This window comes from Camelus ferus, chromosome 28 (genome assembly GCF_009834535.1).
Source record: "Camelus ferus isolate YT-003-E chromosome 28, BCGSAC_Cfer_1.0, whole genome shotgun sequence".
NCBI classification, from domain to species: Eukaryota; Metazoa; Chordata; class Mammalia; order Artiodactyla; family Camelidae; genus Camelus; species Camelus ferus.
Window position 1 is genome coordinate 4,668,903 of NC_045723.1, and position 72,089 is coordinate 4,740,991.

Below are 72,089 nucleotides of genomic sequence, written 5' to 3' on the forward strand. Positions count from 1 at the left end.
AGGTAGGTGACAAATACACAAATAACAACCTTAAAAGTCTTTCAGGGTCAGTGTAATGTCACTTGGCAGTTACAGGCATCAGAGATCCCCTAGACTGAGCTGTCGGCTGGAACTTTCTGTGACGATATACGTGTTCCATTATCTGTGCTGTCCAATATAGCGGCCGTAAGTCAAGGCCATATTTATTTACATTTCAATTAATTAAAATTAAAAGGAATTTAAAATTTAGTTCCTCAGTCACACCAGCCACATTTTCAGTTTTCAGTAGACACTCTTGGGAAGTGGCTGGTAGCTACCATATTGGACAATAGAGAGACCTAGACCAGCAGTTCTCAACCTTGACTACACAATGGAATTATGTGAGGAATTGTTTTAAAAATACTGATGTTTGCTCCTTCATCCTAAATTCTGGTGTGCGTAGTCCTGGTGGAGCCTGGGCATTTGCGTTTTTTAAAACTCCTGGTTAACTCTAATGTCTGGCCAGACTTCAGGGCCGTTGACCTGACCACCCGGGTCTGTGTAAGTGCCCCCACCACGCACGTCCACAGTCCCGCCACGGGGCCTGGGCTGCCAGCACCCGCCGGGGCTGGGTCTCTGCTGCATCAGATACGTTTTTGCACTGCCTCCTCCTCTTCTAGAACCCAGAGAAAGGGAGCCAGCAGAGGTGGGAAAAGAGAATCTCAGGGCAGAGTGCGATCTCTGGGATAACTTCACCGAGGCTTCCTAGTGTTCTGCCAAGGAAATTAGCCTCCAGGGAAGTTCAGTGACTCGCCCGCCAGAGCCAAGGGCTGGCAGAGCCGGGATGGGAGCCCTGTACTCAGACGCCCCACTGAGGACACATCCCTCCACTACATGGTCACCTGTGATCTTCGGGAACGTAAGCAAACACAGTTTAACTTATTAATAATGCAAAGCTTGGTTTCAGATGAGAGTCTGATCACCCAGAGAGCGGATAGTTCATAAGCAACCTTTTCTGCTGGGGGTGTCCTGGCAGAATGCCCGGGTCCTCTCTGGGGCTGCTCCAGTGACCTCCTTAGCTTATCAGCGTAAATGGATTCACAATTTCCTCATCCAACAATTATCGAGCAGGGTGCCAAGTGCTGGGGACAGACTGAGGGGTGAGATAGACTAGAACCTGCCTTTATAGAGCCGAAATCTGGGGAGGCAGGGGACAGGCAGACGGCTAACAAATGACCAAGCAGGATAAATGTAGGGGGATCTCTCAGGACAGGTGGTCAGAGAGGTGCCCCCCTGAGTTGGAGACCCCTGAACTGAGACTCGGATTTACATCGCAAATACACTGTGCTGGGCATTAGGGAGTTTTGAGTTGATCATCATGGTCCACTGATAAATCAATCCTTAGATGTGCGAAATAGCACAACACGTTCATTTTATGTTATTCTTCCACGTCTGCTGAGCTTCAGTGTGAAGCCAGACAGGAGCTGCTGGAAGGCAGCTACTAATGGCCTCCTGGGGACAACCCCGGAAGCATGGATTTGTCCTCCTAGGGGTTGGGGAGGAGAGTGGGACTCTGCAGAAGGAATGCTCTGATACTTACTCATTTCAAAGAATGTTTAGTTGCCAATTCCAGGGGCTCAGATGTGAAGCATGGATTTAAAAAAATCAGGGCATCTAAGGGACATGACCATGCTGTCTGTCTGTCATGACCTGCCCAGGACCCCTTACGCTTTTTGAGTGAAGCCCAGCAATGCCCACTCATCAGGAGGCTACAGGTGCTGGGACGGCTGGGGCAGAGCTGAGCTCATCCACGGCCTTGTCTCCAGAACCTGGCACACAGGGGGCCCTAAGGAAACCTCTATGGACTGAAAAAGTGAGTGGGTGACCAATGTGTGGAGGGAAGGAGGCAGGTAGCTGAGACGACAGAGTTCTCCAGGAGAAAGCTCTAGGTTGGTGATGATCTGGGGGCACCATTTGTAGGTCCTGATCAGAGAGGGTGTGGGGAGAGACTTCCAAATGTCATCCAGTGTTGTTCTCAAATGTCACCATGCCAGTGCTCACTCTAGAGAGGTCCTCCAGAGAGAGAGAGGAAAGTCAGGGTAAGCAAGGCTGAGTAATAAGAGAGTCAAGTTAACACACTTCTAGAGCTGTCATAACGATCTGTGTGGTTGTGGCAGTGTTTACTTGTGGTCCTATAGAAATGAATCTCAAACGCTCTTTGGTGGCCTTAATTACTATCTGAACACAGCTAATAAGCAAACAATCCATTGTTCTTTATTTATGCTTTTAATGAGGGGAAGGGGATTAAGACACACGTTGACTGGCCAGATAAATAGGAAACAGACCAGACTAGACCGTGACCACAATATCGCAGACGCATCATAGTGATACAGAGGCCCTTGGAGTCCACGGCTGTTGGCATCAGGTCCCAGGGCCAGCCCATCCCCCGCACTCCGGCTGAGGGCAGCAGGTAGAGACGCTGGAGGGGGCTGAGTCCTGATTTTTCTGTGCCTGTGTCATTTTCGAGCAAGTGTGTCATAGGGCTTCCTGTTTCATCTCCCAGTTATTCTGAAACAAAAACATGCATGAAAAACACAGGTCACTGCCAACCGCATTGAGACACAGTCATTCCAGTACATGGAAACCGAAAAGGGAAAGACAGATCGTAAATGCCGCAATGAGCCGGGGAATCAGATTTATCAGCATCTATTCAAATAGTGATAATCAACAAAACTGCGGTGTGATGGGGGGCGGAGGGCAGGGCGTCTGTTTAAAAATAATTCAGAAGAGACTGTAAAGGCAGGTGTTCCCAGAAGCCCACTGCCTGTTTACTGAAAACCTGAAGTCAGGTCTGACCCTCTGGGTCCGGGTCTAAGCCTGGGGTACACTGAGGCCTTCCCCTACGTGCTCCGGTTGGTCTAGCTGAAAAGTCAGTCACACAGGACTTTCAGGACAACCCTGGTGTTTGCCGAATCTTTGATCCCCTTCCCTCTTCCCATCCGGGAGAGTTGGTATCAAAGCATGGTGAGCAGACAAGCTTGTGCCTGGCAGCCTCAGCAAAGCGGAGGAAGAGAAAAGACGGGAAGAGGAAGCCCTGGCTCAAGCAAAGGCCCTGGGGACAGCGCAGCACTGAGAACAGCTCCAAAGAGTTTGATTCTACTCAAAACGGCTTTGCCGTTGGGGCCAGTATGACTTGGGTGCCAAGCAGCACATCGTTTGCGGAAGCTCACTCTCAGTTCTCCCAAACAAGTGAAGGGATACTTCCAAAGACAAACCAACCGAGGCACAGGCTGATTTAGAAATACAAATGGCACCACCTCGCCCAGAGGCCATAGCCCCACAAGCCAGCTTTGTGCTTTAAATTTGCTGCTCAGACACTTGGAGGAGGAAGAGAGGACTGGAGAAGCAGGGCCACTTTCCATTCACCGGGAAAGCCAGCTGTCCCTGTCCCTCCCCATTTCCTGATTTTTGTTAATGGCGCAAAATTATTTGCAAAAAGGCTGGGGTGGGAGGCTGCACTGATTTTGGAAAAAATCCATCCTTCCGGGAGTCATTCACAATGTGCAGTAGCACGCAGGAAACCCGAGAAGTTAGGAAATAAAGAAAGCTGCTTAAATTAGGTTCTCGTGTGCTTCACAAATATATCTGGAACCGAAGCCCTCTCACACAGGACCCTTTGCCAGCAGGGTTCCACTGGGCAGTAGAGAGCAAAGCTTGTCTTAGACTCAGAGTCCTTGCTGCCCCGACACTCACGCAGCAGTTGTGGCAGTCTGTGTTTGCTTCTTGAGACTCTGTCTTGCTTTTCCTCAATGTCTTTCCCCTAATGCCCTGCACATAGAACTTAGCTGATTCACACAAACTCCTGCAGCCTTTATTTTTTTTCTCAGAGGTCTCGTATACCAGTGGCAGTGCCATGCCAGGCTTCCTGAGAGGTGATGACGCTGGACTGTGTGGTAGCTAACGTTCTGGGGATAAGACTGCCCAGGTGAGCCTTTTGGGAAAACCAGCTTCCTGATTTGTTTCCTATGAGCTAGCATTTTCTAATGACTTAATATCCAAATCTGGGCCCAAGATTTCATACGCAGTGCCTTCCTGGGTGGGCGAAGAGAAACAGGAACTAAGAAATGCATCAGTGGTTGACATGGGTGGAAGGGGAAACCTGGTTCCTCTAGTATGAAATAGAGATGCAGCTTAGGAACGTGCATTCCTCTCCAGTTACCTTCCTTCTGAGTGGGAGGAAAAACCAAAGTGCAAGAGCCCAGGCAGGATTCAGGATGGACCGCTCAACCACGTGGACCTGGACCAAAATCGCAGAGTGAGAGGTGATGGGGCCGGAAGGATCATCTGGTCAACCTTCATTTTACAGGCACACAGAGCCAGGAAGTTGGCAGTCTTCCAATGGTCACATTGGAAAAGACATCGCTGAGACCAAGACCTGGGTCTCTCCCACCTTCAACCTTAGACTCTGAATTTCAGCTTCCTACTGTAAAACCTGAGCTAGCTCGTGTGGGAGCTTTTGCATGGGTAAGTCAAATCTCCAGTGACTCCCTATTGGCCTGGCTCTCTAATTATCATTGAACCCAAGATGGCGCATCCAGGAACTTTAAAAGATTTGCCCCTAATTCAGAGCTGATGGCACACATAGCTTCCCATTTGTCAGAGTTCACTGGGAGGGGGTGGAGACCACCAATACCTTCCCCAAGTTAGGACATTCTTAGAGAAGCTTCCGGTCACATGATACTCCCTTATTCTTACTCCCAGCTTGGTTGTGTTATCCTGTTACTGCAGGTCTCTAGCATTTAGGGGGTCTTCATTAGGTCTCCCCACTGTGGGTACCCAGCTTTGCTTCCCCTGGGATCTGAGGGAGGGCCTCGGGGTCACATACATCACATGGTGAACGCAAGTCCCCATCCAAGACCTAAAAGGTAGCCCAGCCAATCCTCTGGATGCGCCCCGAGCCAGCTTCTAGGCCCTTTCTGTCCCTGGCAGAGGAAAGGCTCCGTGCATGGGAAATGGAGGAAGGGAGAGACAGTGGCTCAGATGCCCAGCCCCAGACTGGATGGGTCACCGGTCTGACATATCTTCTCAATTCCATCCAAGCGTCTATGTCCCAGGCAGGAAGTACCAGGGCAGTGGGGGAAGCCAAGACCACAAATTTCAATTTGCTGTAACATCCATGGCACTGCCAGTAACTCCTCACTAAAAGGCCAAAGCTGAGCCCCCAGCCACCCATGAGAACCTTCTCTGCACCAAGGTCTCCGTCAACGCTTGGGAAAAGGACAGGCCAGGCGCTCACATCCTGTGCGTGTTGACTCACACTGGATTTGGACAGGATTGGAAACCAACTTCTTGAGATTTTGAAACAGTTGCCAGGAAGGTAGGGCATGGGCTTGGCAACACCACAGTGCTAAGTTTCAAAAGTCCTCTGTTTTTATTTCTCAGAAACTTACAAGGGACGTGCTCAGAAAACGTCATTGCTTATCACAGACTAATTTTAGGAAAAAGTGATATTGGTCCTGTGTGTAAATTATTAGGCTTTTGTGCTGCTAGAGATGTCAGGGCAGGGGAGAGAGGAGCCACCCTTGTGGGGGGGGCCCCTTCCCTTGTTTCTGAGTGTTGGGGGGGGGCTCCCATTCTTAGAACTAAAGCCACAGAACCCCAGGCAGACTCAGAACCTTTCCTGAGGGGATCTCCCCTGAGAAGCAGGTTTTGCGAAGTGTTCCACTACAGACCTACCCGTAGTCCAGAAAGACTCGCCCTTTGCACCCCGGCAGCAGAGTGCGAGCCTGCCCTGGGGCTGCCCCGAACATGGCCAGGTCCTCTTGGCCACCATTTGTGGAGCTCATCCCAGCTGCCAGCTCCTGCTCCCGAGGTGTGCTCTTCCTGAGGCATCAGCCCTCGCAGGTCACAGCTAACAAGCATCTCTCTCACCTGGGAGGCAGGGGGAGTTCAACAACCTGCTGGTACCTGGCGACGCCAAGCTCCCTGTCCAGTGTCCTGACCCTGATGCTCTGCCACCTTCTGGGATGAGCTGGGGCTCACAGGGGATTCAGATAAGTTCACCCACCTTTCGGTACAGAGAGGGACCCATTAAATACTTCCCTTTGTTTATACTAAAGGTGGAAATGGAGTTAAGGCTGGGCAACCCAAGGGCTGAGGCTCACTGGATCTTTTCCTGGTCCAGTTCTGCCATCCCCCTCACCTTGGCCACTTTCTCTATCCATAAGATAAAATCCACTTTTCAAAGAACTAAACTTCAAAAACATTTTAGCAGATCTCTAGTCTGGTTGACATTGTGAAAGGTCAGAATTACAGGAATCATTGCTATGCAGTTCCTGAGAGATGCAAAGGGCCTTCTGGAAGGCTGGTTCTACCTCAAAGGTCAGACTAGACCCATGAAGTGAAACTCAGCATCAGAGGGAAAATGGAGACAACCTGCAGGCTCCACTAGACTGTGGTCTTTTAGGTGTTCCAGCCACCTGTGGCCCATGGCCCAAACCGGTGGTTCTCAGCCTGGGTCTCTGGACCAGTAGCACCATCTGAGAATTTTCAGAAATGCAAAGTTTCGGCCCTGCCCCAGACTTTCTAAATTGGAAACTCTGGAGATAAGGCACAGGGATGTCTGTTTTCACAAGCCCCTGGGTGACTCAGACACACACCCAAGCATCCCCAGGGGTGAGTGATACGTGGACCACAGGCTCAGTCCTTGTGACCTTGGTGACTGACTGCAGGTTGGCCGTCTACTGAGTTCTCAGTTTGGTCAACTGTACCCAAGCTCCTTGCTGGCTGGCTCTCTCCCGAGATCCCGCGGTGGGAGGAAAGAGCAAGCAGCTCAGAAGCCATCCGAGACTCTTGACAAGTTGCTGGGGTGACCAGGGCAGAGACAGCAGCACGGTTCACCCCTTAATCCCCTTTTCCAGATGCTGCTCGTCTGTACCACATGGGGCTGAGCACTGTGGGACACGACACCTTCACCAGGGACTTCCCCCTCGTCATCACATTTCTTTCCCGGCCAAGCCTCACCCTCCCACGCCGGAGCCTCCCTCTCCCCCGCCCTCCTTGCCCGAGGAGAATTCTTAAGCCATGATGCCTACTGGTATTTCTCTCCAACAGGAGAAGAGCAAATGTCTTCACCAGCTTGAGCCCCCTCACCGCCACCCTGGGAGGACAGGTGGGAGCAGAGCCCGCTCTGCTCTGGGGACCTATGCTCACACTGACACTCCATAGTGCACAGGTGGGGAGCACCCACCAAATGCTCACAACCAGACAGGTAGGAGGCAACCCACGACCAGGCCAAAAAAAAAAAAGTTTAAAAAATAGTTTGTTTATCATTAAAAAAAAAAAAAAAACTAACCTCATACAGGAAGTATGAGAAAGAAAAGAAAAACAGACCCAGGCTAAGACACTGAGTGGGGCAGCACTGGAAGTGTGCACACTGGTTGCACATGAAACGAGGGCTCCTTGGTCCATTTCCCACCTTGCAGGGGTGCTGGGAGCCGGCTGGGAACGGGGTCACGGAGGGTGGGGACTTACGAACAGCCGGGGTGAAGCAAGGAAAGGGACCGTGAGTGGCGAGGCACAGCCTGGCCAGACGCAGGGCAGTGCGTGCGGTGGGACGGCGCCCCGGCAGGTGTGGCTGTCGCTGCCAGACCTGGGGAAGAAGACACCTAAAATGGAAACTGCCCTCCGAGACCGTCCCACGCACCCGCCTCTCTGCCCCACGTTCCACCCTCTTGTGTGTTTCAGGTGAAGACACAGGAGTTCCCAGACCATGATCTTCGCCCCCTTCGCCCCCCACGCCCCTTCTAGGGTCAACAGCACTCAGCTAGGGACACCCCACCGTCCCAGGCCTTCCATCCAAGCCGGTGGCTGTGTAGACCTTCAGGACAACAAGCCCAAACCGGCCTGACTGGCTTTGGTCTGATGGGCAGACGGGACACCATCCAAGGCAGACAGGAGTCAAGTCAGACGTCTAACCCAGAGCCATCTGCCCCCCGTCCCCCAAATGTGACTCCAGTGGCTTTTTCAAAAATGGGACTCACGTTGTCCACCCAAGAATTCAAATGAGAAAAAATGACGAGACGAGAGAACATTTCCTCTTTCACGGCACGAAACGGTAGGAGAACAGGAAACAGGAATTTTCCCCTCCCCGTAATAAAAAACAGACACAAACCCTGTAAAATGGACACACACGGAAAAGATACCAACGAAAGGACTCCAAGTTGTGACTGTCGCTGTCAAAGAAAGCCATTGGTCATCTAGAAAGAAAGAAAGACAGAAAGAAAGAAAAAGAAAAAACTCTGCACACCAAAAAAAAAATCTCAAAATAGAACCAAAACCTGCAAATCATACTCAGGAGTCTACTGTGAACCTGTGTTGTAGCATGCTGCTGAAAAGGTTAATAATTTTCCTACCGAAACTGAATGTGGGTTGTGAAAGAACATTAAAATGAAGAAAATTTCCCCGTGGCTGCTATTTATTATCAGCAAAGCCATCAAGTTTCAGTTTGAGTTATTTGTATTTATTTGTGAAAACAAAGATTAGATAAGTAGAAACATAACCTCATCCTAATTATTGCCCTGGAGTATCTGATTTTTAAGACAAAAAAAAAAAAAAAAAAAAAAAGACCATCAGACACACACTGAAGGCATGGGAACTCAAAACAGCAGAGAGGAGAGAGGATGCTTCTGTCTCGTTCTAGCACCTAAAAAAATGTATTGTCTCGTGTAAAACATTAACATTCGTGTACAGTCTGTAAAGACCACAAGAGAGGCAATATGTACTCCAAGTTGTTAAGACTTTTGTCAGCTTTTTGTATGCTCCAGTGCAGAACTTTTTTTAAACTGCCAACTGTAATTTTTGTTTTACACTTGCAAAAACTGTAGTGACAGCCATATATTTCAATGCTGAAGTCTTGAGGGGAAACAAAGGGAATTTAAGTGCTGCTGGAAAAGATCAAATTATGGCCTTTGGGATATTTACAACCAGGTGGGACCCGGATGAAACATGGGGTTTAGGTGCAAAGCTGGATTTTAACTCCAGTGTGTCTCAGAAGCCAGGTGAGCAGCTTGTTTTCCTGAAGTTTGAAAAGAAATACACTAGATGAAATGGTTAATCAAAATCTAGGGGAAGCAAAAAGCTCTCTCCACGTTCTCTCAGCACAACATAAACATCAGAATGAAAAAAAAAAAATAACATGCAAAAAATCGTCAGTGGTCTCACACCACCGAACAAACTGTTTTTCTACCTATTTTGTGTTGCTGGCTTTTGTTATCAGCCCAATCGGCAAATTGTGGCCAATTTTGTCATGGTTTAAGCAGACATTTTGTTCCCAAACTGCTTTCAACATTTTAGCTACCAAATAGTTTATGAGAAATTGAAGAAGCCACAATACAAACAGAAAAGGTACCTATTCTTGTTAAGTTAACCCCTTTTTAAGGTTAAAATGACACACACACGTAAGAGATTAAAAAAAGAATTCTAGCAAATTCAAATTCTGAAACAACCTAAGCAGAGTTTCCTGGAAAAAAAGAATAATTAATGATTAACCCACTGATGGGATTTTGAAACCAACTACATAACATTCCCTGGTTCTGACCACATGACACCAAGAAAAGTGCTTTTAAGGACCCAACATGTAATTTTTATTTTACACACACACACATCAAATACGGTTTGAACATGCAGGGCAAAACTCTAAAGGAGTCAACTGAATGATGCTAAGGCAGGGAAGAATCGGTTTAGCAGTTATTTACTACTGAAAATAAATGACACCCACGTTGTTCATCTTCTACATTAATATTGAAACCAAATAGCAGTCTTGTACCACAAATCATTTCATTAAAAAAAAAATAATGAAACTAGTTAAAATGAAAACACAGGGTTTTTGTTTTATGAAACATTAAATACTAAGATCAAAATGATAGAAAGCTGACCTGGCTTTTCAAAATTTGTTTTTGCTTGATTCCAACAACAAATTGAAAATGAAAAAAGGATGAAAGAATCCTCGTTAAAGAAAAAAAAAAAAACCCTAAGAATTACTTCTTGGAAGAAAAGCAGAATTTCAGACAGAAAACTCAAGAAAACTCTTCTCGGTTTACAGTCCTAACTCCTATTTGGAGGTACAGCAATACATACATTTTTAGCCTTTCAAAATACCAGCATGCCCACACACTATCTCAGATTAAACCAAGGAGAAAATGACACATTCTGAAACCATTTTTTAAAGCTCCTTTTCCTGATAACACTCAGGCACTCAAAATCAATTTAATGAGTTTCTAAAAAGCCCAAACAACTCTCCATAAAGAGACAGAATTGTTCACAACAATCTGCAGACATTTCTAGATTTTTCAAGCAGTCAGAGCTTCAGTCCTTGCTATTTACATTCAGAAGAGCCAAGCTGTTTTTAACATCTATAGTAGAAAGAAATACTGCTCAGTGCTTTGCCTGATTAAATGGAGGAAAAATTTGAAACAAAACAAAACAAAACAAAAAACACCAACAGATACAGCCCAGCATTCCCCTGATTTCAAACAATTGAAAAATTAATTCATTCTTTCCCCCCTACATTCTTTGCTCAGATATGAATTCTCCTAATCAAGTCATACTTGAAGATTCTTAAGGTAATAAAGAAAGTAAACCTCCCAGAGAAGAAGACATTATTGCTTCTGAAAGTGAATTTCTTCTTAAAACACAGAGCAGCAGATAAACAGTGAAAAGAACTAAAAACAAACAACACAAGTCAGGAAGAACACTGAAAAATACACCCTGATGGACAGAAAATTTAACAGGAGGCATTTTAAATCCTGGGGCAGGATGGACACATTTGGGGTGAATTTTAAGCATCCTCTGGAAGAGGCAGGCAAGGCTTTCGGGAAACTTGAACCAGCGACAGTATCAATGGAATAACATCTTCTGTTCAAGAGAATGTGTTAGGCTGCTCAACAGCAGATTTAAAACGTGTGATTCAGAATTTACAATTCATGCTTTGTGTTCCAGCTCTTTCAATATTATGGGACTGTTTTTGACACTTTAAAGCAAGCAGCGACTTGCGTCAGAAAACTGCGTTTAAGAACAAACCAAAAAAAACCTTGAATGAGCCCTGCATTGAAAGGTGAGAGGGAATGAGAAGCCTCTGGTAATCACCTGAATTGGTTACTTTAAGGCATTTTCTGTATGAATATCTCACCCCAGATATCTGCCCTCACCCTCAACCAGCATCACCGAACATTCACATTCAGAGAAACCCTGACCTGAGCTAACATTTGCTGCTCTTAAACCACACATAGCCCCCTCCCCCGACGTAAGCCTTGGGAAATGATGGTGATTTTAGTCATCTGGAAAGAGTGAAACACGACATGGTCTTGAAGCACTTTCTTCAGAACCGTTGTCATTTTAACTCTGTTTTACCACAACTGAAAAGGCCAGGCTCACGGAACAAATTCAAGTTCACCCTCCGTTGTGTGTGGAACCCGGGAATTTCTTCTGAGCAGAGCGGCACAGGACAGAAGCTTTCATTGAAGAAATATTCAAAGCATTAAAAAAAAAATTCCCACTTTTTTTGGGCAAGCGTATAAATGAAAATGTGAATTCTTCCATATTAAAAATGTCAGCACCATTACTTCACCTGCAACTAGCTAACTCATTCTTTTCTTTTTTTTTTTTTTTTACTTCACAAAATGCATTTGTTAACACCAAGATTTTACAATACCATTGTCATATTGAGAGGCATTCTTAAGGGTCAGTAAGAGTTTTTCCCCCCAATTATTAGATATACCTTTTTTACTGAAAGCCAATCTATCATGTATAATGTGACAACAATTTTGTTAGAGCAGTCTGGCTTTAAGGGTTAGGACAGGTTTACACTGTAAAATTAAAATTAGAAAACCAAGCAATTTTTTTCCTTTAAAGCAAGTAATGATTTCCCAGAGTCTAGAAATAACTGCAACTGGAAAAAATAAAATAAAAAAGCCAGACAGACAAGGGAGAGAAATGCTCAGCTCAGAATCCTGGCCCTGGAAACAAAGGTGTCTCATATTTCATTTTCTATTTTCCACAAAGAAAAAGCAAGTGGCTTTCTAGTCCCCAAATGAAATATGTATCAAGTAGAAGAAATGTGTCATATCTTAAATACTAATATCTCTCAGTGAACACAGAAACATTTCTTGTTAGTATGAATTCAACCCACTGTGTTAGAGACATAGTGAGGTGACAGAGATGAGATATTGGATCTGTACCATCAGAAAGAGGGTAATCTGGGCTGTAACCTCAGGTGTGAGCTAAATAATTCTCCTCTGACAGGGTCTGTTAGCACAGTTAAAAAGCATCATGAATACTCCTGGACCATGAAGAATATAGTATATTTTTGAGTCTAAACCCTTTCATTGAAGTTGGCTTGAAAACTGTTTAATTAGCTGTAGGGTGCCAACCAATCTCTTTATCAAAGCCAGCTGAAAACAAAACTGAGAGAAACAGCTTGTGGTTTCACAAAAAATGTATTTACATGAAGTATATTTTAAAGGGAGTTCGATCATTAGGTACGATGTCATCTGTGCTGGGTGGTGGATTTGACATTTAAAGATGTCACAGGTTGTCAGATTTATCTCCAGTCTATACTTAGTTGAGATGTAACCACTTCTGTGAGCAGGTCTTGTTTTGTTGATTCCCAGCCTAGAAATCTGAAAAGACCGAACTTGTATTTACCGAACGCAAATCCTCTGTCTTCTCACTTCCTGACTTAAGATCCACTGAAAAGAAAGTGGAGCCGTGGGTGACCAAGTGGAATTGAAGCCCGCTTTCACACCGAGTCACAGGGAGGGTGACAGAGGTGAGCAAACCACAGTGATCAGAGCACCGAGGGACAGGCTTGTTGAAAAGCATAGCGTTTCCTAAAATAGAGAAGGATCTGCACCTCTGAGCCTCCTACTTCATGTCTTGGAAAGAACATTCTGATAAGATGCTGGCTGCCCCACCCTTAACACTAAAAATTGTCCACGGTGAGGAAAACCCAGAGTGACACCAAAAGTTTTACAATTTTGAAAATTGTCTCAGTAAAAGTCCTATCAAAGGACCCACAGAATACCCCAGGGAAACACCAGCCTCCAGCCATCTTCAACCAGGAATGTGGTTTGGTAGTTTTGCCAATTTGTTGAGTGACCAAGAATGAATGCTTTTTATACTTTATCGAGAGAGATGGGTTAGTGAATCACCACCATTTAAGTATCACAAGAAAGATGTCTGAAGATTGTATTAGTCACTCATTCACTCTTTTCCAAAGGTCACTTTTCATCTGGCCTAATTTGTTGGAAATGGAAATTAAGCTGTAAGACAAATTAAGCTTAAGGCAAACCATAGCAGACCCAAGTGAAATCTGCAGCCAACAGCACCCCTGAACCACAGAACCTCATGCCTGGGACCGCACAGATCTTGCAAACAGAAAGGGAAATGGTCGTTGTTGTTATGTGACAAAAGTGTACATTCAAATAAGAACTCAATGCCTTAAGACCCTTCTCCCTTAATTCACATCGTGGAGGTCAAGGGGTACCAGCCCCGGGGTATCTATCATGCAGGGGTTCACATGCACTTAGCAACATAGTTTGCAAAGGGTTACAGGGGGAAAAAAAGTGTTTCCTAAACCTGCACTGCTCGCCAATTACTTTGCATAGTTTGCTTTAAAAAGGGCTTCTCCCCAAACCCACCTCTTTCATTGTTAATCATTTAGTTTAAAAAGAAAATGTAGCATAAAATCTGGCCATAAAAGTTGCTGTTCAGCCCCAGGAAAGCCAGGCCGGAGGAAATCCCCGCTGAGGGCTCCGAAAGAGCAGCTCAGAAAGGAAGCAGCCCAGGGGCCCGGGGCACGGGCACAAGACGGTAATGGTGGCGACCTATTATCTGATCTGCAACTGTCCTACTAGCCGGAAACAGCAATTTGATTTCTTTTATAAACTCCAAGGCACCTGGACTTCATGTAGTAAGAGCCCTCTCCTCTCTGCCTATGCTGTGGCATTCATTTGAGAAGTTACAACAGCCAGTGCCCAAATACCAGGAGAGCTGGTCTCCAGGGAGGGGTGGGATAAAGGGGTCTCACTCTCCCCGAAACCCAGGGGGCACTGTTTCTAGATTCTGAGAGGCCCCTGATCCTTTGAACACCAGACTGAAGTTCTGAGCCAGCACACACAAGTCCTAGGGACAGCTGATCTGCAAATTTGCTTTGTGGGTTGGTTTTGAAAAGGACAAATAAAGAAAAGAGAGTTGTAATACAGCACAAAAGCACCTCAGAATGGCGACGCAAGCCTGTAAGAGAAGCTGTGAAATCCTCCAAACATTTCAGCAGGGCACAGGGATCCCCACACGGGCAGGGCCTCCTTCCCACCTGCCTGTGGCCAGGGGCACAGACGAGGAGGCAAGCTCTGCCTCCAGCGTCCCTCCCTCTGGGGCTTTTTTTTGTCGTTGACGCTGTTCCCACTAAGTTTATTAGACGACACTCTTGCAAAATGCTTTCTTTCTCCTGCTGCCTGTTGCTAGGGAATGAGCCCTCATCGTTTCGAACAGCAGTAGCAGCCATCCGCACTTGCGATGAGCGAGCACAAACATCTCCCTTTGGTGACAAAGTAGAAATAACCCTTAAAAACATCCTCATTTCTATTTTCCCCCAGAAGGATGCCAACATCCGCTCCGTGCTGAAATGTGTCTTTTTCTTCCTCTCAACGTTTGGTGCCTCTGGGATGGATCTCACGTCCGTACCAAAAGTCGGTCCTTGTCACCACCCGTCGCGCCCCAGGTGACTGTGGGCGATTAGAACAGCTTGGCTGTGGACCTCACTCCACTGGACGGCAGACAGCAGCCCTTATTTACTTTTTTCTTTTCTTAGAGAGAAGCAAACCGCATCGTCAGAGCATTTAGAAACACAAGCCAAAGGAAATTGGGTTTCCAGGCTTCAAGTCGATGCTATTTACCCACAATTTATTTCCAGAAGTAACTTGGAAACCATTGTCATTCCTCATTTGGATTCTGCTGGAAGCATAACACTGTAGTGATACTGATGATCTACATTTGCTTCTTGCCAGTGGGAAGCAAAGCCCCGTCTCCATCCCCACACTAACCCCAGTTCCCGGGACGTGGCTTCTCCACTCTCTTATGTGCCTTCCGTGGGGATGGCCAGGGTCTGGCGCCTGCTGGTGGCCGTGACTCGAAAGCTGGTGATGATGGAGTGAGCCGTTCTCTCTCTAGACCCACACTAAATGGAAGTCCAGATGTCAGTCTGTGGTTTGAAATGCACCTCCTGTTACCTCTCTCTGGGAGGATGGACTTTGTCCCCAGGCAACACGTGGGCCTCGTGCTTTGGGCTCCCCTCGAGGAGCTGGGTGCCCAGGGTTGCGACAGCCTCCATTAGGCTTGCCCTGTGTCCCCCCCCAGCTCGGGGTTTGCTCAGAGACGGCACCAGGTGAGAACCTGCTGATGGGCCCACGCTTGGCAGATGGATGTCGCTGTTGGGTGGCACAAGCTGTCTTCCCAGCTGGGGACTCACGACGCTTTCCGGATTGACCCCACTGGGTCCCGTGAGATGCGCAAGATTGACAGCTACCACTGGTTGAGGTCCTGTCTTAGGTGCATTGTGTTAATGATTGAATCTGCCCAAACTTCTCAGGCCGACACTCTCATTATCTTCGTTTAGAGAGAAGGACGCTGCTTTGTGGGGAGGGCGGTTAACCCCTGTGATGACAGCACAGGACAGCAGACGATGGTTGGCCCAGGACCGTCTTACCACACCGCCTTCACTGCCGTTTAAATCAGTGGCCATCGCCCCACAGCCCCTTCCACAGAGGTTGTTGGTCCATCAAGATCCAGGGGCCTGGCTGGACCGCAAGTTCTCCAGGACAGACCCCGGGGCCCGCTGACCCTGCCTCTCCAGCACCAAGCACCCTGGCCGGAGCCCCCTGGACACAGCACGCATGTTTCAGAAGTGGGTTGCCATCTCCTGCACGGGGAGACTTCTAAAGCAAAGAGGATGCTGTCTTCAGTACTGGGTGTTTGCGTTTCAGCTAGAGGAAGACATCTGAGTCTTAGGCGCATCATTCCCGCCTGGAGAGGGTTCCTCACTCCCAGTGGCACCGCCAGGAGCCTCAGTTTCCATCCTTTAAACAGAGCTGCTTATAGAGGGGCCGAGCCTTCCTGCCTTCGGGGAGAATCGGGGTGGATGGAGCTGGCTCTGTAGGTGGCCGAGCTCACTCTGGGGACATGGAGGGACTTACTCACTGTCAAATCATGAAGAAAACCCACTCGACGTGGGCGGGAGGGAGGACAGCGGCGCCAGCTGTCTGCTTATCAGGCCGTTCACTCTATCAGATGCCCCAGCCATGCCTTGGACTCCGCATTATCCTGGGGACACAGCTTTTCAGAACCATATCCCTGATACTAACTGACAGACTCGCGCCTTCATGCACGTCTTCCACAGTCTGTCCAAGTGACTAGTACGCACCAGGACAAAAGCTTTCACAGCCATGCAGACTCAGATAAAAATCTTTTCAAAACTCGCCCTGGTAACCGTGTCAGCAGAACCTTGAAATAAAACAGAAAAGAAAAACTACGCAAAGGTTGTTTATCCAATTAAATAACATTTATGTTGGGGGTTTGTGGTGTACTGAGCCTTCATAATCAAGGCAAGGATGTGCTCGGCACGCCTAGTCCAATGTTCCGCTGACGATTCTCGCGGACAGAGATCAAGGGAACCAAGAGGACAGCCGTGATGAGAGGTGGCAGGTGACTCAGGGGAACCACCTCTCCACTGCACTCCGTCTATGGTGCAATCACCTCGGGCGGTAGCGGGTTTGGGCGTGGTGGGGAACGCAAAGGCTTTCATGCCAAGGAAGGAATGCGGTGTGTTTCTCGTAGAAACGAGAAACTTACTAGATTGGTTATCCCAGCACCTTTATTTTCTCCCCTTTGGGTTTGCAAAGCAGCTCCTTGTTCACAGATACACTGTCATCTGAATTTCAAAATGAGCAGGGGGGAAGGTGGAAGGAATTCAGCCCCATCCATCTGTTTATTTGTTGATTTAACAGATGAAGGTTTTATAGACAGAAGGGCCCGGGGAAGTGGCTGCTGAGACAAATCACAGTGAGAGGATCGGGGCCGGGCCTCCTGAGCCCCACACCTGTGGCCCAGGGCCGCCCAGGGCTGTCTCGGAGGTGCTGCCTGGGTTACTGGGGGAGGTCTCGTACTGCAGAACACACAGAGGCCTAAGGGCCAAAGGAAAAGGGCACAGCATTGCGTTTGAGGCCAAGGGGCTGGCTCCCAGTTTGGGTCTGACTGAGCCCTAGGGTGGTTTGTCCGGTGTGTCTTCAAGGTCCCTGTGCTGGGGTGACTCGAATTCACCACGCCTGGATGCCAAGTGGGCCCCAAGCCCATGCCTCCCTAGGGATCTTAGAGATACAGCAAAGAATATCAGCCATCATAAAGACTTGGAAATGATGAGCAAGGTAGTTCATTTCACATTCATAAAAAGGAAACACATTTAAAGACACACACACACACACACACACACACACACACACACACACACACACACACACACACACACACACACAGGTCATGAGGCTTCTGGGCCCATTCCTTCCCTCGCGGCGGCACAGTGCTAGTTGAAGCAGCCAAAGTCTGGGAGCTGAGAGCGGAACTCTCTGTGTAGCAGGAATAGCAAGCACAGCTTTCTTTCCCTTCCCCGGGCAAGGCAAGGCTTGGGCAAGCGCACTTTAGGCTTCCTTTGTCCCTGAGGGTCCCCACGGACCTTCCCACCGCATGCCTGCTCCGACCCCGCCTCGAACCACCCAGCACTGCATTTCCCTGCTGCCACCCGCCCTCTGCCCTTCCCCGGGGAGACGGGGAGGTGGACTGCGGGCAGCACGATGCTGGGCTCAGCCTCCCAGACCAGGAGCCAACAACACACCTGGAGGAGCTCGTGTGTTCATGACACTTTACTGGCAGGACTTCAGGCCTCTTTTCAGAGCAAATTGTGGGGGTCAGACATAGGGGCAGGTGATATTTAGGGGCAAGCCCATCCCACCATCCGGCAGCTTACAAGACTTCTCCCAGGGGAGCCCTCGAACTGTTTCTCCTTAACTAAGGTCTCCTCCTGCTTGGCCCATGGCCCCAGTTTGGGGAGCAGAAGGCTGTACTCACTCAGAAGGCTGGTGGGCCCCAGGTGGTACTGCCCTCCCCACACCACCCAGGCCATTGTGGCTTTTCTATTCCTTCCCCCCTCCCACTGCTGCTCTGACCCACCTCGTTGCCCGGGGGCCCCGTGACACAGACCACGAATGGCCCACGGGTGGGCAGTGCATCCCCTTTGAGTCACTCTACAATTAGAAAAAAAGATTAATAAAATAATTGTGTTTCTGTTTCTCACTGCTTCCCTTGGCTTTCTTTTCTTCCTATAGATGAAAATATTAAGGGATGGTTTCACAGTTTCATTCAGATCTTTATTTTAAAAGAAAAATAGAACAAATGACCATAAATACAAAACAGAAACAGACTCATAGACAGAGAATACAAACTTGTGGTTGCCAGGGGGAGGGGAGGAAGGGACAGACTGGGAGTTGGAAATTTGTAGATACTGACAGGCATATATAGAATAGATAAACAAGATTATACTGCATAGCACAGGGAAATATATACAAGATCTTGAAAAAGAATGTGACAATGAATATATGTATGTTCATGTGTAACTGAAAAATTGTGCTCGACACTGGAGACTAACACAACATTGTAAACTGACTGTAACTCAATAAAATAAAATTTTAAAAAAAGAAAAGAAAAATAGAAAAATAACTTTTTTCTTGTGTTTTTTTTTTTAAAGCAACTTATGTACCTTTGTTTTTAAAAATGCAGAGAAAAGAGAAGATGAGGACCCAGAAAAAAATCAAGAGGACAAAGAGGAGGAGGAAGAGAAGTTTGGGAAGAAAGGAAAGGGGCGGGGGGGAATCAGCGCAGACGCAGAGGCTCCTCCCGAGAGAACCCGGAGGAAGCTGGGCCTCCTCTTTGATTCACATACTCATTCCATGCAGTTTTTAAAAAAGCAATTGGAGAAATTAAAGAGGAAAATAAAGGCTCCGGTCACAGAATGACTATTCTGTGGAGCACGATCCTTTCATGCTGGGGAAAGGGGCTCTTTCCTCGTGATAAAAAAAATGACTTTGCCTACCTAGCATTATGACAGGAGCATTTTAAAAGCAGGTCAGTACACGAAGCCAGGAGGAATTATCTCAAGACTGTAAACATGATATTGGAAACCCCTGCGATGGGAATAAATCTCCTTGCCTGCAGGGACAGAATAAATCCAGCAAGATGACTCAGGGGCATTTCTGGGCACTTTTAATAAACTACCGTTTGAATGGAAAATGTTCCGACATAAACAACAATCCTGCAATTTATTTGGAAAGTCCAAAGATTTTGTAATAAAATCAAAGAAAATGTGCGCCCATTATGACTGTCCACGTAATTCGTGCTTGTGGCCCCGTAACACCGCCTCACAGTAATAAAGAGGCTTTCAAAGGAACACTGGCAGCCAAGTTTGGGATGCCGTGGTGTCACGGTGACAAAGAACTCAGCTACGGGAACAGAAATATGGAGGGGTTACCCCAGCAGCTCCTAATCCAGGGGCAGATCTGCGGGTGTAGACTTGGCTTCCTGGCTGCTTGGAGGGAGGGTCTGTGAAATACCCACACCGTCCTTTGGGGTCTGATGCTCCACCAGCACACATCCTACTTGCCAATTCTTCTTTCTCCAGCTTTTCCTTCTAACTTTCGTTGCCACGTCGCCAGATTCAGTCTCCCCGTTTTTTTTCCTGATAAGCCCATTTCACACTCTGACGGACACACCCCTGTTTGGAAGTTAATTTCTAATATTAAATTCCAGGACGTCCTTTCTTGGTTTCGCCCCATTACTCTGGTTACCCTTCCTACCAGGCTAAACACTTCTTTTATCTCCCGGGCATCAGTCACCTTCACATCTATGAGTTCTGGTCCTTTTCCCACCCAGGCTCCATGTAGGCAAGACCAACGTATTAAATTCTCGAGAGCCTTCCACCCTCAGGCCGTGCTCCGTGATGCTCCTCCAGCCCGAGGGCTCCTTCCTCGCCTTCCTCATTCCTCCATTCAGGTGTTCCCAACTGAGTGTGTGTGGTCCATTTCTGAAGGGGCGCAGACTCGGGAAAACACTCATCAGATTAGGAGAAATTCTTTCACCTGAAATTCCCACTTAGCTGAGTGACAAAACAAACCACAGAAACAGCCCAGAACCACCCTGACATTAAAGGTGATATTTCTGGCTCGACATTGGGAAGGTGTGTGATCGCCCCTCACAAATCCACTGGAAGTACTGTCATTCGTGCTGAATTTTTCTGAATGGCATCTACACGGGCGATGGACAGGAGGGAACAACCATTTTCCTCCAGCAAGACGTATTTTAGAAAGCGAAAGGCAAGCTGGCTTTTTGGTTGTAGTTGCTGCCTCATTTGGAAAGAAAAAGTATGTCACGATCTCGTTTCACTGAGATGCCTGTCTCACACGACAGGCATTTGTGGTCCCTCGCTCAGGCAAGGTCTTTATTCCGCTGCGGCCTCTACCCAGAATTATTAATGCTGACATTGGGCACAAATGTGTTACAATAAAACCTTGCACCGGGCCAGCGTTAGCTCTCAGGAAGTAGCTAAGTGGTCTGCAAATGAGACAGCAGCTCATGTGGAATGAAATTATAATTCACGTTAATTTCAACAAAGTGGAATTTTTTTTTTAAATATCAAATGTGGCTCAAGAACTTGTTTGATGACACGGGTTATGTATTGGAGTTAAAAATAAAGGCATATCATAGAAAAGCCTTGGGACATGCTATCCCCAGGCCAGAGAGTGGTTATTGAAATTTGTTTCATGAGGATTTAGCTGACTTTAAATCCGCTTACAAGCATCCCGTAGGTAATTCTCAAATATAGGCTTCCCTAGGTAAGATGGTAGAAAAGCAGACTTGAGAAAGGTAGATGTAAACTAAATACAAATTAAGGTTTTTGAGAGCATGGGTGGGCCCTATCAAACCCAAAACTCACACAGCAGCAGTGTCTATGCTCAGGGAGAGCCAGTCGGCTGCAGACGGCCGCCAGGAGCCACTCTGGTTTCAAACGTGATTTTCCCATGAAATAAAAGCCCCTGGCACTCTGAGGTCACGGGGCTGCGGAACCAGCCTCTGGTCTGGGAGCCTTCCCCCAGAGACAGGCCCATCTAACTCATGGACCGTCTATATTAAAGGCTGCAGGATTAAAAGGTCCAAGCTGGAAGTCTTTATCACTGAGCTAATCTAATCAACGGCACGTTTACCCAAATGAGAAGGGATGGCTGTTCTGGGGAGAGGCAGCAGTCTCATCTAAGGGCCCTGGGCTGGGCTCCCGACATCACTCAGGGGCAGTACATGCTCCCGGATCTGTAGAACCAGAGGTCTGCACTCAACGGTGGCTCTTGAGATTTGAGATTTTTTTTTTCCCTTTAATTTCTATAATTCCTTGCAAATCACATCCAGCATCTAACTTTATTATACATAGTAATTCAGATGCCTTATTTCTAAGCACATGTGGTGTTTTGTTTTGTTTTGTTTTGTTTCATGGTGGCAAAATACACATAACATAAAATTTACCATTTTCACTGTTTTTAAGTTTACAATTCTGTGGCATTAAAGCACATTCACAAGTTTGCACAACTAACACCACTATCCATCTCTAGAAATTTGCATTATCCCAAACAGAGATCTTAAATCTTAACTCTCCATCTCTCCCGATGCCCAGCACCTGGGAACCTCTCTTACACTTTCTTTCTCTTTGAATTTGACTACCCTAGGTATCTTATATAAGTACAATCACACAGTATTTTTTATATTCACAATTATCCTCAGCATCATTAGCATTAAACAGGATTATAGTTTACTTGATACACTGTCCTCTTTCTGTCTTGCTACATCTAAGTTATATTAAAACAGAGCAGCCGTCTTTAGGGCCACTGTCATGAGCAATTCTTGCACAGATTTGAAAAATGAAAGTTGAGTCCAAACATCTAATTGCATATAAAGTCTATATGCAGGGAGAGGAGCCAGTGAGCAGCCCCAGGGACACGCTGTTTTGATTTGGTAAAAGACACACTTTAAAAACTGCTGTTTTAAAAGTCATTTCAGAAGTAAAATAAACCAGGCTGCTATCTCATGCCCCTGGTGAGTCCTCTGTATACGAGCCTGCTCTCACCACTGAGTAAACTTACTCAAAACAACAGGAAACGTATCGTGGATTCCAACAGAAAATACAGTGAGTAATTCCCCTGAAGATGGGATGGCTGAGCTTGATTATTTAGTGGTTAAAAATAAAAGAGCCAACAGAAGAAAAAAAAAAAAAAAAAAAAAAGGAAGGAGGAGAGAAAAAGAAAAAGGTTTTCTTGTTGATAGAAAAGGCAAGTTTTATTTTTAAAATTCATCTGTTAACACCAAAAACTGTGGGTGAGGCCAGCATGTGTCATTAATTTTGTTCAAGGAACCCCATGCATCTTGCTAATTTTCCTGACTTGTATCCTATGAGAGGAGCTGCAGTGTCACAGAAAATTTAATTGCATAGGCAAGCAAATATGAAATACAAATTTCCTAGGTAAGCTCACCTAAATTATTAATTGAACAGGTGAGCAAATATGAAATATTAATGTCATGCAATGTGGGTGAATATGAAGGTAAAAATCACTGACCTAGTATGTGAATTGTTGGTTAAAGAGCTCTGTTTACTGTACCACAGTAACAGTAACACGTGTGAGGGACCATTTGACAGGTTCTCACTTGAAATATAATTTGAAATTATATTTACCTTAGATCTGAAAAGGCCTCAAGTCGTGTAAAAAATTAAGGCTTTAATAATTTTTTATTATTAAAAAATTATTTTAATAATAAAAAGAAAAAAAAAGAAAGCTAAGTGCTCCATTTTAACTCAGAACTCAGCAAATGTCAACTTCTTTTAATTTCTGTACTCTCTCCTGTTGGGGTTATTGTAACAGTGTCTTTTTTGATATTAAAAAGAAATGGAGGGGAATCAACTAACAGTATTTCTCTCTTTAAAAGAGACTCAGATTGTTTGTATATATACGTTAGCTATATAAAACATACAATATATAAATATACATGAAATATTATAATAACCAAGAAGATTTGTTAATAGACTTCCTAAGAAAAAGAGAAAAGATCTTCTAGAAAAGTAAATTCCTGATTTGGCACAATTAATGGTAAGCTCTCTAAATTATTTTCAGGGAAAGTTTAGAGAGAATAGATATTTATATATCTTTATAGAAGAGAATGGATCTTTCAGACCAACAAACAAATACTGAAGCTCTAAAATTACACCATGCAGGTCCTCTACCGTCTCCTTCTCTGGGACAAAATCTAACGCTGACCCTGTGACGGTCGTATGCTGTTTGATGCAAAGTCAGACGGATAAACGGGCCAAGAAAGCAACCTGGCCACACCAGGGCCAGCCTCTGTGACCCAGCCTAGTCGCACTGTAGGGTTTTGAAATCACCAAGTGAATAGACCACACACCAAGCAAGGAGTGATCACTTCGCAGAAAGAAAATAACTATGTTTAAAACGAAAGTACTATCGACATGGGTCTAAAGCTGGTAAAAAATGACCTTTGGGAAATTTCAAACTGAAACAGATCAAATTAGTTTTCAATCCCTCCTAAAATATGAAATGTCAAAAATAAAAATGTGCTGATCGGGCTCAGTGCACTGATGTTTTAAAATGACTAACAGCATCGGTCGTGGAAATCCCTGCAATTTCACAACAGGGCCCTGACAAGCTGGTGTTCGGCAAGGCTGCATTTTTTGGTAATGATGTCCAAACTTTCGTGTCCAGATGGCAGAGTCCAAGGGCGGGTGACTTTCCCAGGACTCTGGGGTGGGTGTTTTATTTCACACACATCCCACCACCACCAAATATTGTAATCGAGTGGGGACGAGAGTGCTTCAGAAAATATCTCTTGCTCACAAATGAGCCAGTCAACTTGCATTTGACTGCAAAAGCCACAGGGCTTGTGGCGGGGAGGTGGCGCAGGGGGAAAGAGGTCTAAACCCGCTACAGAAGGAGGTCGCGTGGTTCTTTTCTGGAACCCTTGGCATCTGTGGGTGAGCAGATTATCTTCTAATGAGTAAGACTGAAATCAGTGAAAATGCTCAGCATTGCAGAGAAAAATTACCCATCTCCTCCCTAACCACCGAGCTCAGTCATCTAAGAAAAGACTCAATAATTCATGAGCCCAAACGTCCAAAAGGAGCCCAACACTTCTCACAGAGTATCTTAACCTGACTCGACTTTTGGATTAATCCAGTTTATGTTCACAGAGATGGTGGGGGTCTGGTCCAGGAAGCATTTAGATGCTTCATTGCTGGAACATTCCATTTACTGCCAGGGGCTGACCTAGGTGGATACAGTTCTTGACTCTGAACAGAAAATAAAATGTTAAACAAAGTCATGAGAGTGCCGAATATTGTCGTACTTAACCTAAAATGTGCAACGTGTCAGAGAAACCCACTGATCGCTGTCTCCAGAAAGTGATCACTGCCCTCCTACAGGAAACGTGGTTAATCCTGTGAAAATCAGGTTTCTTTGTAGCTATGCCCTGAAAGGTGCTTCAAACACCAAGTTCAACATGGAGACCTTTTCCCTCCCGGAAACTTTCCCCAGAACTGGGTGAATGTCTCACACTTACACACATCCTGGTTCGTCCCCAAAGAGAGCTAAAGTCCAGAAAAGCCCTCATGGGATTCCTAATTGGTGAAGTCCCACTGCCCTGGGCTTTGCTTTTCTCCAGGTGCAGAGTGACAGGCAAGGCACTCATTCACGCTCTCGCATGTTGGACATTAACAGCAAGCAGAGTTTGTTCAAAGGGCATCTGAGTTCCAGCCTGTGGGATCCCCGTGGCAGGTCCCCGCCCAGGGCACTTCCCCCTCACACCTCTGCCCAGCCTCACGCTCCTGGGACTGCATCTCTACCTTTTCCTTCCAGTTTTTCACACTGAGTTGCTCTTAGTACTAAGTGCAAAAATAAACAAGACAGAAGGGCAGAGGCAGCAATGTGGGCTGCTGCAGGCATCAGCCGGAGGCTCAAGCGGGGACTGGGGAGCTGAGACGAGGCCCAGGAGACTGTGAATGAAAAGCCTGCGTGATGGTGGGAGGAGGGGCACTCTGTGTGCCTCTGTGGGGGAGGTGGCTCTCTCGGACCCCAAGCCCCCATCAGGGCTTCTGGGCAGACCCGGGACCTTGCCTGCCACTCCCTAGCATTCCTGTTTCCTCGGTTCTCCCTTCCTGCAACTCTTCACCCCTGTTCCCAGCCTGGCACCCCTTGCTATGGGACATCCAAAGAGGAGACACCATCATGGGGGCAAAAAGCAAAGACTAGAGGATCAAAAACTCTGGGCCTGGTTGTACAAACCCTCACACAGAGTCGTGAGGCCTTGAAAACCAGAGAAACCCTTCAAGTGCAGGGATGGAACAAATGAGGTGGCCTTACACTGTGACTGATAACTGTTCCCCAAGAATTCGCACAGCCCAGCTGTCCCCTGTCTACCTTCTAGTTGCCCCAGAGGCCAGAGCTCCCAGACTGCAGTGCACACAGGACAGGACTTGCTGAGGGTCCGGAGGGGAGGGTTACGTTCAGGAGTATCTGTTCTTGCCTGTCATCTCATTACAGACAGTGAAACTGAGTCACTATGGCTATGATGATTAAATCTTTTTAATAAAGGAGAACAAGATTCAGATTTTCTTTAAGAATCTGAAAGGAAAAAAATATATCTGTATGCATATGTATAACTGAATCACTTTGCTGTGCACCTGAAACTAATATTGTAAATCAACTACACTTCCATAAAGATTTTTTTTAATAAATTAATTAATTTAAAAAAAGATTCAGCTTTTCTTAACCACTTGTTCAAACAGCAACAGACCAGAGACGTAGCCAACGAACTGTCTTAAAAATAAACACACATCACACACATAAAATGAACATTCAAGAGAAATTAAATATTCTCATGGACTCAGCATGAGGTGTAATGAAGAAAAATGTATTTTCCGTAAGAATGGCCTTACTTTTACATCCTAAAAATTCTACCACTCAGTTTAGGGCAGATAAAGAGGAAACTGCTGGAACGTCTGAGCGGGCCCCGCGGGTCCTGAAGGCTGAGGCCTCGGTGGGAGGCAGGCAGGCAGCTGCCGTCAGGCTGCAGTTGACAAGCCGCTTCATTCCTTTTTTAACACCACCACCTACAGGGACTGCTTTGAATAGGCCGGTGCGATGCAGCCCGCAGAGCCTTACAAGAAAAACAACATTCAGAACAATTGCACCACATTTTTTTTCAACTTCCTGTTTATTAGTATTATATCTAAGAGCCGAACAAAAGTCTGTATAAATGGGGGGAAAGAAAACAAAAGCAGTCACTCTAAAGTCTTACAATACGCGCGCGCGCACACACACACACGCATCTTTTCCAAGGTGATTTCATTTTGGTTTTTTTTTAATTGAACCAACCTACTTCAGGTCTTCAGATGTCCTCGATGGCGGAGGTTAAGATGAAATCAATGGGATTCATCACCGTATAAAAGTTATGTAGTGTTAAACATTGTAAGTGGGCTCGTTTAATGTACAAACGGATGACAGTGTGCATTTGCACACCGGAAAAGTCCATGTGCTGTCACTAAGAGTGTACCTTTTGCTAGACACACTCATGAGTGCGATGAAAATACTAATGTCACCCACGGCGTGTGGGGCAAAGCTGGGTTGTGTGAGAGAAGGATGTGGTGGACAGAAGGCCGAGACATCTGTACTGCTCCTCGTAGGAACAGGACCCCTGAGAGGGTCATTCCAGCTCAGATGCGAGGTCATTACTGAATTATCAGGGACTTCTGTGAACTGTCTTTCTTCCTCAGTCTGGCTACCATGTCGTTTCTGGGGTTCCCATCCTTGCCCGCATTTTGCACCAGACTCGGCCAGGGAGATGGAGGAAATGGAGAATGAATGGCCACAGAACTTAAAACACTGGCCTTTGTGGTCATGCTTTCTCCTCAAAATGGCCTAGCGTGTACGGTCTATCTTCATGCATGTGTGTTCATCAGAGGCTGAGGCCCAGCCCCATGGAACCTTCTCTGTTTCATCTCTTGTCCTAAATTCCACTGAGTCTCACTTATTCTGAACAGTTCTAATATCATGCCTTCCCTACTCACGAAAGACACCTAAAAATTTGGAATTATCAACTTAGGAAATTGCTTAAGATTTTTTTTCCCATGCCCCAGTCATCGGAAATTTTATTATTATCTCCGTGTCTTGTTCTCCTGTGACACTAGCATACCCGGCTTTGCCTGGGTATTCCTGGTACCAATTACCTTGTTCACATGAAAATGAGAAGAAATAAATAAGGAGAGATCTCCTGTTGTTTGGGTAACAAGAAACATATCTTAGCAGATAGGGAAGGCATAAATCAAAGCTGAAATGTGAACTTAGCCCTGGTCAAGACCATTTTAGCTAATCAGAAACAGACTGTGAATGCTCCAGCAGGACAAGAAATGTCTTTCTAAGTGGCTGAAAATGCAGTGAGGGTCTAAAGGTGAACTGAACACTCTCAATAAACAAAGACTTTCGCCAGATAATAGGGCAGCCATCCTTTGCTTGCTGGTTGTAATCGTTGAGAACTCCCTGGAAATGCCTTGAACTTGGAGGACAAAGAATTGTGAGGTTGCTTTGTCTTGCTAAGTGGCTTTGATCGTCCCTCTTAGTGGTCAAAGCTGAGAAAAGGGATTCAAACTGGAATTTGACTGGCAAACAGAGACGAACCTTTAGATGAGGTGGTATTTTCTGCTAAGGAAGGACTTGCTCCTTAAGAATAAGAGAAGACAAAACATGCTATCAGCATGAGAGAGTATTTCTGAAGCAAATCATTGGCTCTAGCTAAATGGTATGTAGATAAAGCCAGGGAGACCAAGCTGCTGTGTTTGCTTCGCAGAAAGTAAATGTGGATGCATGAAACAAGAAACCGTCCTCAAACACCAAAGACAACTCTTTGAGCCAACAAGGAAGGAGCCAGACACTTGGCATCAGGAGCTCAGGTTGCTGGGAGGGAAGTGGGAGAAACAACCAACAGACAGTCTGCGACGAGGGACTGTCCTGCCACCAACTGCACACGGCGTTTAGGAGTAATGGACATGATGCTTAATTTGTAAGGGGCTTCTTTGTGAGCTACTGAGGTCCCTCTTCCAGCCAGCCTACAAACGGGATAGCTAGTGTGACAAATAAGAGAAAGTCAAGAAACCCCTCCTTCACACACCAATGGGGATACATTTAGGGAGCCACCTGTGCACTGAGTAGAATCTAGTGGACATCTGTGGTTTGCTTCCCGAGTGATCCATTCTCCATCTGCATAGCTCCACCCCCCGGGAGAGAAGTGAGGCTATGGCAGCTAATCCAATGAGTACATCACAGTCCTCCACCCACTGTGATTGGCTCAGGGAGAGGCACATGACCTCAGCTGGCCCAGTCAGAGTGAATTTCAGCACGTCTGCAAGGAATGCGGGAACACAAGCTCTTTTCTGCTGGATCTGGACCCAGGCGGACAAGTGGCAGCCACCTTGAGACTGAGAGAGTTGGGTCAGTTTGAGAAGGGAGTCATCACGTTAGAAACTGAGCCAGGAGGAGAAAGAAGCTGAAATGTCTTGGCTTCATTTAAGAGGTACCTGTGTGAATCCTATTCCAAGATTATTCACTGACATGAGATGGGGAGTTCTGGAATTTGGTTAAGCCAGTTTGAGTTGGATTTTCTGTCACTCTTAATGGGAAGACTCAATTAAATCCGAAATGCCTCTGCAATTATATACTATCCATTCCCAAAGGAAAGGGCCTACAGGTGTGGATTCCTATTTTTTTTTTTTCCCTAAAGTATTCGATGTTAATCAAGAGTTCATCCCATTTAACTAAAGACACAGAAATGTACACCAAAAGATCCAACAAAATTCAACAGAAAACAGTTCTCTTACCTGATCTAAACGTTAGGCTTCCTACTTTCAATATTATTTCTCATTCAGCCATTTTATAAAACTCCAATCCCCTCAGGAATTTTATTTTCTTTTGGGCTCAATATTCTTCGCTATGGAATCTGACCAAGTAGGACAGAACAATGCTTGAAGAGTTCAAAATACAAAGGCTCTTGATTTTCATTTTATGATAAATGATGCTCATAGGTTTCTCGGCAGGGTTGGTTTCAGAATAGCTCCGTATAATAAGGGCTTTTAAAAGGCGTTCACACATTCTCAACTTTGAAATAATAAGAAATATGGATTTACCTTTGATCAAAGTGTGCTTTTTAAAAATCATCTTGATACCGTGAGCTGTGATTTGCTTCGTAGAAACGACTCTAATCTTAAGGGCATCTGCTGAGATTTGACATTTGATCTGCCCTAATATTTCATTCCTTATCACTGTGCAGCCCTGAACACAAATAAAAAGGACCAGGATACTGAATCAGAGTTTACTGTGTAATCAAGATCCACCTACGCTAAAGACCAGGGAAGGAACCCCAGCCAGCCTTTCCTTGGCAGTGGCTGAAAAGCCAAAGAAATCTGGTGGCATTGGACCACTAGCAGCCAGTCAGCCTGGGAGTCCATCAACCCTCTTTGCCCTATGGATGGATTCTGATCACGAATGCCCCAATCCAGCCTCTCTTCACTTCCCAGGGAGGTATCTGGAGTGCCACACCCCTTAGGAGAAAGCCCCTATCTGGCACTGGGGACACCCCAGGTCCCCCTAAAATATCACCTGACCTGTGAAACTCCACAGGTGCGGATTCTGGATTCTTTATTCACTCTTACTTTACAGGGGAGGGATCTGGTCTCTGTTCAATCAGATAAGAGCCTTTAGGGGCTCATCTCCAGGTAGAATTCCAGTTTCCTGGTCCATCAGCAGTTCTCATCTGCCCCTCCAGGAGAGAATACTGACAGTGAAAGGAAGGAAGGGGACCTCCTTTGTTTCTTCACTGCCCATCAGTTATCCACTAGCCCTCTGTGAAGCTTTCTTACGATTCCCAAGCCTGGTTCCTCCCACTGGCTCAGAGGTCTAGACCTTTACCATTACCAGTCGTCCTACAAACACTGCTTTGGCCACGGACTGCCCTTGTTCAAGGACCTACTATGCCCCCTATTACCTTCAACACTAAATTCAAATCCTCTGCCCAGGTTGAGAAAGACCTCTCTGGTTTGCTACTACCCCAGCTATGCAAGGGGCAGTTTCTTTCTTCCATCTATCTCTCCATGGTTTTATTCAACAAAAAAATGCACAGGGCACTTGTATCAATCTGCTCGAGCCACCATAACAAAGCAGCCCACACTGAGGGGCTTAAACAACAGAAATGTATTTTCTCACAATCCTGGAGCCCAAAGGTCTGAGACCAAGGTGTTGGCAAGCTGAGTTTCCTCTGAGGACTCCCCTTGGCTTACAGATGGCTGCCTTCTCACTGTGTCCTCACGTGGTCCCCCCTCACGTGGTCTGTGTCCTAAGCTCCTCTTCTTCTAAGGACACCAGTCATGTTGGATTAGCATCCATCTGAACGACCCCACTTTGCCTTAATTACCTCTCTAAAGATCACCAAATACAGTCATATTCTAAGGTACCAGGGGTTGGGACATCAACATATGAACTTGGTGGGGGACACAGTTTAGCCCATAACAAGCACCCACAAGATACCATGGGATACAGGGCAGTGAGGGAGAAGGGGAAAGGACGGGAAGGAGACAAAAATGGATAAAACACAGTCACTGCTCTCGGGCAGATAAGTTCCCACTGCTCACCCAGGAGGATGCAGGACTTCCTCCTCACCCACACCAGCGCTGGGCTCCAAGCACGCCTCCCTACGCATTATTATTCCCCTGCCTTAATTGGCCTGTGCACTGTCCCAGTGCAAGGCTGGGCACTGTAGGCACCAAATGAATATTTAGTTTTCCAACTAAGCCACCGAAGGGCAGGAGGGGCGCCTGGCTTCTCCACAGCCTGGCTCTGCATCCTTTAGGTGAATATCACCTCGTCAGAACGTTTCAAAATCTGATTTTTTCACGACTCACCAGGAGGCTTTCTAGTACCGACTGAAATCCCTAGTCAGCACATCTGGATGAAATAGTCTCTTCAGTGTTATAGTTTTACTCACTGTACGCCCCAGATGACGTGTGTGAGAAGTGACATCTTGCTCTGTGGGGCAGCATGCTCACCAGCATGAACTAAGCAACCCTGGAGTGAGGTCTGAGAAGATGAAAAGTCGCCAGGGCCCTTGAGAATGGGGTGTCTCTTTGGGTGAGAACAAATGGCCTTGTCACGCTTCTCTTCTACTGTCATTAGCAGGAAAAGCCACCTGATGTGTTTATCCAACACAACCACGCCAGCACCCCAACCCTTCCTGGCTGAGCAAAGCGTCAACTGCTCTTTGAACACGCCCTGGACGCCTGCAGACAGAACCCTCAGAGGTCTCCTCCGTGCTCCCAGAGGGCTTCATTCATTGTGTGGTATGCACTCTGGCATCCACTGTCTGGCTTCAAATCCAGGCCCTGCCACCTGCCTGCTGTGTGACCTTGGACAAGTTACTTAACCTCTCTGGGCCTCAACTTCCTCCTCTGTAAAATAGGGTTCGTAATAGGACCTCTTTCTTGGATTGTGTGAGGAAGAAATGAACTCATTCACAGGATGAACCTGGTCCAGAGCCTGGCACACACTTGGCCCCTGGGAAACAAGGATGTTAATATCACACTCTTTCACAACTGTTTGTCCTTCCAAACTGTGAACTTTCCCAAAGGCAAAGGCACTATTCCTTAGGGTGGCATAGAACCGAGGACATAATAACCATCTAGGTAATATTTATGGACCTTAAACATAGATGATGACCCAATTCTAGTTTTAAACCTGGTTTTTCCTCCTTCTTCCAAGACGTTACAAGAAAAGTAACACAGCCAATTAAAACGTTTAAGTTAACGAAACAAAGCCTCCTGCTCCTGGCTTTTGGCCTCATCCACAGGTTTTTGGTGCAAACACCCCACGAAGGCCTAATACAATCACACACGTGTAAATTGCCTTCTTTTTCAATGTTCCAGAAAATAAATACTTTTGAATAATAAGCTGATGGTGAAAAGCTATACCCGTCATGGAAGTATGGAAATTAGTTCCATGATGTTCATCCCGGGGCCAAACGAACAGTGACCAAAGTTTGTTGCTGAAAACTGCTGGAGAAAACTTTTCCTGGTAATGCGTGGCTCTCCTGGCCAGAACCAAAACCCCTGTCCAGGCTGGGACACTCAGCTCCTCAGCCTGAGTCACCACCCGCTCACACACATTATGGTCCTAGTTATCTTTTTATTATCTGGTAATTTTTTAAAAATAATGAGTCTAGCTAGGAACATAAAAGAATTCATATCATATACATTAAAAAAGCCCTTTAATCATAGAATATGTACATGCCAGGGCTGTTAGTTACTGGCTGAACGCAGGTGGAATTCAGAGGTTCTAAGAACATTACAAGGTCCAAGACCTCCAGGGTGGGACCCTTCCTCCGGGGGAACATCACCTCCCTGTCCACTAGCAAGGGTACCAGCTAACTACTGGCTGAAGACGGAGCAAAAAGAAACACGGCTACAAAAGGCTTCCAGTCCCACAACTCCTGTAAGGAGTGTACATTTTACGGTGGAAAATCGAGTACCAAGAGCAAGTCAGTCCAGTATGAAACCATTCTGGTGTTATCCCCCTAAACTCACCTTGCGGCACAGAGACATTAGCTAGCCAAAAGCGACAGAAAATACAAGATCATATCGTTCTCAGACAACTACGAACCCAAACTACCGCCACGCAGCATTTGAGACACAAATTGGGCAGAGGAAAGATGGCTGGTCCAGGGAGCATCCTCTATGACCCTCCGAGGGTTAAACTTTTCTCTAGGAAAGAGATTGCCTTGGGCTACCCTGACCCTCTGGTGTCAGGCTCTGGACTCAGAAATGGACTCCCCGGGGGAGGGGAGAAGCAGCAGCAGCAGCTCTCTAAAAATGATGTCTCCCCGCTTTTTCAAGACTCGCCCTGTCCCACGAGATGAGACCCCACGGAGGCAAGTTCGAACAACGCCTGAGGGAAGAACGATGATGTGTGTTTCTTGGTGGGGTGGGACCAGGCAGCCCACAGCCCGCCCAGCTCCAGGTGTTGATTCTGGTTTCACACTTGGTGCCCCGGCCCCCACGCCCGGCCACCCCTCCGCCTCTGGGGGGCGGCTGCGGGGCATCATGTGTCGGCGGGGGCGACCGTGGGCGAGGGCGCTGACGTTAGGAAACAAGGCCCCACCCACACAGCCGGGGTTTCAGTTTCACCCGGCAGCAAACACCACTATGCAAATGATTTTCCCTGCCCACTCCCCCCCCCACCCCCTTCCCAGGCTTACATACTCATTCTTCACTCTGAAGTTCAAGTACACGCAAGGCCAACTGAGTATTTGCATCATATTTACTTTAAATTGCCCAGGTGCAATCTTGAAACAAGATTCTCCTTTCAGAAGGGCAATCGTGAATATAAAGTAATGGATTAGGAGCAGGAAGAAAGCCCTTAGGCTGAGAGCAAACTTCTGACATAAATGGAGCATTAAGAGGCACGTGCCAGGAATTACACAAATCCAGGGAAGGAGGCAACTGGTGCTGTGTGCTGACTCTTTCTAGAATCCTTGGGTCTCCCGGGGTTTAGGAAAACAAACGCCTCGTTCACGTTCAAGTCACGTTCTCGAAATTGGGAAGTGCAGTCATTTTTTTGTCTGCATTATGTGTGATTCATTTGCAGTTTAACTCAAGTGATTTGACAAAAAAAGAAAGAAAAAAAAATCCCAAGCAGAAACAGTGTTGGTAAAATCTAGAGCGGGGAGGAGGTGTCAGGAAGGCACGCCTTCTGGTACGTTTATGTTAAATAATTCATTTAGGGGTACATTAACATGAGTTTTAGACCAGAATGATTCTTCCAAACTGCAATCCTTAATGTTTCATATATGAGATTCACATAATCTTGGTGAACGATTTAGGATTTTTTTTTTTTTTCTGAAAAATGTCAAGGTTTTCTTTCAGAAGATACACAGGAGGAAACATTTGCAGGACATTCATTTCTATTTCCCTCAAAGGCAGGCTTCCTCGTTCCCACTTACACTCGGTTTCATTTTCAAGGTGCATTTGCAGGGCTTGTGTGAAGCTCCCAGCTGCAGCGAAGTGACTGATGACTCTGTAAATTATCCTGAGTGCAAAGGAAATCTAGTTCGTTTATAAAAAGCTCTTAAATAATTATAAACCCCACTGCAGGTGGGAAACTTTTATAAGACAAAAACTACCGAAGCACAGACGCTTCTCGGAAAGCCCCAAGCAGTAAAGAAATCCTCCGGTGACTTGTCACTCAGCTTAAAGCTGGTCCCCATTGAGGGTGACACCCTCCAGCCTTCGCTGTGAGACCCATCAAGATGTAAGGCGAGACAAAGCCCACCTTTCCTTGCAAGGGATTCTGAGCAAATGTAGAGGCTGTTTCTGTCTCCGTGGAAAGTCCTGGGCACTGCAGCCAGGCTGAGCAGAGCTGCAGCTGCACAGCTGAAGGTCCCCAGGGCTGTCCACTAATGCCCTGCCAGCCGCCTGGCCCGAGCACCTTCCCTGCAGCAGGTGCGGAACCAAGGGATGGGGTCTCTCTCCAGTTACAGGCGATAAAACCAAGACTTTAGAGAGACTGACTTGCCCGAGGTACCGGAACAGGCAGAACTCAAGGCGTTTGTTTCTGACCACCTGTGCATCTAAGGGGGAACAAAACAACCAGAGGGAAAAGTTTTGTCCAACTTCTGAACACTTTACTCAAGAATGGCCTTCCCTTCCCTGGTCTGTGTGGACACATCTGGCCAGTTCTGGGACGTGAGATTAGGGACCTCATTGTTTCCACAAAGAAAACCATGTTCTCCACTAGCTCTGTCAATAAAAGTAGCTGATACCTGGGGGAGAAGGGGGAGCTGACCTTGGCTCAGGACGCTCCCCAGTGTCCTCGCACAGAACCCGCGTCCCTTCCTTACCCCTGGATGGAATCTGAGAATCTGGGTCTCCTTCCCACTCTGCAGGGGAAGTTTGCCATCTCCCTTCCCTTCCTTCTTCCTCGGGGAGCTTTGAGGTCGACCCTCAACAGCTGTGGGCTGATGCAGTGGCAGGAGAAGGGTCCCTGCATCCCAGTAGGAACACACGTGGGCCTTCATATACATTTGTCAGGAATGTGAAGTCCTGGGGTTCAAAGTTAGAGGAATGTCAGATGACCTAGTCTCAGGCTCACCCCAGGGAGGGTGAACAAGCTTTCATGGGGACCCGGGGACCTGCCCTGGAACCTGCCTTCTGTGAATAACTGTGTCTGAGATTTGAACAAACAGCTTGTTCCAGGACTTGGCCAACCTGAGCTCAATTAAGGGCAACACCTCTTTAGGGACTTACATTAACTCACCATCAGGGTATCTGAGGCAGAGGGTTGAAGCCGCCAAACAGCTCGGGCAAAGCTGGGAAATGACTGATGCTTTTGGACACTGATGCCCCATCAAATCGATGGGACTTCCTTCTTTGTGATAGGAAAGATATTTCAGACTCTAACATCAATGATTTCCTGAAAGAACATAATCATTGAAGACATAAAATACAGAAAGATGGTGGGAAGGGGAGCCGATGTCCAGCATACAGTAGGTGCTCACTTCATGTTGTTAAGCAGACTCCACAGAGCCCTGGCAGAACGTTCTCAGAAAGGCACAAGTTTCAGTGCCCTACAGAGAAATGGAAGAGCTTGTGTTGTGCAAGAAAGCAGATCTTCTGTTTTCTTATCTGTCTTTTCTGTCAAAATATGTTAATCTTGGGCAGAGGACTGCAATAGAATTCTCCAGAGAAACAGAATCTATATCTATATATATAGATAGATAGATAGATAGATAGATATAGAGAGAAAGAGGGACGGAGGGAGAGAGAGAGAGGGAGAGAGAGACAGAGAAGACAGAGAAAAAGATAGCTTTATCTTAAGGAATTGATTTATGTGATTGTGGAGGCTTGGCAAATCCAAAATCTACAGGGTGGCCCAACAGGCAGGGAAGAGCTGCAGTGTGAGTCTGAAGGCAGTCTGTTAGCAGAATCCCCTCTTCTTGGAGGAATCATAATCTTTTTCTATTAAGGCCTTCAACTGATTAGACAAAGCCCACCCACATTGAGGAGGGTAATCTGCTTTACTTGATGTCTACAGATTTAAATGTTATTCTCACCTAAGAAATAACTCTACAGAAATATCAGAATACTGTTTGGCCAAATCCCTGTGTACTCTGGCCCAGCCAAGTTGGCACACAAAATTAACCATCCCAAGGACAGTATTCAGCCTGGGAGGCAACTGAGGCTCAGGGTGGAGGTGGAGATGGTCAAAGGGCACCTGGATGATGACAGCTGGGTCCCCCTCCTGCCACAGCGACCTGTAGCCCAGCAGCCAGGAGATGAGCTCTTAGAGCCACCATGGGAAATTCTGGTGGCCACAAAGGGAAGACGTTGACCCCATAAATCCTGAATCTTATGTTTGCCCTGGGAAAGATTCTAAAATGTCAAAAATGACGCTTTAGAAGACCTTAGAAAAGGAAGTGGTGAGTCCCCAGGAGCCAGCCAAGATCGTGAGGCCAAGGCTGATCCCCTCCTCCCGTGGCAGGGGCACACTGGTAAATCCAGGGAATGTGTAAGTAGCCTGTGTCAACTTCAGCAAGACACCTGGCAAGGAAATCCTAGACGCCAGATGGAGAAGTGTGTCCAGTCATAAGCGTAGTCATGTCACAGTTAGTTGACTGACCCAAGAACTCTAACTGGCGTCTCTTGGAGGGCCGTCTCCCTCCAGTCATGACCCAGGCCTCCATCCTCGGCCCCAACCTGTCCAGTCTTCTTCAGTGACTTGACAACAACACAGGCAGCATGTTTGTCAGATTTACTGGTGCCCCTCGCCCTGGCAGGATTCATCAACTCAAACAGAGTATCAGAAGATTTTTTTGAGATAGGATAATGGCTTACAGATTACAAAATAGAGTTTAGTACAGGGAGCACTAGGCTCTGTGTTTTGGGCTGCAAAAAAAAACCCCTAACTCCTAAGTTTAGAGTATAGCAGACTTGTCTTTTGCAGTAGAAATTAAAGAGGAAAAAAAAAATCTTAGAAGATGGTGTTAATAATAAGTGCAATGCTAACAAAGTGTAACATGGCCACCAGCGAAGCAAAGGGCTCCCAGGCAGCTACTCGGGTCCTGTAAGGTGGGTGCGTTGTGGGTTCTGCTCTCAGCCCACCGGACCTCACCTGAAGCATCAAATACCCACAGTTTTAGGAGAATGTAAGCAGCTGTGAATATTCAGAGGCAAGTGACCAGCCAGGGACGGGATGTGCTCACGGGCTGGGAAGGACTCTGGGCCTGGGAATGTCTCAGAGGGACGTGAGAGGGACGGGAAAACAGATGGATCCAAGTGCTCTGTGCGAGGTAGTGTAGATCAGAAGTCAGCAAACTTTCAGTGGACAGGCTTATTGAAAACCAGAACCTTCCAGCCATTAGAAGACGGCCTGACCTCTGGTCATTGGAGGAGATGTTATAGAGTCAAGAGGTGTAGACGGTAATTCGAAAAGACACATGCACCCCAATGTTCACAGCAGCACTATATACAATAGCCAAGATGTGGAAACAACCTAAATGTCCATCGACAGATAAAGAAGATGTGATATGTTTATATAGTGACATCCTACTCATCCATAAATAAAAAAAGAAGAAAACAATGCCATTTGCAGCAATATAGACGGACCTGGAGATCATCATTCTAAGTGAAGTAAGCCAGAAATAGAAAGAAAAATACCACACGATACCACTTATATGTGGAATCCTAAAAAAAAAAAAAAAAAAAAAAAGACACAAAGGAACTTATTTACAAAACAGAAACAGACCCACAAGCATAGATAACAAACATACGGTCACCAGAGGGGGAAAGAGGGTGAGAAGGGATAAATTGGGATTTCGAGATTCGCAGATACACACTACTATAGATAAAATAGATAAACAACAAGTTTCTACTGTACGGCACAGGGAACTATATTCAATATCTTGTAGTAACTTATAATGAAAAAGAATATGAAAACGAATATATATATATATGACAGAAACATTATGCTGTACACCAGAAACGGACAAACATTGTAAACTGAATGTACTCCAATTGAACAAATAAATAAATGATCAGGATGAATTGTGAAAAACAAACAAAAAAGAAATACAGACAGGGTTGTACGAGATGATCACTGCACCCTCTCGAGCCCTGAGGTGAGCCTAGGGGAGGAGTAAACATCTGTGTGAAATGCCACAGCGAGTGCAAGATAAGATTAAAAATACTGGTAGCTGACATTTTCTGAGCACCTACTCGGTGCCCAGCCCCGCGTTGCCATGGTTTTACATTTAACACTGGCAGCAGCCTCCGACGGGTGTGATCATTTACCTCCACTTTACAGATGAGGATGTTGAGACTTAAGGATGCAAACTGAATGATCGTAACTCACATGACTAGCAAGCAGTGGGCAACAGACCCACACCCAAACCCTGGTCTGTGGGACTTCAGTGACAAAAGAACCAACTCTCAAGGGAAAGGCCAAGTGGATTTTATTTAAGAGCATACACATAAAAAGTCTGGGAGTGAGAGCCTAAGTTACTTATTCAGATATTCCTTTTCTCTACCTGGTCCTCACCTTAGTGAATTCCTATGTGAATAAAACGTGAGAGGAATTAATATCGAAAATTGCAAAGGAAAATAAGAATGATAATTCTTGAGCAGAGAAGTACCATCAAAGTACCACCAAAGACAGCCAACCCTTTGGAGGACGAGCCTGTCCAATTTGAACTTGAAACGTGTGTGGAGAAGAACCATGGAAGGTGGGCCAGACAGAAGCCTCCCTGTGATGGGACAGACCTGCCCGGGAGCAGGAAGTCCGAGGCTGCGTCGGGGAACCACCAGGTCTCAGGGGGAGGAGCTGAACCGGTCAGCGGCCTGCCTGACCCTGAGAGCTGCCTTCTGTCAGGGGGACCAAAAAGGTCAAGCCATTAGGCAGGTGGTGGGGCCACGTCAGGGGAAGACAGAGTCCTGCTCCAAACGCCGGGAGCCCCTGTGCTCCCACAAGCATGAGAATCACATCCCACCTGGCCATGGGTCACAACTTACGGAGATGAATGTGGACTCTTTGAAACCAGAAAGAGATCTGACACTCCGGCTAGCAGAATTGCGAATTTGCTACTTAAAGCACGGGAGCCAGAGAGAAGAATGCAAAGGTGGATGTATTTTGTCTTCATAATCCAGAATGAAGATGTCAACTGGCCAAACATTTCACCCTGCCTACCGGCTGCATCATTCCTCCATCAGCAAGATCAATACATGGAAGTGAGTGTTTTAAACACATCATCAAAAATGGGCTGAACTGCATTCCCCTAAAATGTATATGTTGACATTCTAACCCCCATCCCAGGACCTTAGAATAAGATCCAGGGCCTTAAAGAGTTGATTAAAGAAGCAAAATGAGGTCATAGGGGTGGGCCCTGACCCAGTATGACTGTCCTCATAAGAAGAGGGGGATAAGACCCACAGACAGACCTCAGCGGTGCTCGGGCACAGAAAAGGGACAATGGAGGACACAGCGAGGAGGCGGTGACTGCAAGCCAAGGAGAGAGGCCTCAGAAGGAACCAGACCTACCCACCCCATCATCTTGGACTTCTGGCCTCCAGAACTGTGAGCAAATGAACTTCTGTCGGCTAAGCCATCCAGCCTGTGGCATTTTGTCATGGCGGCCCAAGCAAAGTATTGCACATTTCAAACCCACTTTGGGTTTTCTACTTAGTTACAAACATTTGCAAGGTTTTGTATCTCCTGGGCCTGCCACGCACCACTGAAGCAGCGCCGGCCTGCAAGCACTCAGAGGACACTCAACCCACAAGGTCTCAGCCAGCTTGGGAACTTTGATTTCACAAAACTTAGTCATGCCCTCCCAGCGGACTTCTAAACAATGAGGACTACCGTGTACAGCCAGGACGGCCACACCGACCACACAGAGGCACACGCACACACACGTCCCACCAAGGTGGCTGGAGAGGGGTGTGGAGAAGCGACTGAATCCACGCTGAGCCCAGCATCCCAAAGAGAAAGACCTCGGCTACGTAACTGGGAGCCACAGTCACGCTGTAACACATTAACAAAGAATATTCCCCATGGATCTGGGTCTTTAAACGAGGGCATTTTCTTGCCATTTGGAACCAGCAAAATCCACTGCTCATGGAACTGCCTGTCCTGGAATTTCACAAATTTGCACATCGAGGTTGTTAATAAAGGACTAAGTAGATAATTCAAATAAACCCTGTGGTTTGGAAGTCACAGTGCGGGCTGCTTATGGTTCGGTTTTCAAGCTCTTCTTTTGGAAAAGCTCTGGGGACCCACCGTGCTTTTTCTGACTGCTTAATGGAGTGACAAATTCCGTGTAAGAGATTTTAGAAACTGCCAGGTGAAGTCAGCCAGGTGGGGGCCTGGCTGGGTCACAGCTGGGGCGGCGAGCTTGTTCCGCTGTGGTTCTCCACAGCTCGGAGTCCTCTGAAGGAATTTCAGCCCTGTTTGGAGCAAAGTCAACCTGGGCAGAGTGTGTGTCCTGAGAGCTTCGGGGTGAAGGGCTGTACTCATTTGCATATTTATGTGGCAGTAGGCCTGATCAGAACACACTCACCCTCCCTGCCGAGGCCACTCCCTGCACTCTTGCACCAGCCAAACGACCCCCAACACCCCCCCCCCAGGCACAGTCTGGACTCACCCACCTCCGTGCCCCGGCACCTGCTGGCCTCTGCACCTGGGACAGCCTTCTGTCATCACCACTGCACGTCCAAATCCACCTGCCTCTCAAGGCCTGGTCCAGACGCCCCCTCCTTTGCAAGCACCGTGGTCCCAGCGCTCAGTGGTTCTCCTAACCCCAACCCCACTGACCTCCAGCTCCCACGGCCCAATCCCCTCCAGCATAGATACATATGCTTCTCTGTAAATCATTTCCACCAAAATTCTTTACATCCTCATCAGAACCTAGGGTGCTGACTAAAATATCTGTGGGTTTTCACTTCATTCAAATCTTATCACTTCCTCATTGCCATGCAGAAATATGTCCCAGGGTATATTCTGGTGTTCTTGATAATGTAAGATGATCGTGTCTGCCCTTCTAAGTACTAAAGCCCTTCCATCGGCCTGTCCCATTTATATGCCTTGATGAGAAGGGATTAACATTGCAGGGTCCCAGTGTCTGCATACGAGGGCACACAGAGCGTGTTCACACATAACTGTGTGCACGGGATGGAGCGGTAAGATGGGAACAGACAGGGAACAGAGGCCGAGGGAACTTCGCCGGGACACGGTCTGGAGGTGCTGCATTTGATCCAAACATAAGCCCTTGGTCTAGGAGATATTATTCCTCAAGTGCTCTTTGTCTTCTGCAGGAACTTTAAGCCCCAGAACCTGTGACTTTGAAGCCACAGGGCTTGTTCAAATGATCTACTTAGTCCTTTATTGACAGCATCAGTGTGCAAATTTGTGAGATTCCAAGACAGGCAGCTCCGTGAGCAGTGGATTTTGCTGGTTCCAAACAGCAAGAAATTCCTTCGCTTCAAAAGAGCCTGATCCAATTGGAAGAGGCCTTAAGAAGTGCGTGTTACCTAATCCGATCCGGGACCGCACTTCCTGACCAGCAGCGCTCAGCGTCCACCCCGCATTCTCCGGGTCACCCCGCGGTCTTCACGCAGACAACCAGCCAAAAGAGCTGGCCACATGCGGGGATCGGCAGTGCGCGTTGCCACGACGCACACCTGACACACAGGTGCTCCCGTTTGTCATTGATGATGCTCAGCCAACGCACACGAGGGAAAGGGGGGAACCCCTCTGTAACCGTCTTGATGCTTGGGCGAGAGAGACTACTTGCACCCCGTGCCCACCCTCACGTGGTCGCAGTCACACTCTTGACCCATCTGCACAGACAGGCAGGTGTTACCTTCTGCTCTGAGTTCTCGAACGTCAGTGGTGACATGGGAGGCCTGGAGTTTCACGACTCAGCCACTTCTCCCTGCTGCCCCTTCTGTCTTGATCGTGCCTCTCCTGTGCCTGGCTGCCGCCCTGCCATGGCCCAGTCATTCCCTCCTGGCCACGCCCGCCGAGCTTCTGGGCCGAGTGCCTTCCAAGAGGCATCTCCAGTAGTTTTTAGTTCTCCCCAGAAGGTCATTTTCCTAGCTTCATCATCCTGTCCTCTACTCAACACACACACACACACACACACACACCACCTGCAGGTGAAGGGCCCGGCACCGTGGTCTGCCACTCAAGGCTCTAACACGTCCAGGCTCCTTTTCCTCCTCAGCCAGCCCTGCTCTGCCTCTTACCATGCCACTCCTCTGAAATGGGGATCTTTTCCGATTTTTTAACTTCCATCCCAATGTCACCTTCCGGCTCATACTAATATCTTCTTTCTGGTCTTCTATAACTTAAAATGGGTTAGCCCAAATTACATTCTTTGGAACCCTGGTTTCATGAAATTCTCCAAGCAATAAAAGGGGGGAGAGTTTCCCCACCATCTACATTTAATATTAATGCTACCTATTTTATGCCATTGTGGATATTTACAAAGTATGACCAAAGGCTCTGAGAAGTCCTGCAGTTAAAAAAAAAAATAGACACATTTCTCCTGGATCAACCCAGATTTTCCCATCCTATACTTGACTATAGACTCTCTGGGGGCAGAGCGTTTATTGTGATCTACATCCTCACCTCCATTGTCACATTATGACCCACAGGTGGCCTGAACATGAAGACAGCAGAGAAGAAGTTTTTCGAAGCTTCTGCTTTCTATGGGGGCCTCTGCAGCCGGATGTTCTGGGTGTTTCATTTCAGGGGCCACCATGCTGGTCGAGCTACAAGATTCCAAGGACCCGTAGTGGGCTGACCTCAGCAGGCTCTCAGCGGTCAGAACCTGATTGTGACGCCCACAAGGAGAACCCCTCTGACTGCATTAGGGGCTTAGGTTTAGGAGAATCGGGACAGGAACATGGGTGGACATCACGCCCCCTGCTCCCTTCTTCACAACTTGACCGCAAGTGTCCCCCAAGCAGGGGTGCCTGAGTTGAATGCCCGGGTACTGTCCAGAAATATCCGTCTGGTGTTCTCACTCCCAAAGGCTGAGGCCCCCTGCACAGGCAAGACCAGAAAGCAGCAGGACACAGCTGGGTGTCGAGAGAATCCCGGACAGAAAACACGATTCCTTTCATCTCAAGGGCTCCCCAGGGATGAGTGGGTCAACTGGAAACCGTGTCCGACAGCTCCACCCGCTGGAGCGTGTCTGAGATCAGGACAGAGGTCTCCTACGACCAGTCCCTCCAGGCCCTGGGCTCTTGAGTTCTGCGAGCCCTTTCAGCAGAAGTGCACGTCTGAGCCATCCGTTCAGTAGGGCGCCTGGGCCTCCTGCTGGCCGCCTCTCTCTCTCCGGGTCCTTCTAGTACACAGAACACACAGCCCGAGTGCAGCGAGTCATGTGGCTGGAGGTTCTTTAATGGGGGCAGAATTTCACCGCAAATTCTGTCCCCACCCCTTCCCCTTCATTTCTGTGAGTTGCTTTCAAGCCACATTTCATAAATCAGGATCTGCTGTTACAGAAAGCAGCCGTGAGGAGTCCAAGTCACAAGAGACAAGCACAGCTCGCCCCCCACCGGCCCCGTCTCCGGGCAGGGGTTCCCTGCGGTACCGTGCGCAGGTCCGCGAGCGACGGCTGGGCTCCCAGGACAGGTGCTGGGACCCTCCTTTTGTCCAGATTCAAATTCAGAACATGTGGGGCCCAGCAAACATGTACGGCCACCTTGTTCAAAAACTATTAAGAATTTCAAGACGGTGACGGCAGGACATTAAGCCAAGTGCCGCCCTTCTGAGCACAGGACCCCACCTGACTGCATGGGTCATATACCCACGAGGTTGGCCCAGCCCACCTCTGCCCTGGACCCAGAAGCGAGAGTGCTGGGGACTTAATGGTGTCACCCGAAGTCAAGACAGACAGAAGTCAAGACAGCCTCCCAGAAAGACGTTTTTGAAAGGGGGCGCTCAGGCCGGCCCTCTGGGTGCCAGCCCCAGATCGCCACCCAACTCGCTCAAGCCCTTAGCAGACCCGGCAGCCCCTCTGATCCTCCGGTTTGACTCTTACCGCCTGTGTCAGTGGGGTCAGGCTCTCTCTTACAGGTTGTGTCCATTCCTAGTCTTGAGGTTATTTTCACTGATCTGTTACTTTTGGCCCCAGAAAAATCAGGCTTCTTTTCTACCTGGATAACATGTCTACTTTTCAACAATTCAGGTCAGATTTTCTCAGTACGCAGACTCCCATCACACCCTGATGCTGCCAGCGCTCACGAGTTCTCCCTGGGAACCGGCCCGGCCGGGCCTGAGTCTGCCCTGAGCGTTTCTCTGAGCTGACTGCCCCCCTGGACCCATTTATTCCAAGCTTCCCTGACATCTTCTCTCCTCTGCTGGGGCTCTTCCATCCCCGCACTGCGATCACGGTCCCTCTGCCCTCCCCCCTCCCTGTTTCTATCTTTAATTCTCTATAAGATCTGAGTTTCCCTCCATCCCTCAGCCCTGAAATCACAGGATATCTGAAAGGGTGCTGTGTCAAAGCACTCAATCCCACAGTCCAACCCAAATCACCTCTGCCACGCCTTTCAGTTCCTCCAACACAAGACACATACACTTAAAATTTATTTCCAGCAGGAAAAGTGAACTGCTTATTAAAAGGTGCTAGGAAAAATGGCTGGCCACTCAGAGAAAAATTAGACCACGCTCCCTACTTCAAATCATAAACAAAAATCAACCCCCGTGGACTTGGTATTTTCAAACCTCGAAAATACAATTATAAAACACCGTAAGAAAAAACTACATGAGAATATTGTTGTGATCTGGAGGTGGAAGTAGTCGTCTTAAGCAAGCTGAAGCCTGGGTGTCAGGAAAATAATACCAGGTTGGAATACATAAAAATTAAATATTTCTGTAAAATAAAAGGATGGTAAAGAGTGGGAAGGCAAGGCAACAGACTGGGGGAAAATATTTGCAGTTTATATATCAAAAGGTGTAAAACTCAGAATATTTGAAGAGATCTTATAGAACAACAACAAAAAAGGAAAACAGGAGATAAGGAAGGCAGGAAAGAAAGAAGAAAAAAGAGGGAAGGAATATGACAGGCAATTTTTAAAAGAACTGTTAGTAGGCCGCAGATCTCGCCTTTGAACCAACTCTCTCAGAATAATCTACTAGTTTATACATTTGTTTTTAAAACCAATATTTCTGAAGGCTGGGTTTAATCCTTTACTATTTTTTTCAATGTATAGCTACAATTTTATCAAATTCATGCTCTTAAAATGTTTCAGCAAGGAGAGCACATTTGAAAGACATCCATAAATGCTGAGCCATCTGAAGAGAGACCAGTTGTACACAACTTGCCAGGTGAGCTGACCACACATAGGAGGCAAAATACAGAATTTTTTATACCCAGTTTTCCCTTTATTTCACATCATACCCTCAATTTTACAATAAAAAAAAATTAAAAATTTAAAAGCTGGCACTTGTAGCAAATTGTAGCCACCTGGGGGGTCCCAGCGGTGGGTGTCGCCCCCGCCCAGTCACAGGGACATCCCCGCCAGCACCCGGTGCCCGAGGCTGAGGCTGTGCACGTGGGCACCCACCCAGCCGGTCACCTTCTGTTCTGAGTCTGGGCTCCTCTGTCTCCTGACTTTGAAGTCAAGGTTTCACTCTCTTGACGAATACTCATTGTGAAGGCTACCCCTGCGACTAAAATAACTTTCCATGAAACACTGAAAGAAGCCTCCTGCCTGTAAATGCTCTTATATTATAAGAAATGCCTGTGTTTGTGTGTGGTTACATCTTGTGTAACTGATTCCACTGGGTTTTCGAGGTGAAAATTGCTCACTTTTGTCATTTCCCAAACCTGACTATTCTTTCACTATAATGTGGCAACTTCTCAGTTCTTTAAACTATTTTTTTCTTTAAGTTCTCATGAATTGATGGTTCCTGTTTTTCTGAACTGCTTGTCAAACCCATGTTTACAGGTTAGGCTCACTGCCACCCTTGTTCAATAACTAGGAAAAAAGTCCCCACAGAAAACGTGACTTCCCAGCCACCGGGGAGCCTCTGCCCTCACTCTGTGAAGTGTGATCTGCAGGGATGCGTGTGGACCCCAGCAGGAGGGAAAGGAGCCGGGAAACGACACTGTGGGTGACAGTTCCGATTGTTGGGGAGGTTCTTGGTGTGACGTGCACGTGGAGGCCATGGCCCCGTGGTGGGCCTTACGGGGTGGGGTGGGGGACAGCCCCAAACAGGCCCCTAAGGGGACACACACTGTGTCCTCCTTACTGGATGGAGCATCAATCCCACTACATACAAAGATGAAGCACTTTTCCCCTTTTCTTTCCTTTAAAAAAAAAATTAAGCAAATGTAAAAACCAAATTCTGTGTTTGAGCCTCCGCATTTCAGCAGTTCAGGAAAAGTTAGAACAAAGTGAGAACATCTTATTCACTTAAATAAAACATGATGGCCTGTGTGCGCCACCCACTCATCCGCCACCAGCAGATGTCTTTTGAGGGTGAATCTCTGCTGAGCTGGACCCGGGTGGAGCCCTGCTCGGAGCAGCCTCCTTCAGCATCTTTTAAGGATGTGCACTGTGTTCACTTATTAGAGCTGGCCTCACAAAATGCCACAGACCAGGGGGCTCAAACCACAGAAACGTATTCCCTCCCGGTTCTGAAGGTTGGCCGTCTGCGATCTGGGCGTCCCAGGGCCACACGCCCTCTGAAGGCACCAGGGAAGAACCTGTTCCCAGCCTCCCTCCTCACTCCGGGTGGTTCCTTGGCTTGTGGCTGCATGACCCCACCTGCATATGGCGTTCTCCCAGTGTGCCCATCTCCCAAATGTCCCCTTCCTGTAAGGACACCGGCCACCAGGACCTAGGGCCCACCCCACTCCAGTACAACCTTATCTTTAACTAGCTCCATCTCTAATCACACTAGTTCCAGAAAAGGCCTTATTCTGAGTTACTAGGAGGGGAGGACCGCAACATGTGAATTTGGGGGAGACACAACTCAACCCGTTACACATGCAGAGGCCCCAAACGGTGACTCACAAAGCCGGGCTCCTACACACTTTCATTGTCATTTACTCTGCCCATCCCCTTCCCCCTGAAAACAAGTTTCTTTCTTAACAAACATCTGCCATTGGCTTGTCTTCCATCCGTGGCGACGTCTGTGCTACGACGGAGTCCAAGTAAAGGTGTTAAAAGCATGGAATTCCAACCAGCTCAAAAACCTTGCTGCTGATCTAACAGCCCCCAGCGGGAAGGGCCTCCGTGGAAGGCTCCCGACCAGCCTGCCATCCCTCTGGACACACGGCCACCCTGGGCCTCCGTGTTGCTGTCCACCCCCTAACCCCATGGGTGCTCAAGGGTAAATCCTGGGAGGCCACGTAGGCCGGGGGGCTGCCATCAGGACAACTGTCCACGGAGAGGCCGGCGTGGCTGCTGCCCGGCTGGCCCGGGCCTCTGTTAGCTGTGTGACTCAGGGCTTGTTTTGTTTCTGAAAAACGGGGACTGTGATTTGGGGTTAATCAGGGAGAGGCGGCGGTGAGACGTGGCCCAGGGTAGGTGCCGGTGGAAAGCCGGCCGGGGCTGTCTGCGGCGCCTTCTCCCACCGCAAGGGAGGAGCGTTCTGAGATGAATCCTTCTGAATCCGCAGGCTCTGTCTCCTCATCCGTCTGTTTTGTAAGTACGGCTGGGTGTCAAGGTGACTCCGGGGGATTCTCATGAAGCACAGAGCACTGGAGTCACTGCCCTTCTTTCTGGTCCTTGGCCAGTTTCCAGATTGTCACCTTGGGGAATGGGGACGCAGCCCCTGGGAACGTCCTCAGAGCCACTTGCCCCTGGTGATGGAAACTCACCACGCTGGCCCCCTGGGGCTTCGCTGGGGACCAGAGCCCCCACACACGGTGCCTTCTCACTGTCCCTGTCGCCCAGACACATGGACAAGCTCAGGACCCCGCCCGCACGACACCGGAGGAGGGACGCTCAGCCAAGCGCCCCCGGAACCCCGAGACGCAGCAGCCCCAAAACGCAGGGCCACTGTGCTCAGAGCCCGCAAGCCAACTCTCTCCACACACAAAAGTGGTTTCACAGTTAAAAAAAAAAAAAGCCTGTGGTAGTTTTTGCGGAAAATGGAAAGAAAAGAAAAAGGCTCATTCAACTATGTGCTTATATTTGCATAAAGAAACTGTGGACGGACACATAAGAAACTAAGAATAGGGTGATGGAGGGGGGTCAGTGGGAACGGGATGGGAGACTGCAGTGAGAAAGTGCTTTCCACCAGGCACCTTTTTATACAGTTTTATTTTTGAATCTTCTTCCAACAAATTAAAGCTGGAAACCCTATTCCCTATTCACCACACTCGCAAATTAAAAGAGACATTCCATACGGTCATCTCAAAAAATGCTGAAAAGTCAGCACCCCCGTCCCCCTTTCCAGGTGCTGCCCTTAAGGTACCCACGGCCGCAGATTCCTTCCTACCACTGACAAGTGCAGAGCTCCTGGTGAGACCCCCTGCAGCCACGGGAGAACTTCTTGGGAAAGGGGTCCCAAAAAAGTTGTCTCCCTTGGAAATAATGTACTTGAATGATTCTAAAAGGCTTTAATCTGATGTGGTCTTGGACAATAGAATTCCCCTCCCGAGTGACCGTACTTGTCCTGTCCAAGTACCCCCGGTGATGGACTCAGCCGGTGACACACAGCAGGTGATGCTCGCTTTGGACGAGCAGACGAGACTGGGAGACTCGCTTTCTCACGGGGAACCTCGTGGTCTGCAGTCACCTCTTGTGCTGCTGGGTGGCAGTCTGCACTCATTCTGCGTCTCACCTCTCCCTCCACAGATCTTAACCCTGAGCAGGCACTTCTGGGGACTTCAAAGGGACCGTGTGCAGGCAGCGACCCGTCTGTCAGGCTGGGCTCAGCCACGCCAGCTTGAAAAGCAAATCTGAAGTGAATCAAATGTATCCAACCCACAAACGCTGAGGATGCAACAATGTTAAACAGCGACAACAGCAATCACCTACAACCCAGCATTTAAACGTTCTAGACGTTTAAGGCAACTTATTGCTAATATCCAATTAATAGCAGCCCAAGAGTTAGCTAGCATTTCCCAAAGCCTCCCATGTTTGAGGATGAGGGAGAGAGAGAACGGGCGAGAGGGAGGATGGCTGCCCATCAGAAGTCTGGCTGAGCGTTTAAATTATCACTACCTGCCCCACCTGTCTATGGGGTCACATCACACATTGGACTGTATGTTTATCGTCCTTTCATCCACATCATTGAAACCTGTGCAGCAAGGTGAGCTGTTTGTATTCAGTGAGGTGCCCCAGAATGTTAGATGCTGGCAACCTTGAAGACGGTCACTAGTGGAGTGCCACAGGTCTCCGCTCTCGGTCTACACTGATCCAAAAGTCCTTCTGGTAAAGGTGCAAAAGGGATAGCTCTCCAACTGGCAGATGAATGTGAAGCTTCACATCCTATTTAGAGAATACATGGGGCCAATCTAGAAGAGTCAACTATGGAGAATGCAAAATTTTACTTACATTTAAAAAATCAAAACTAAGTCAGCACCTCTAATACAAAATGAGGGACATGTGGCTTTAAACATGTCCCCACACAGAGGCAGGGGTGGCAGCTGACTGCAGGCCCAACGGATGGGTATGCTGGCCAAAATCCTCAGCCTAGTGTCCCTTCCAAGGGAGGTCATGGCACTCGTGAGAAGAGGGACATCAGAAGACTGCAGTCCATGCCGAGCAGGGCAGCACGGGGTCCGAGCTGCCAAACACCTCACCGCACACAGCCTCTTTCAGGAACCGTGGAAAGAAGGAAGAGCTTGAACACAGGTGGTGACGTGCGTGCAGTTGGGAGGGCTCTGGTGTGGAAGAAACTGGGGCTCGTGTTATAATTCAGCAGTCTGGGGGACAGAATAATTGCTCAATGAGTGTTAATGAATTACGGCTGTAATTATGATCCCAGCTACGATTGAGTGGCTTCAGGGGCGGAGCCAGGTCCAAAATGTGCAGATGCCAGAAAAGAGGCTTTGGATTAGGCTGCGTCTGGAAAGAGAGAAGGGATTTAAGTACAGATTTGACAGCCCCATACGGGGCTCATAGGGAGGGACCGGAGGGGTGGGCAGTGCCCTTTGAACCCAGAGAACTTCTGGTACCAAGTGAAGTGTGTCTTTGCAATGATGATGACTCCATGCTGGGCTGCTGTGAACCTGCCATTGTGGGTCCCCAAGCCCATGCTATACCGAGGATCAGAGAGGCTCAGTGACTGGCCCACAGACACACAGCTGGCGAAGGGGAGCCAGGGCTCTACTGTAGCTGACACACCTGCACGAGAAAGACGAGCAACACACACACACACACGGAGCCGTACTCCTCTCAGATCTCTGCTCAAGCTCAAATGTCTTCTCACCAGAGTGACCACCAGAGACCACCTCGTAAATGGGAGTTCCCCTCACCCGGCACAGCCGCATCCCCTCCTCCCGCAGCCCTCCTGACAACCACATCTGCTTATCATCACCTGCCTCTGTAGGTCTCAATAAATGTTGGTCGAATAACGAGTGAATAAAAGAAGAAATGGACCATTGCATCCCTTTCCGCTAGTGGTCCAGGGCTCCATCGCTCACGCTGCCCCTGGGCCTGCAGAAAAGACCCGTGGATGGGCCACTGCGGGGGCAGAGATCTGGGGCCCAGAGAAAGGCTCCCACGGTCAAGAGTAAATGGCATATAAATCATCTATATCTCGATTTTAAGAAAAACAAGGGGGTCAGTAAATGGCAAAAAGGCATCAGTTCCAATAATAATAGCTAATACTATTGAACTCTTACTGGGGTGTGGCACTTGTGTAAGAATTTTTCATGAAGTAACTCCTTTCATCTCAAAACCATCCTCTGTGGTCACCGCTCCCATATTCCCATTTCACAGATTAGGAAACTGAGGCCAGGAGGTGCAGTGAGCAGCAGACAGAATTCAGCTCCAGCAGCGGCTTCATCACGGTGCCTGGTGGCCTTCTCACCACAGTGGTCCACAAAACTGGAGCCAACAACACTGGGCCTGGGGGAGCACTAGGAGCAAAATCCTAGAATTTGGGGGTTGCTTCAGGGGAGGGGTGGTCGCAGTGCTGTGCCGAGGGCTGCAAGTGGAGCAGGGCAGGAGGGAGGAATCAAGTACAGGTGGAGGCCTACGAGATACTGAATATAGTTCCCTGTGCTCTAAGGAGTGCCATATTTTTGATACCTTAGCATTGGAGATTGAAATCCATACCCCTGAACAAATCGATCAAACAAGCAGAGCAATTGGAGGGGGAACAAGGAATGGGGAAATGAAAACGGGCACAGGGTACATGAATTCGCTCTGAGAATCCTTATCTGAAAACCCGCATTGTCATTTCCAAAGCGGACGTGAGGGTCACCAGCAACATCCGGCAGGCCAGACCCTCCTGCCATCCTCAGAGGTGCTGCTGCGGGTCACCCGCAGCCCAGAGGCCGTCCCCCATCCCCGACCAGGACCAGCCCACATTTTCCATAACGAGGTCCTCCCAGGGCCTGCCTCTGCACTGGGTACACAGCAGGCAAGGTCTGGGGCCCATAACACTCTTAAAATAAAGTGTTTCAGTTTATTTTCAAATCAGAAGAAAAACCTGATATATAATGAAAATGAATATATCACAATAAACCCAGTCTGCATGATGTCATCTTTGTGCCAAGACAGTCATCACAGTTTCTTCATCAGGAAGAGGCCATGAAGGCAAAAGCGCCCAAGGTCCACGGAAGCCACTCTCCAGCCCTGAGCCCTTGCCTAACATTATACCAGAGACGTGAAAGGCAGCTCTGCACAGAAGGGGCTCTGATGTGCCACCGGACCCTCCTAGTTGACCTACAGATTGAATTTCAACAGTGATTTCTCCCACCTCCCTCTGCATCATGCAGGTAAACCCACGCCAAAAATAATCACATCCCCAGGCAAAGCGCCTGGTCTCCCAAAGGCCTATGACCATCTGCCAATCGTAGCACCGACTTCCTTCCTCCTCCAAGTTGCCTTATGGTTTCAAGGAGGCTGCTGAATCTCCAGCTCTCACCTCTGCATTCCACACAAGAGGGTAGAGGGAAGCAGAGGGGAAAGGTTAAACCTCTTGGATGTCAAGGTCCTTCAAGAACTTTCCTAAAGTCCCCAACTACCCACTATGTCTTCCACGGGCCACTCTCTCTGTAAAGGAGCTGGAAGAGGAAAGCCCTGAAATGGGACAGAGCAAGGAAAAGCATGGGAGGGAGGGGCCTTAGGTCCAAGGTGGAGTAAGAGCAAACACTCCCCTCCCCCAGCTCCATCCTGTCCTCAAGCATCCTCCCGGCCCTGATTGTGTCAGTAGATAACAGGTGGGGGTGTGGAGCAGAGAATGCGACAGTTTCACCTTCTCAGCCTTTGATCAGATTGAATGATGTGAATAAACTGCAGGTCCTTGGAGCCCAACTGCTTCCATTTCGCCATTCTGCTCTTTCCTGGAACCTCGCCTAGACTTTGAAGCTCGGTCTGGACAGTTTCCTTGCTGCGCTCCCGGGACTGGAAGGGTGTGGTACTGACTCAGGAGCCTGAGTTCCCTGGAGGAGCTGGCTGCGAGGAAAGCGGTGAGTCATGAGTCCAGACATAGCTGAGATTCCTGGTGTGTACCCCGGAGGGGAGAAGGAATGCTCAGCTTGGACCCAGTTCTTCGTCGTGTCTTCTCTAGGCAGGAGGTGCTGCCGGAGGTGAGGGTCTCCCCACCTCCTTGTGCCAGTCTCCCGGGGCACTCACGGCAGCCTGACCTTGGTGAGCTCAGGTCGACTTCACCAGAAAGATATAAATAGGGCAAACCCCACATCTCTGGATCCCAGAACCAGATGGTTGGGCTCAAAGCCAAGCTTCCCTACTTACTAACAGTGTGGTCTTACCCACCTTCCTAAACCCCTCTGTGTCCCAAGTTCCTCATCTGGACCATGGGGACAATACTTAATAGATTCTGCTGCACACAGTTCTGTGAGGACTTAGTGAGTCATGTGTACGGAGCATCCAGGATCGTGCAGTGCTCGGATTATCATTATTTTATTGGAAAAATGAGAAATATTTGCCAAATGCAGGAGTGAAAAGAAATTCTGTTTTGATGTAATACAAAAATAAAACAAGTGATTCTGTCCCTTTGAGTGCCCTCCTCCAAGCTGTTCAAAGTCTTGAAGCCACAGTCTCTTTGTACCCACTGTAATACTTCCAGTGAGCACAATGTGGTTATTTCACAAAGTGGCCCCTGGACACAGAGGAGCTAAGCCACTTGTCCTGGGTCCACTCACAGGACTGAGAATGCTAGAAAATATAAATCTAGCTGTCTTCAGAAGCACTCTGTTGTGGAGACTGCTGGTTGCCCATCTCATATCCTTTCTCCTCTGCTTCCTGTGTTGTTAACAATGCCTGTTGCCAGGGCCAGCGATGTGCATAGGTGAAAAATGACATTTCCCAGGATCCTCTGCAGATAGGGCAGCCAGTGAAAGCTGCAGACAGGAAGGGTTAGTTGGGGATTCTAGGAAGGCTCTTGAAAGGACACTAAGCTTTTTGCCCCTCACTCCCCTCCTTCCTCCTGCATGGAATGCAGAGGTGATGGCTGGAGGTCCAGCAGCCTTCATAAAACCGTAAGACAACTTAGAGGAAGGAAGCCAATGTTAAGGATGGCAGGGATGAATGAACTGAATGCCCTTTGGCCTATGCCCTGGACAGCCTGCTTTGTCTTTTTTCTGCCTGAAAGAAAGTAAACATGACACTTGCTGGAATCACTGCTGCTTTGTAAAGTTTCCCTTTATATCCAGCTGAACTGATAGAAACCCATGAATCCTTCTTACACTCTAAATGATTTGTCTCGTGAGAACAACTAAAATGATACTTTCTGCCATCATTAAAAATTCCGATATTTTAAGTATGATATATTTTTGGAAGGATAAGGTGGATGGGAGGGCTAACAGCCCCTGTAGCAGAAGCCTTCACTTGCAGGATAATCAATTCGGAAAGCAAAAGATAAGCAAGAAAACCTTAATGGAGAAGACTGGCCAACCCCATTAGCTTGTCTGATTATACACAATGCAATAAAACCAGTTTTGGGTTTTTTAAGTTTTTTGTTTGTTTCTTTCTTTTATCAGAGGAATCCTCTGAGACCAGCCAGGTCTCTCACCCACCCCTCCTTCCTGTGGCCTTGACTTCCTTCTGATCTGTTGTTGGCTTCTCCTTGCCTGTGCTCTGTGGTCTAGCCAGAACCCTCCTGAGCCTGGTAGGAGCCCAAACCCTGCCCCGCAGCACCGGGCTAAACACAGCACTGCCACACCCATGACGCTGGGCAGAGAGTCCGCTGGACGCCAGCACAAATGGCAGCTGCAGAAGAAAACTGCCCACAAAGAGGCGCCATTTAAGACTGACTAACGTAATGGAGCCCGTGCCCAGCGTGCAAAGCCTACTCTCTCAGTGAAGAGATGCACAAAGCACTTGGTGCCTTAGTGTGACGGGGCAACACCAGGGGAAGGCAGACAGAGCAAAAGGAAACACTTGGTACTTGCCTTGGACCCCTGCAGAATGAGCATGAAGACTGGGCTTTTGAGGCACTATGTGATCTTGAATATCTCCAGAATCGATCATGTTATGTTCCCCCTGGCTTTAGTTTTTAGTATACCTTACTTAATATTTTCAATATGAGTCAACTCCACATTCTATGATGATGTTCAAACAATCAGAAGTTGACTGTAGCTGGCTTTAGACAGTACAGAGTCTAGCTGCTTCCACCCTGGGGGCTGGGCTGAGTTCAGTGGCCCTGTAGTTTCTGGCCTGTGGCCTCGGTCTGCTGGATCACTCACAGAACCCTCCTGGTCCCCGGCTTCTCCTGCCTCTCCTCTCCTGATGGGGCGAGGGGCTCTCCTTTCACCGATGCACTCCTTGAAGCCACATCTCTGCCTGTTACACCTGCCTGGGAATTCTGGACCTCAAGTGAGTTGAGTAACCGGCCATCCTTCCTACCTTCCAAGGTGGGTGTGAGTGTGTGTTGAGGGGAGGGGATTGAAGGTAATGCACAGAAAGTTACTAACATGAGGTTAGGGCTGAATGAAAAGGGAATCGTCACTGTTCTTACTGTGATGATGTTATGGACAAAGACAACAAAGATGATGATGGTGGTGGTGGTGGTGGTGATGATGGTGGTGGTGGTGATGGTGGTGATGGTGATGGTGGTGATGGTGGTGATGGTGATGATGATGGTGGTGGTGGTGGTGGCGGTGATGGTGGTGATGATGATGATGGCCATGACATCTAGAACCCCAGGTATTCCTGGGGAGAACCAAGAAGCATTCCCTTGTATCTAATCAATAAATGTCCTGCAAATGCAGAACAGGCTATGCAATTGATGACACAGGCGAGATCTCACTTCAGGGGCATGAGAGCCAATGTGCTACGGGTGCCGATGCCCAGGGGACTCAGGCCCGGGTAGAGATGGACCGATGTGCTGGTGTTACTTCTGAATCAGTGAATGTGTGCTTAACGGTCACTGTCTCCTTGAGCTTGTGTGCAAATCATCAGTGATCTTTACAAGGACCCACAAAGCTGATGCTATTATATTCCCATTTCATGATGAAGAAGGTGGGACACCAAGAAATTAAGAAACTTGCCCAAACTGCCATACAGCACGTGGTGGTGGGGACACCTGTCAGGTACCGTGGAAACCTCTTGGCAGGAGGTAGTGAGAGGCCAGGTCGAGGTGCTGACTAGGAGGGGAGAGTGGGGGACAGGGCCAGCAAGCCACAGGCCAGTCCCCAGGCTGACGACGCCATGACCGCAGGGCACTGGGCAACTTCCAAATGTCATCACACTGTCAGAGTTTTCTTTCTGCGATAGACGTTACTTTAAACTGTCTGCTCAGTTCCTATCACAGAACGTTCCCCTCTCCCCTCCCCACCTGCATCCACACTTAGAATCAGCATCTTTGGGGAGTTAGAGAAATATGACAAGGCAGCAAATCATATTAATAAATGCCCTCTTTTCAGACATATGGCCTTATTTCTGGCCTTTGAAAATGACTCTTTCTCCTAATTACAAAAGTGGCAACATCCGTGCACCACAAGCTTATTTCTCACGGGTGGGGGCCACGCCAGCTTCCAGCATCCAAACAACTGCCTGGCTTCTCCGTGAAAGAATATGATCAATGTCTAAGACGAATTCGGCCACCTCAAAGCCACTTCCCAACAGCTCGTCCAGAAGGATTTAAAGGCACAGGACACAGCGATAAACACACATCGGATACCCTGCGTATTCTCTGAAGCGCGGACAGGAGAAAGTGCTGAAGGGCATGGAACACGGAGGCACCACCTAAGGGCCTTCTCCTTTTCTGGGCTTTTCTCTCCCTGAAAATGGCATTTCTCTGCCCACTTGCGAAGATTACTCACCGAGAGAGAGAGAGAGAGAACGGGCAGGGCTCCCACCGTGGTCCCTGCCTGGCTGAGGCCCCAGGTTGACACTTGCCTGGCTGTGACTCAGCCTTGGAATGCCGCTGACTCTACTGGAATCGTAGCATCTTCCTTGAAAAAGTCAAGACACTAACTCGGGGGCCGCAAGCCGAGATACCGTCAGAGTCCAGGCGAGAAGAGAAGCTAGTGGAGCTAACACTGAGGGGTCCCTTCTGAGTCCAGACCCCATTCTGTGCACTTGGCAGGTGCTGACTCTCAGCTGCCCTCTGAGGCAGGCGGTGACACATGGTCTGGATGCCCAAGCCTACGAGAGCCTTGCGACATGAGAGTTCTACAGGGCCCAAAGTGATCCAAAGAATATGGGACCCCACCCATCGCCATCTGAGCACAAAAAGAGCCAATCCTGGGCAGGCCAGCAGAACTCTGTGGGCTGATGGATTCACACAGACCTGCCTGCACTTGGCCATTGCCCTGCTAGTCTGCGACCTCAGCGATTTTTTTTTTTAATTTTCTAAATTTTTTTGTATTTTATGGATAAGGAGAGTCAGGCCTGCGGGAGGTTTTTTTCCCTTTGGAATCCTGCTCTTGGAGTTTTGAGCTGACATTCTTCCCACGCTTTGGGTCGCATGCAGAATGCTGGCTTTGAAACTCACACCGGTGACCGCCTCGCCTGCTGGATTCCTCAGCCCGTGTGATGTCACCGGACACTTAATGTGGCTTCAGGACTGGGCCACCCCAGCCCTTCGTAAACTCTGGATTTTTCATTGAACGAACTGTATACTCAACCAACTCCATCGAGGCAGAACCTGAAAATCATCAACATGGGCCAAAAAAGATGTCCTGGTACAGGGGACCCCTCCGCAAAGGGGCCTCCCAGCCACACCTAGCAGAGCTGGGACCCAAGCTCGAGGGGTCACCAAAACAGGGGAGGCATCCGAAGTTGGTTTTAAACCCAGACCAAACAGCCTAGTGCTCCTAGAGGGGGCCTGCCGGCCACTGTGCTGTGCTGGGGGCAAATCGAATGTTCTCTCTCGGCTGCTCCAATTTTAGAAATCAGGTGCTGACTCATTATTAACCCAGGAAGCCCACGCACTCAAATGACTGTACTGAAAAAGCTCTCTGTCATCCCCTGCTTACTGATGTGCAGATTTTTAAGCAAATTTGAAAAATGTTTATCATAAGGTATTTATGACATTTTAACCGTTTCATTTACAGTAACCAGACGACGTTTAAAAAAAAAAAAGTTTCCTGTATTTTACTTGACAGTAAAGTGAAGCTTTATCAGAATAGTAACAGCCTGAGAAACACACATCAAGGTCAAGTTAGGCCACAAACGACTCAAATACCCCATCCTCAGCCCCTGCCCCCAGCCCCCGGCACCTTTTCTGTCCAATTTTACTACAGTGTGTGACTTTCAGTGTTAAGGAAAGGCAAAAGACATATTATAAGCTCCAGGAGTCATTCACATGCTTTTAGAGAGGGAAGCCAAAATCCTGCCTCTCTATTGCATTTTTTGCACTTAAAGTGGGTAACTCAGACCACGCGGCCAGAAATTGCTCAGAAGCCGTCTTTCCTCCAACTCTGAGAAGAGGAAGCTGGCCCAGCCTCAGCACCCCTGGGTTAGCACAAAGTCACCCACCTCCATCTCTGAACCTCCCTTTGGCACCAGAGAGGAATCTCAAGCACTTTTTTTCCAGCCAAAGCATCACTGTCCCCTCCAAGACCACATCTACAGTCTCACAGTTAACGGCTGAGAAACTTCTCCAGACAATCAGGCTCACGTACAGTAGCTATGGGGGCAGGAGCTGGGTGAGCCAGGATCTAAAATCATCGATCTTCAAAGCCTGAACCAAACACGGTGTCCACGCCAAGACTCCCCAGCTTTAACAGAGCTGAGACTCTAAGGCATAAAATGCAGAAATGAACATGAAAGTGACAGAAACATACTCACCAGGGAGAAGCTGGTGACTCCACCTTCCCAGGACCCGAGCTCTGAAGATCTGAAGGCAACAGTTGCTGGCTCAGGCACAGCCCGCCTGGAATGTCAGTTTGAAACTTAAAAAGCAACGACCGTACAGTTGCTTATTTCCCTCCATTCCCAATGATGTCCACACGATTGAGATTCAAAAAAAAAAAAAAAGAGAGAGAGAGAGAGAAAGCGCACACCTCAGTCTTCATTCTCATTGGGACGAGATGACTCATGCTGACTCACAACCACCACTTCCTCTCCCGACATTCTCTTCATACTTGTGAGCTGGGCTGGTCCCGTTCCCAGGGTGTCTGCAGCCCTTCCTGGAAGAACAGCCTTCCTGACCCCAGCAAGGAGACCCAGCCGCTGCCCTCACATGTAGCCCCGGGAGCCTACACAAGGGAAATGCTTTATTTAGGAGATCTGGGAACAACTGGAAAAAAAAACAGGCATGAATCTCATAAGCATTTGAATCCCCAGGATACACGGATACTCTGTAAGGAATTGCAAAGCTCCTGCAGGAAACTTGCTCTTTTCAGGGAGGGGAGAGGAATGAAACGCTTTATTCTCTTAGGAGGTTGGGGTTCCTTTGCCCTGGTCATGCTGATTTCCGTGCATGTTTTCTCCTGCACATCTTCCCCTGATACAATAATAAACCACGAGCTCTAAAATCATGCTCTCTGCTAAGCTATTTATTAGAAGGGCAGGTGCCCTGTTTTTTCAGGACCAAGTGACTTACAGAATTTCTCCTTTTCACCTTTTCAGACTTGAATATGCCAGATTTGAATATTCAAGTCTGGGAGAATGAAATGAAAGTGTAACGCTGGAAATTTTAAAAACCGTTGATGAATCTTTCCATGCAAGAACCGAGAGTGGCCTCTGCCTCCCAGTGTTCTTTGGCAGGATCCCGGGGGTGGGGTAACCGTCCACAGCTTCCCACATTTTTAAATTATGAGAAGCGGCGGAAGGACAGAATCCAAGTGATGTTCAGCGGCCTATGAGAAGCCGACAGGGGTGGCTGGGGTTGCATCAGGCTAACTAAGGTTTTTGGAGGGTGACCCACGCAGGCCTCGGGTGAACACTGGTGCCCCTCACCTTTTCTGATAAGCTTAGTACCTGCCGTGTGCAGGCCACACTCAGACGCCCCTAAAGCATAGAGAGGAAATGAGAAAATGATGTTCTGGAGTAGGATGGAAGACCCAGGCAAGCTGTATCTGTGTGTGGTGGTCCTCCCCTTAGAGGGGTCAGGAGGCCCAGCCTCCACTTACAGCTGGATTCATCATAAGAAAAAAAAAATACGTCTTCATTATCCTATAGCTCAGTTCTTTCAACAGGACAGTCGGGGCGTTTTCCATCAGACAACACCAAGTGCTTTGAGGTCCCCGTGAAAGTTGTGGAATATCAGTCAATTAGGCAAATATTCATACTTCTGGCAGTCTTTTTGTTGGCTTGTTTCTGCTTTTTTTTCCAGGAGAGTGGAAAGCCTATTGGTCTTCTGGAATTGCAGGACAGTCTTGTGATGTAATTCATTACAGTATGTTTTCTTTAGGGGGAGAGTGGGGCATGGGGGAGGGGGCAGTGGGCTTATGAGCAGCCTGTCCGTAAGGGACACATCTTAGGGCGTGAGGGTCCAGCAGCCCCATGAGAAGCCAACAGCGACAGCAGCTCTGTGGGAGCTATTGAAACAGGGGTTATGGGTGCTTACTTTTGTCTCCTAGGTAGAAAGCCAGTCTCTACTTATGAAGACTTATATTAAGTCAACTCTTAATCCCCGGGGAAACTATTACATCAAAAAACCCACCAGGAATGGATTAAAGAACTATGAAATAGTTGGGAAATGTAGGCACCAAGTGGCAGCCACACCCTCTTGCCAGAAGTGCCCTGCCAGAGGCCTCAGCGCTTTATTACTTGTTTCTTCCTCGGCACACTTGTTCTACGAGCCTTCTGGAGTATTCCAGGGCAGGCCTCCTCCCATGGCCGCAATCTGAGCCACCACCATGGAAGGTCAGTGGAACCATGTCCTCGGCAGAGTGTTGTATCAGATAATTCCAAGAATATGCGTCTTAATTACTGATTGACACTCCTCCCACAGCTCCTCTTGTCCGGGCCAGGAAGAGGGAGAGGGCGTCAGTGTGAGAAGGGGCTGGCCACTCCCTAAACCATTCATTAAGGTGTATTAGCACCACCTCCCACGATTGTGAAAATGGAATGTTCTAGAGTGGATTCCCTTTAAGGTGGCTCACTTCTGCATAGTCCACCAGAAAGGAACCAATGATGACGTTTCAAACGAGGCTGTGTGGAAACACTTGTTAAACATCTACATGCTGTTTTGCCAATGAAATAGCGCCGGAAAATGTAGGTTTCAGTGAGTTAGGAAAATAAACAAGTTTCACTCCTGAAGACAGTGCATTCAGCACGTCACGGGATTCTTACAAACACCGATGGCTCACACTTAAGAGTACTGAGTATGTGCCAGTCAGTCTCCTAAACAGACACAGGCTGTGACCTCTGATCCTCAAAATCGCCCTGTGAGGAAGGTAGTGACATCATCTCCACTTTCTGGCAAAGAAACCAACGCACAGAGAGGCCCAGGAGCCTGCCCAAGGTTGCAGAGCCCAGATGGGAACCCAGGCCGTCTCGTGTCAGAGCACACATTCCTAACCACCAGGCTGCATAGATCCCCCACAAAGGACTTAAAAAAAAATCTTTGCATACGAATCCCCTTACCTCATGATGCGTTCTCCCAAATTCTGCAGACTTATGTAAGGTAGAGGTACTTCCTCTTCTTCTGAGAAATAAAAATGCTAGCCTTGGAGTGGCAAGACTTAAGATGATAACCATTGTTATTCATTGAAAGAGTTAGTTAGAATTACCCACTGTCACTTCCCAAAGCACACCACGAAGTTGCACACGCCAAGACAGTGCTCCCCCGACATAGGACACGAGGGCGTCACGGAATATCCCCTGGGGTCCTCCCTTCACCTGACTACCAGGTTTCATCCCCACCTCCTTTCCGGGAGAAGACCCTTCCCTTTATTCCAAATCCAGCCCCTCCCCTTCGCCCCACCTCACTTCTTCTCCGGGATTTTGCTCCAAACTTGGGCCCTTTCCCTCCATCATCCTTAACCTTTTTCTGTCCATGAGCCTAAACACAGGCCCAGGTCTCTTCCATCTGCAAAACACCTCCCCTGCCTTTGTCCCATGAAACAGACCCCATGGGTGCCCCCACATTTGTTCCATCTCTCCCAGGCTGGTAGCAGTCTTGACATTCGGTCAGAACTGACTCCACACCCAGGGGAGTATGATTTGGTTTTGATTGGGTGAAGCAGAACAAGGGAATGTCACTGTGACCGGTTCCAGGATGGGCCCCTAGGACCCCAGTTAGGGCATGGCTTCTTCTAGCAATGATCATGGGCTCAGAACACAGCCAACGTCTCAAGGGTGACAGGGAAGAATGCACAGATGATTCAGGTGCTACTTCCCCAAGACCATCTAAGGATCTCATAGGCCGGGTGATGAAGAGAGCTGGGAGGAAGGCACAGAAGGAAGAGTGTGAGCCCTGCCCCCATTACTGAGTCCAAGCTCATGCTGCTTGCTGCACGGCAGGTCAATAAATCAAGAGATGAGTTGTTGGGGCAAGGAATAGGCATCTTTATTTGGAAAGCCATCAGACTAAGAAGATGGTGGACTAGTGTCCCAAAGCACCATCTTACCGAGTTAGAATTCAGGCTTCTTTTATACTAAAAAGGGAGGGAGTGTGGTTGGTTGTTGTAGACTTCTTGATATTGGCCAGACCCTCGATAGGATGCGATAATGCTCTGTCCACGTAAGTCAGGTCACAATGTTCTTGTAAACCTCCAACAAGACAATGTTATTTTCTGTTCTACAACTTTTTATCTCTGTGTGAATGGAAAAGTGTTCTACCTTTAAAGGTCAGAGCCTTGAGAATGGGCTAGCCTGCATATTTCAGGCTATAAGCGGCATTCTTAACTTGAAGCAAGAGAAATAGACTGCAAAGGTTAAAGTGAAAGAAACAGATCCAGCGTGGAGTCCGATTTGTCCTTCCCTGTTACACCCGCCGCTCCTCCAACAGCAGGCTTGGGGCAGAAGAGCAGCGCCACTCACGCCAGAGCAGTTCAGGAACTCTGAGGACAAAGGGCATCTGCAGTTGGACTGATGGGATGTGAGAGTTTAACTGGCAATGCTTTTTTCCTTTCTTGGTGGTACTTGAACTCAGTGGCACACTTACAACTGAGAGCATCTTCAATTAGATGGACTATGGTCTCTAAAGACATGAGACTGGACGAGTTCCCAGAGGAATGAGTGCAGGAAAAGGAAGCAAGGACTCACCCCAGGGGCCCTGTAGCTTTCGGAGGTCAGAGGGTGAGAAGGAGCTAGTGGACAGGGGACGGAGGGGTGCCTGGAGCCAGGGGGGTTAGGGACCAGCAAGGTGAGAGGGAAGGCAAGTGAAGAGGAGGCTTTAAGAGGAGACAACGAGCACCTGAGGGGTCACGGGAGGTGAGGACTGGAGAGCATCACTGGTTTCAGCAAGGGGCGATCTTGCTGGGGAGAAGAAAATCTGGGTGGAGTCAGAGGAAAGGGGGAGAGAGCAGAAGTCAGTGAGAAGAGACACTGCTTTCTAGAAATGGAGCTAAAACTGGAGGGGAAATGCGGTCCAGAGAAATTTCTTTTGCTGTTAAGATGAGAGAAACAGTAGCTCACCTGTGTCATCACTGAAAGAAATGACTAGAAAGGGAAGAACTGATGATACAGCAGAGAACAAGAGGGAAAAAGGACTGGGTGGAGTAGGAGGCGGGACCAGACCTACTGCTCAAGGGGAGAGCTTGGCCTCGGTGCAGGATAGCCCATTGACAACGCAGGACATTGACCACGGGGTCGGGGAAGCAGGGCGATACATGCCTGTTCCACACGCTCTTGTATATTTCATCATTTGTAATTAAAAAAAAAAAGTGACATCGACTTGTAGAGTTCAGTGACAGGTAGTACACAATGAGAGTCTCCCTATTTAAAACCTCATTACAGCTGAGACTAGCGTCCCCCTTTGATGGGGAGGTGGCATTTTTCACTAAGGTAATGGGACGCATTAGAGGGATGGAGGAGACAGGATTTGGGGAAGTAGAGAAGAAACACGTGCTCGTAAGAAAGGGAGAAAATTACTAGAGTGCAATGTCGGTCATGGATGGTGGATCGAGCCCAGCTCCCCAAAGGGAAGGTTGCCGTGAAAATATGGGTGAGTTTTCATTTCTCCTTGGTAAACACCCAGCAGCTGTTAAGTGTTCCCTGTCACTGTCAAGTGGTAAAAGAAAGGAAAACTGAACACTTGCTGTAAGAATCTAGCAGTTTGTCTAATTAAAAATCATTTGTGAGAGTGGTTTACAATTTGGGCCTAATTATCATTTGCATCATAATGATATTCCCGGTCTTGGGTATTCAATCAAGCACTAATCTGTGTACATTGGGGAAGGGATTTCGCAGGTGTAACTGGGGCCAAGTCCATTGACTCTAAGCTAAGGGAACACATGGGGAGGCCTGACCCTGTTAAGTGAGAGTGTTTCCCCAGGGGCTGCAAGCGGGAGAGGAAGTCAGAGACTCAAAGCACAAGGGGGTCACGTGCCCAGGAAAGAGGGAAGCCTTTGGGAGCTGAGAGCCAACAAGGAAGCAGGGACCTCAGATCCACAGCCACAAGGAACTGGATTCTGCCACCAAACCAAATGAGCCTGGAAATGGATTTTCTTCTGAAGCCTCCAGGCAAAAGCCCAGCCCAGCCAACACCCTGATTTCGGTGGGTAAGACCTGCTCAGAGAACACAGTGAACTCTACCCAGACTTCTGACCAATAGGACTGTGAGCTCATAAATAAATGGGGGCTGTCTTGAGCCACTCAGTTTGTGGTCATTTGTTATACAGAATTGGAAAAACGAATACACTCAGACTATTTGCAAAATGGAGACAATAATGGTTCCAAGCTCGTAGGGTTATATGAGAACTAAAAATTTATATATGTAAAGTGCATGGAATAATAAGAACTGTCTGTAAGTACTGCCTATTAGTCATAAATGCCATTGACTTGGTAAAACAGCGGCTTACTTGAAAGTTTTTCCGTCAATACAGTACTTGAGTCACCAGGATACAGTCAAAAGTCTAGAATTCTTAATGAATGCATCACATTACTAAATACACATCATCCTTTAAAACTCAGCACCTGTGAATAAGCTGCACGATTACAAAACATTACTGAGCATCGCCGACTGTAAGAAAGAAGAGACCAGACTACACGGAGCAAACCACAAGAAGTTTGGAAATCCACCAGCCAACAGTCAATGGACGCTTCCCAGAGGCCGAGCACTGAAGCAGATCCCAGGGACACAGCGGGAAAAAAGGCACAAAGGTCTCTATTCTCATGAAGCATACATTCTGGTGGGATGAGACAGAAAAGAAGTGCACGAGAGAAAAGAAAAAATCCAAGCTAGTGGCATGAACTGGGCAAAACAATTAGCATAGAGTGAGAGAGTGCTACTTGAAATGAGCAGGCCATCCAAAAAGGCGGTTCTGGAGAGGGGCCATTTAGGCTGAGCTCTGAGTGATGGCCAGGAATCAACCAGCAGCATTCGGGGACAACGAACCAGCCAGAGCCAAGGCCCCCGAGGCAAAAAGAAGCCTGGCGTGTCTCGGGACCTAAGAGAGGCCAGCAAGGCTGATGCTTGGTAAGCAACAGAGAAGGAAGACCGGGCTGGGGCGGCAGGCAAGGAAGGAGCTCAGATTTTATACCAAGTGCAACTGGAAGCTTTCAAACAGAAGAATGACATGGTCTGATTTGAATTTTCCAAGGCTAACCCTAAACTGCTAAGCGCAGGACTTCTGTAAGACCAAGTGGAAACAGGAAGTCTGGTGTGTTCCACTGGGAGTCTGATGATCGTGGCAGAGAAGGAGGATGAGAACCCACTGGAGTAACCATTGGAGGTAAAGTTGGTGGATGGATTGGGTTTTGGGGGCCAGTGGCAGAGATTAATCAAACGTAACCCTTAGATTTTTGGTTTGAGCAACAGAGTGGTGCCCTTTACTGAGATGGGAAGGTTGTGAAAGGATGTAGTTTGGGGCCGGGAGGAATTGAGGGCTCTGTTCTGGCCATCTTGATCTGCACACGTCTGTCAGACATCCACGTGGAGCTGTTGAGCAAGCCCGGAATTCTGGGGAAAGCTCGACACTGGAGGTAGATTTCAGAGTGAATGCCTTAGAGATGGAATTAAAGACCTGGTCTGGGTGACAGAGAGAGATAATGTGTCAAGACAGGAATGGAGCCCCATGTCACTGGCCAGTGAAGTCGGAGGAAATCTAAGACAAACAGTGCTCAAACAGGAGGTACTACAGCGGGGGGTTTGGTGGACACTAGTGATGTGCGCATGACCCGTGAGTAAGTATCCAACGTACCGCGACATTGTTCAGACCTGGCAAACACGGTATTGGTTACTGTTTGTATCCACTGTCTCGGATTTGCTGAAGACAGACTACACTTTTGAAATGTTAACAAGAAAGACACAAAAGCAAAACTATTATTGAGAGCCAAGGTGGTTAAAGTTTTCCATTCTTGGCCAACTGGAAGAATGGTTCTTATGAATGGCTTCTCTCCAGTTGTAAACAGAGGCGAATGATAGTTTTCATCGTTTTGCAGGACTTGGTGTAACTGGGAAGTTTCTTAGGCTTGGTAACTGGTGAGGAAACCAAACCAAACCAGACCCTTCATATCTAAACAGTTCTTCAGTCTGATGCACACTACCGAGAGGTCAGATGGGATCACCTTGACTTGGAGACAAGTGATTTTTTTTAAGAGCAATATTCACATCTTAACTTTTACTCCATTTCACATGGATACATGTGCCCCCAGCAATCAGAGTTTGCCCCTTGAAAAGCTCATAATTAAACATTTAACTGTATTGAAAAAAAAATCAGCACGCTTCCTGATGGCCAGTGATGGGTTATCAAACATAATTAAAAATGAACTTAAGATAGCACAGCCATCTATAGTGGCTCTTAATGCAAACCGACAAGTTAAAGCTCGTATCTAATAGGGACCAACCCCACCAAGGGCTGGAGAAGGAGCTACCAATGAAAGCGCTTGGGTGCCGGCGTCACTCACCCCAGCCGCACAGGCACTGCCCGCCTCTGTTCAGCCCTAGTCGTTGCAGGGTCTGCCTGGGTGTCTTCCTGCCTCTCGCTGGCCATGCACCACTCCCTTCTCTGAACGGCTTCTTTCACTTTTGTAATGAGACAAAGCCACAGATCTGATTGGGCCACTCTCCCGCTTTCACATCTGCACAGGTTTTGGGGTCCGCGGACGGCTGAAGAGTTTGTCCCTGAGTCAAACAGATGCAGACTAGAACCCAGCTCCCAACTAAGCGGCCTTGTGAAGTGACCTTCCTGAGGCTTCGTTCCCTCGTTTGGACGTGGAGGATAACTGTGGTCATAAGAGAGTCTTGTCATAGCAGTTTGGTGTGGATTAAATAATGATGCAAGTCTGGCGTCTAGCAGAGCGCTGAGCCCTTAGGAAGCAGCCAGCAAGCGGCAGGTGTTTGTAGTGGATATGCTGTCATTTTGTCTAACAGCACGCTTCCCTGGTGGTCCTTCCCCTCCCCACTTTATGTGGTCCAGGTGGTCCTGCCATCCTAGTGTACCTCCCACCCTGCACCACCTCTCACACGGTGGGCGAGCACATGAGGATTTGGTCTGGTTGCGTATCATGGGAAAAAAGAAACAAGGGCTTACGTTAGGATTTTATTTCCTGCTCATACCTATGTGGTCTGGCATAGGGAGCAGGGGCTGATATAGCAGCCCCCAAATATCACTAGGAACTTGAGCTCCTATCTTTCTGACATGCCATCCTGGATTGTGACTTTCAACCTCAATGTGCCTCATGGTCCAAGATGGCTGCTGGAACTCCAGCCAGCAAATCCATACTTCCCATATTGACAGCAGGAAAAAGTGAGGGAAGACAAAAAGAAAGTGTGTCATGCCTCCCTGAATCCTACCATCAGTGGAGTGTTACTGAAAGTTCTAAATAACAGTTCCACATATAGAGCTAAATTGCATAGCCTCTCCTAGCTGCAAGCTAGTCTTGAAAATGTAGTCTTTTCACCGGGCATATTGTCACCTGAAGTATAATGTGTTTTTGAAGTCAGCCAGAACAGCAGAAGGGGTATCAGTTGGCAGCTAGCAGAATCTGCCATGGCATGGGAGCAGACTGAGCCATCAGTGCCTTTCCAGGCGATCTGCTCTATGACAGTGGGAGACAGGGGATCCATGTTCCTGTGAACCACGGGCTGGAGAGGCACAGTCCCACACGCACTAGCTACCGTCAGCACAGAGAGGAACGTGAGTCAGAGAAGGGACAGAGTGTGTGCCAGAGTGAGGCTGCCAGCTGAGAGCCTCTCCCCTTCCTGCTTCCCTGTTTTACTGTAATGCTTTCCCCTCTCCCTCTAGACTGAAAGGTCCTAGAAAGAAGACACCCCCTCAACCCACATGCATGCTCCTAAAGGTGACCATCAGCAGCCATGCAGTTCTAGACTGCCTGCCTCTGGGTTTCTTTTACATGAAAGAATGAGACTTCTTGTATTTGAGCCTCTGTTATTGGCGGTTTCTGTTATGTACCACCAACTCTAATCATAATTGATACAGTGGCCTCCGTCCTAATCAAACCCAGGTACCAAAATGTAAGAGTCTGCAAGGCAGCTTTAACTCCACCATCATTTGGGATTTGATGAACCTTCTTATTCCGCTAGACCTTTCAAAACTGATCAGGCAGACTGTTGTACAGCAGATCTCTAGAATGCATTCATTCTGCAGAACTGGAACTTTCTACCCATTGAATTGCAACTCTCCAGTTCCTCCTCTTCCCAACCCCCTGTAACCCTCATTCTACTCTTCTTCTGTGAGTTTGACTATGTCAGTTACCTCATATAAGTCCAATCATGCAGTATTTATCCTGTGACTGGTTTATTTCACTCAGCATAAAGTCCACAGGATCATCCATGTTGTCACAAGTGGCAGGATGTCCTTCTTTTTTCAAAGCTGAATAATATTCCATTGCATGTGTATATCACATTTTCTTTATCCTTTCATCTTCTGATGGACATTTAGTTTGTTTCCACACCTTAGCTATTGTGGATAATGCTGCAGTGAACACAGGAGTGCAAATATCTCTTTGAGATCCAGATTTCAATTATTTTGGATAAATACCCAAAAGTGGATTTGCTGGATCATATGGTAGCGCTACTTTTAATTTTAAGACAGTAGATCTCATGACAAATGTTTTTATCAGAATAAAAAAAAGGAAGAAAGATAGGAAGAAGGAAAGAAAGATAGATCCCATTGTCTGCAACAAACAATATATGAATTAAATAAAATATGTTATTTAAAAGTTGATCAGGGCACTAACAGTTTCCAGCAGATGGATCCCACAATTCCATATTAGAAATTGCAAAAAGAAACTTTCCAAATGAAGGCAAAGTGGTCATCCCTGAGCCTATAGGCCATCTCCCTGGACAGTGGAGTTTCTAGACAGATCTACAAAGCAGTCAAGAAAAACAGCATTGATTACTGCAATTTCTGTTCAACGTGTGCTTGAAAAACAATGGAAAAATACTTTAATTTTATTCAGAGTATTTCTTAACATGTCCCCAAGAGAAATTCACTTCTGAAGTAGTTCATGGGATTTTAATTTTATTTTTGTATTGTTTCTGTTTTGTTTTCATTTCAAATGCGATTTTATCTACTGATTACCCAACTGACAATAGCCCCGCCAGTTTCTGTTTAGCATTTCTCTCATTAATGGTGAGAAAATACTGTCAAAAAACAAAATTCCACTGAGTAAATGTGAAGGTCTAATTGGCTTTCTTAGGCATTTCATGAATTGGGCAGCCTTCCTTCTAGCAACGAGACGCGTGCTCGGAGAAGATGCGCGAAATGGAAGATTTTTATAGAAAGGAGGGTGGAGCGAGAAGGTTATTAGCAAAATGAAAGAAAGGGGTATTTGGGGCCAGGACGTCTTCTTTTGGGGAAGGAATTGAAGAGCGGGGGGGGGGGGGGGGGGGTGTCTTTGTTATGTAGATTTGTTCACTAGTGTTGATAGAGAAATTTCAGATTGACTCTTTTAAAGGTCACATTTCTGGGAGGGGTTGAAACTGCGATTAAGTCTTGGCTTGCTGTAGTTGGGGGCACGGATGACTCCATTTTAGTTTTTGTGATTTTTGTGTGTGACAATATAATAATCAGGATAGCAGCTGCTGGTTAGAGTAATAGTTTTTTTTTTTTTTTTTTTTTTTATCAGACCTTCTTTTACCTGGAGGGAAAGTATTAAGTCTTGAAGCCATATATGTTTTAATATAAAAGTTTTTTTTTATGATTGTAAAAGTTGTAAATGCGGCCTGGGGACCATCTAGAAAATACAGAGGAGTGGAGGAGAGCATTGTTCCCACCTCCCAAAGCCAAACACTGTTAATATTTTGCTGTCATTTCCTTCTGCTGTGTTTCTCTTGCTCTGTCCCTCTCTCTCCCCTGGTCTGTTTACATAGTTGTGTTCACACTGTATATGTAACTTTGTACCCTGCTTTATTTCACTTACCATGACAACATCAGTATTGCCCCTGATTATTAAAACTCCCTGGTGCCCAAAGCGGGGACCTGTTTGCACAGCGAAACTCTGATGGTCCTTCAAAGGATGCTCACAGCCCGCCTTCACCACACGCAGGCAAGCTCCCTCCAAAGCTGCGGGCTGCTCCCCTGCTGACAGGAACCAGAACTAAGGCAGTTGCAGAGGGGAAGGACACGCCCAGCCAGCTCAGCTGCCTGCTCCCGGGGGGCCCGTGTGTCTCCTGTAAGCAACTCCGCTAATCCTGAAGTCCTTTCCTCAGAAACACACGCTGGCTTTGAACCAAGGAGGCAGGCTCCTGCCACAGCAGCCCTAGGGGGAAAAAATCCAGACACCAGAAGAAAAAGTCAGCTGTTCCAGTGATTGTGTGGCGAGTCAGCAGGACTTCTCATGTTCATTTCCAGAAAAGAGTGGTCCTAACTCCTAGTCACAGCGTGGCGAAGACTGCCCACAACCACATTCCCGCCGGTCACACGTGGCAGGCATGTGGCGAGCACACTTGAGGTTACAGAGAGCCTGTGGACTTGGATGGGCTGGAGACGGGGAGGCAGCACGCATTGTCAGCATCGTCTGGTTGCTACGTGCCCAGCTCTTCCTATGCCCCTGACACTGAGCTAAGCAACGTGTGTCTTCTCACACAATCCTCCAACGGCCATCTAAGGCAAGCACTTTATTAATGAAGAAACTGAGGCCCAGAAATACTCAGCAGCTCACTCAAGGGGACACAGGAGTGGCAAGGCAGGGACCCACATCGAGAAGGTCTTTGTACAAGACCTGGACTCCTAACTACTCATTATTTTGGGGAAGACAGAAGTGAGGCAGATGGGACTCCAGGACTCTGACATAAGCCCCTGGCAAAACAGAGGGGGACTGGGTCTCTCCGCGTTGCCCTGGGCTGGCTTCTCTTATTCGCCACCGTGGCTCCCAGCAGAGCCATGCACACTCCAGACGCGCAGAAGGCAGCCACCGCTGGGCAGAGGAATGGCCCAGTTCCTGAGTCTGTTCCACGCCGCGGACTTACCCAAGTTGTGTTTGGATATTTGGATTCGCTTCCTGAGCTGTAGTCAGGGGCTTGTGACTCCTGTGCCCCTATTAATGGTGACAGAGCGCCAACGCTACCTGCCGTGTGGACTTGAGAGTGCGCAGGGTGGAGGGGGTGTTGAAATTCCCCTGCCCAGTCACACAAACACAAAACACAAGAGCCATCATTAGTGCAGGTGTGACCTGAGGGGCCCAACTTTGGCTGGAGAGGCAAGCGTGGTAGTTTAGAAGAAGGATAGTTCTTCTAAAGGTTCCACTGTAGCCATGAGCGGTGGGAAGTGGCTGGGGCTACTTTGAGATAAAAGTGTACACGGTTACATGCCCTACTCTCCCTAGCAGCCAGGGAGGGCCGAGGAAACGTGAATTGAGTTTGTTGAATGGCACTCCCTGGCACTGAAGGGCATAGGCAGTGGGCTGGTACTCCTTTTACCTCCTTCCCCCATTGCCAACATTTTCTACTGCTACTTGGAATGCAGATGTGATGGCAGGAGTTCCAGCTGCAATCTTGGAGACATAAACAAAAGGCTAGAAGAACCACAAAGCCTTTAGCCTCTGAGCAAAGGCCGGCAACTATCTGCCTCCAGATTTCTCATGATGTTAGGAAAATAAACTGCATGTTTAAGCCACTTGGGTAGGTCTTTTACTGGCAGGTGAACGCCTAACTGACATGCCCTCTGTGGCAGGCAGGCCCCATCTGATGGTGGCCCATCATCTCCTCCTG

General features: G+C 47.8%; 1 long non-coding RNA gene across 1 annotated transcript; it reads right to left on the reverse strand.

Moving 5' to 3' along the window:
- Positions 1–2,225: 2,225 nt before the first annotated feature.
- Positions 2,226–59,010, reverse strand: LOC116660374. Its single transcript, XR_004315848.1, has 2 exons — positions 58,649–59,010; positions 2,226–2,526 (listed from the first exon to the last, which is right to left on the reverse strand). It is a non-coding gene; the product is annotated as an uncharacterized LOC116660374 (long non-coding RNA).
- Between the last annotated feature and the right edge of the window lie 13,079 nt (positions 59,011–72,089).